The sequence below is a fragment of the Salmo salar genome, chromosome 27 (assembly GCF_965601325.2).
Source record: "Salmo salar chromosome 27, fSalSal1, whole genome shotgun sequence".
Lineage (NCBI taxonomy): Eukaryota > Metazoa > Chordata > Actinopteri > Salmoniformes > Salmonidae > Salmo > Salmo salar.
Genome location: NC_138317.1, coordinates 2,795,094 through 2,864,900, shown reverse-complemented (window position 1 = coordinate 2,864,900; position 69,807 = coordinate 2,795,094). Strand labels below are relative to the sequence as shown.

The window sequence follows — 69,807 nt, the reverse complement described above, 5'->3', positions numbered from 1 at the left end:
GAAACTGGAGCAGCAGCACGGCCAGGTGGACTGGGGACAGCAAGGAGTCATCATACCAGGTAGTCCTGAGGCATGGTCCTAGGGCTCAGGTCCTCCGAGAGAAAGACAGAAAGAGAGAATTAGAGAGAGCATATTTAAATTCACACAGGACACCGGATAAGACAAGAGAAATACTCCAGATGTAACAGACTGACCCTAGCCCCCCGACACATAAACTACTGCAGCATAAATACTGGAGGCTGAGACAGGAGGGATCAGAAGACACTGTGGCCCCATCCGATGATACCCCCGGACAGGGCCAAACAGGCAGGATATAACCCCACCCACTTTGCCAAAGCACAGCACCAACACCACTAGAGGGATGTCTCCAACCACCAACTTACCGTCCTAAGACAAGGCCGAGTATAGCCCACAACGATCTCCGCCATGGCACAACCCAAGGGGGGGCGCCAACCCAGACAGGAAGACCACGTCAGTGGTCAATGCCATTAGATGAATCCCGGAACATATTCCAGTCTGTGCTAGCAAAACAGTCCTGTAGTGTAGCATCCGCGTCATCTGACCACTTCCGTATTGAGCGAGTCACTGGTACTTCCTGCTTTAGTTTTTGCTTGTAAGCAGGAATCAGGAGGACAGAATTATGGTCAGAATTGCCAAATGGAGGGCGGGGGAGAGCTTTGTATGCATCTCTGTGTGTGGAGTAAAGGTGGTCTCGGATTTCTCCCCCCTGGTTGCACATGTGACATGCGGGTAATTTAAAAAAAAAATGTGTCAATTTAAATAATCATGGCACTTCAAAGAATCAGGTACTGTACAAAATTTTCTCACAATAAATAACATTTATAAGCTCTTGCCAAAAACCACATTGTGTTTATCCCAGTTTTAAATAGCCAGTGGTGTTTTTCTCTTTTTGCCAATCTTGTACCTAACCCAAACCACTTCTTCATTTGCCCTCGAATGGTGAGATTACCATCTGTCATCCGTCCTTAAATCCTATCCCCTCTTCCATCCTTACGCACATGCATGGATAAAGGACCAAGAACTTTAAACTACCTTTCGACTTCATCTTACTCAACTTGATGATAAAATACAATGACTGACGTTTAGATTATTATTATTTTTAAAATTGGCAGGAGATTATTTCAGATGGTGTATTTCAATGAAAAAAGAAGAGAAAAAAGACAAATATTTGGGTTAGCTGACCAAGGACATCAGGCGACCATTTCCAGAAAGCCACTACAATGCCAGGGTTTGTAATGTACATCATTATCATCTCTTTTGTCATATTGTACTAATTTCACTGTTGACAAAAGAGAAGCCTGAGAGAACCACAGATTGTCGTTACCATTACATTAAAATCACATTAAAAGGAATATTTTTATAATTGCACATTTGTCTGCTGTTGATATAGAAATATAAAAATAATATGCATGTCAGCGGTGACATTTTCAAGATAGAGCACTTTCTATAAACATTCTAAAGTGTGATCTATCCCACAATGGTTAATATGGTGATCCTATCAACACAGCTGGGAGTATCTAGACTGTCACTCACTGTGCCTCATAATGCATCAACAATGGCCATGATGTCAGCCTATAGTTTATGCAAAAGATACAAGTAATTTAGCAATAAAAACAGTTTGCTATGATAATATAAATATTTTATTGTTGTTTAAAGAGAAGTAAACATCTTATTATTGCTTTTATTTTAATCAAATCTGGTAAGTAAAATACATGGTTTAAATGTACAGAATCTTCCAAAGTAGAATACTGTGTGTGTAAGAGAGAGATTAGCCTGTCTGGCCTTGTGTTTGGTGCACCATACTCACTCATTCTGGCTGCACTTACTTTCCCTGACTAAGTGGCAGTGGCATGTCCTTCAGCTGTCTCTCAACCACTCTGCTCCCCTCTGGTTGTCCTCCGCATGCTCACAGCCCTTACCTCTCTTTTTAAGAGACACATTCAAAGAGAGAAGGGACAGTTACACACAGCAAATCAATCATAACAATACAGCCAGTTGGCCAGTTGAGCTCGGTAGGTATGCATGTATTAGGCTGCGTGTGTCCCCAGGCTATTGCGCACAGCGCATATGAGTCTGGGATGTAAACTAATCAAAGTGGGCCTAGTGGGAGTGATCATAGAATTCTATGGGAGTGACCTACAGAGTAAAGTGTTTGTCATCATTTAAATTTAGCGAATTACAAATGGAGGCATGACTCAGGCATGAACATCTGCCAGTGGGCTTGCAAAAACACAACTTCCATTTAGCTAATTAGCAAAAAACATAGCTAGCTAGTGAATGGCTTCACTGAGAAGAAAGCCTACACCCTTAAAACCAGTGAAATGTAACTAAATGTAACCGGAAACGTAATCTACGTAATCCCCCAAAGTAATTATTTATCATGAGAGGGCCATAAACAATAACTAGTAATGCCGCATACTCCAAGACAGGTTAGAATCTCACCTTTCTGCTAAAAATAGTTATAAATTGCTGAGTTGTAGTAGCTTTTGAGGATGAATGCTCAAGTACACAGTACAAATATGATACAAATATGGAATATTTTATATGATGTATTTCCTATTCAACAAAACTGTATGAATAAGACTAGAAATGACATATGCTTTCTAAATATAGCATCATCAAATTATAAAACGAATAACTATAAGATTTCACCTTCCTCATGTATAATACATATTTGTATGTTTAGTGTTAGAGAAAATGTGCATATTTTTTCAAAACGTCTTTCCCCATCACTGTGAACATCTCAGAGCTCAAGCTTGGCTTCCTGAACTCATTATGAACTCGCCTCTCAGCTCATATTAATCTTGTCCGTCTACGACAAACAAAGTTAAAGTTAAAACACAATTTCTTTATTACCAAGACGTCGGACCGATACAACCAAAGATTGTCTATTATATTGACAAGATAATAGATTGTTTGAGCGGTCAATGGAAATACATGTCCTCAAAGATGGAAGGCAGGTAGGAGGTGGTGAGATCAGGTGGGACCATTCTAGCCAATGAAAGGGGAGATGCGCAGGCCATAGCGCTAGATAGAGGACTCATCTTTTTATCTGTTACAGCATGGGCAGCACCATTGAGGCCATCTCCATTTTAAAGTAGTAAATGTTCTTGTTTTTCATTGGCTGAATGTTCCCAACATAGAAATCCCCACCCAGTTGACTACTTTTAAATGGTGGAGGCCTTCAATGGCAATGTCCATGTTAAAACGGGTTATGTCCATGATGAGTCCTCTATGACAACAGGCACTACTCAAATCAAATTGTATTTATCACATGCACCGAATACAAAAGGTGTAGACCTTAGCGTGAAATGCTTACTTACGAGCCCTTAACCAACAACGCAGAGTTTTAAAAGAGTAAGTGCTAAATAAACTAAAAGGAAAAATAGTAACACAATAAAATAACAATAACAAGGCAATATACAAGAGGTAGTGGTTAGTCGAGGTAATATGTACATGTAGGTAGGGGTAAAGTGACTATGCATAGATAATAAAAAGAGAGTAACAGCAGCGTATGTGAAGAGTGTGAAGGAATGTGAATGTGTGTGTGTGTGTGTGTGTGTGTGTGTGGGCGCGTGCGTGAGTGACGCACACAATAAATAGGACCGACAAAAACACCAGTCTCAACATCAACAGTGAAGAGGTGACTCCGGGATGCTGGGATGTCAGCTGTGCTAACATAATTGCAAAAGGGTTTGGAACACAGGAGTGATGGTTGCTGATAATGGGCCTCTGTACGCCTATGTAGATATTCCATAAAAAATCTGCCGTTTCCAGCTACAGTAGTCATTTACAACATTAACAATGTCTACACTTTATATCTGATCAATTTTATGTTATTTTAATGGACAAAAAAAAGAGAGCGTGATCACACAGTTGTCCAGAACAGCTGGTGCTCTCATGCATGGTTCAGTGTTGTTTGCCCCGAAACGCACATAGAAGGCATTTAGCTCATCTGGCAGGCTCGTGTCACTGGGCAGCTCGTGGCTGGGTTTCCCTTTGTAGTTTGCAAGCCCTGTCACATTCAACGAGCGTCAGAGCAGGTGTAGTAGGATTCGATTATAGTTCGGTATTGATGCTTTGCCTGTTTGATGGTTTGTTGGAGGGCATAGGGGGATTTCTTATAAGTGTCCAGATTAGTGTCCCGTTCATTGAAAGTAGCAGCTCTAGCCTTTAGCTCAGTGCAGATGTTGCCTGTAATCCATGGCTTCTGGTTGGGATATGTACGTACAGTCACTGTGGGGACATTGTCGTCGATGCACTTATTAACCTGTTATGGCTAGGGGGCAGTATTTTCACGGCTGGATAAAAAACCTACCCGATTTAATCTGGTTACCACTCCTACCCAGTAACTAGAATATGCATATACTTATTACATATGGATAGGAAACACCCTAAAGTTTCTAAAACTGTCTGAATGGTGTCTGTGAGTATAACAGAACTCATTTGGCAGGCAAAAACCTGACAAGGTTTCATGCAGGAAGTGGCCTGTCTGACAAGGTGTCGTTCTTCTTGTCTCTGTTTATTGAAGAGTGAGGATCTTAGCTGTCCCGTGACACTTCCTACGGCTGCCATAGGGTCTCAGAAGGCGGTAAAAAGCTGAATCGTGGCTTTGCAGGCTCTGGCTGAAACAAAGTAGCGCGTTTGGGTAGTGGCTGGTTACAGTACTGTGAGACTCAGGCTCGTGCCCGCGTCGACCGAAAGCTTTGTTTACTTTCCTCTGTTTAGCTAAAAGGAGATTCCCGGTCGGAATATTATCGCTTTTTTACGAGAAAAATGGCATAAAAATGGATTTTAAACAGCGGTTGACATGCTTCGAAGTACGGTAATGGAATATTTAGATTTTTTTGGTCACGAATTGCGCCATGCGCGCAACCCTGATTTACCATTTCAGATAGTGTCTGGGACACACAAACAAAACGCCGCTATTCGGATATAACGATGGATTATTTTGGACCAAACCAACATTTGTTATTGAAGTAGCAGTCCTGGGAGTGCATTCTGATGAAGACAACAAAAGGTAATCAATCTTTTATAATAGTAAATCTGATATTGGTGAGTGCTAAACTTGCCGGGTGTCTAAATAGCTAGCCCGTGATGCCTGGGCTATGTACTTAGAATATTGCAAAATGTGCTTTCACCAAAAAGCTATTTTAAAATCGGACATATCGAGTGCATAGAGGAGTTCTGTATCTATAATTCTTTAAATAATTGTTATGCTTTTTGTGAACGTTTATTGTGAGTAATTTAGTAAATTCACCGGCAGTGTTCGGTGGGAATGCTAGTCACATGCTAGTCACATGCGAATGTAAAAAGCTGGTTTTTGATATAAATATGAACTTGATTGAACAAAACATGCATGTATTGTATAACATAATGTCCTAGGGTTGTCATCTGATGAAGATCATCAAAGGTTAGTGCTGCATTTAGCTGTCTTCTGGGTTTTTGTGACATTATATGCTAGCTTGAAAAATGGGTGTCTGATTATTTCTGGCTTGGTACTCTGCTGACATAATCTAATGTTTTGCTTTCGTTGTAAAGCCTTTTTGAAATCGGACAGTGTGGTTAGATAAAGTAAATTTGTAATTCGCGCCACGCCTATCATTGGATATTGGAGCAGGTGTTCCGCTAGCGGAACGTCTAGATGTAAGAGGTTAATCGGATGAATGGAGGGCGAGCTTTGTACACATCTCTGTGTGTGGAGTAAAACTGATCTAGACTATTTTTCCTCTAGTTGCACATGTGACATTGCTGGTAGAAATGAGGTAAAATGGATTTCAGCTGTCCTGGACTTAAGTCCCGGCCACTAGGAGCGCCGCCTCTGGATAAAAATTGTATTGTTTGCTTATGGCTTTATACAGTTCGTTGAGTGCGGTCTTGGTGCCAGGATCGATTTGTGGTGGTAAATAGACATCTATGAAGAATATAGATGGAACTGTGGTCTACAATTTATCAGGATGTACTCTAACTCAGGCGAGCAAAACCTTGATACTTCCATAATACTAAAGATCACACACCAGCTGTTGTTGAAAAAGAGACACACCACCCCCCCCCCGAGCTGCTGTTCTGTCTTGCCGATGCACGGAAAACCCAGCAACTGTATATTATACATGTCCTTGACTCGGTGAAACACAGGATATTACGTTTTTTAATGTCCCGTTGATAGGATAGTCTCAAATGGAGCTCATCCAGTTTATTCTCCAGTTCGCCAGTAGAACGGAGGGTAAAGGCGGATGATCCACTCATCAACACGGACTAGCAATGCATCCGGCTCTTTGACCTCTGTAACGCCGTCTCCTCTTCACACAAAATTATGGGGATTTGGGCCTGGTCCGGGAGGAGCAGTATATCCTTTGTGTCAGACTCATAAAGAAAAAATCCTTGTCCAGTTCGAGGTGAGTAATCTCTGTTCTGATGTCCAGAAGCTCTTTTCGGTCATAAGAAACGACGGTGGAAACATTATGTACAAAAAAAGTAAGAAACGGAGCAAGAAAACACAAAATAGCACAATTGGTCAGGAGCACGTAAAATGGCTGCCATCCCCTCTGGCACCATACTCCGATGTAAATTCGTTTTTTTTCCAAAGTTGACGAAATACCACGTGCGTCCACTTATATTAGTGCGTTACAACCTAAGCATCACTAAACTAGATTAGACCAAATAAGCCTCTAGTACAAATTTGACACTCATTTACCTCCATACAAAAATCACTAAATTGTGGGCTTATTTTTCGCGGACAGATTTTGGGCAAAGTAAAACTTGCTTCGCCTCTTCCTCTCTGATACGACAGAGGTGCGCAAGAAACGTGGGGGAAGGTGTAGCGGGAGATGATTGGTTGGTAGATTAAGCCGATTAAGCCAATGCCTATCATGCCGGAAGTTTCACGTCAATCTTATTGGCTTTTTTATTTGGGCGGAAGTGTCAGGGAAGAGATTATTTATATAGTGCACTACTTTGACCAGGGAGCCATTTGCGACGCAACCTTAGTGAATCATACCACCACGCTAATAATAACATTGTGGTCCTTCTCGAATAAGTCACATTGCACCACTAGAGGGTGCTTGAATAACAATGAACCTTGACTAAAATTGTATCACAAACCTGTGGAATTGATCAATATAATTACTTTGCTGAACTACATTATGGCCAACACAAGGCCTGTCATGTAGGTGTTGTCCCAGACACAGATTATGCCTAATCCTGGACTCAAAAGCATTTTCAATAACAATTCTTGCTTGATCTTGAATTGTATACCATCACTAGGCTTCATCTGTGTCAGAGAAACTGCCCTGTATTTAGTACTTATTTGGCAGTGTTAAAATGTGTTATTACTGTGATTAGTGGACATTGAGATAACATCAGTCCTTGTTGTGTTGTATGTCACTCACGCCAGCAGTTTCCCACTCCTCGCACAGGTCACCATATCACAGTCATCCAGGTTACTGTTAACAGAAGGAGAAAGGAAGGATGGAAAGAAATGAGGTATTAGAACAGAGTAAGTTAAGGTGAGGGAAATCAATTAATAAAGCAAATAAAACAGAACTTTCCTCATAAATTAGGCTAATCATTATCCTTGTAGGGGCAATGCAGAGACTTAGACTTCACTTCACAGTTGTTTTATGAAAACAAAATCCCACAAGGTTTACACATTTAAACACAATATGTAAGGCTGCTACTTTATTGTTTTAGGCTTTTTTGGTCACATGAGACCTTGTAAAATAAATGGTAGGCTATAGCTGTAAGTCATGTTTTATTTTTAAAGTAATTTTGCACTCATGGAATGTCCTTCCTTGAGCACTACACAGATATTTGCACATGAAAACTTCAGGGGATGCATTAGCTCCTTTGTTAACATGTATGTTCGTTGATGGTATCCACACTAATAGTGTGGCTATAATATTCAAATAACAATCTCTTTGCATGATGTTGAAATTTTTTTACTCTATAATTTTCCATTCAGCATTCGTAAAAACGTCACAATTTGTAGGATATTAACCTCTGACCTGTAATTCTTATCTGTTTGTGCGTCAGTTTCCTGAATGTGCCTGCACCTGGGCCACGTTCAGTTGCAAAACGTTCTCAAACGTTGCAGATAGAAATTCAATGAATCGGCCCGACGTGATTGCTTAATCTACATGTCGGATTATAGGCATGTTTGTTCTACATACCGTATTTCTATCCAAATGTTGCGCCCTGCTGAACACACCCTGGCCTACACACTGCACAGTTCGAAAACGCTCACTTGGGAAAGAGCATGGGCAAAACATGGGGCCACGGAGCTATTTTTTATGCACGGTTCCGGGCACTGATTGGCCACAATTTAAAACATTCGTCAAGAACTTTAAATGCCGGGCTCTTAAAATGGGCGGGGAAACGTCCCACGATCTCACCAGGCGAGGCGGCACGGTCCTTATGAATAGGCAATACTACGCTACATGTAAACCATGACCGTGCGATACTTTACTTATGTCTCAAAACATTGCTCAGTCAGATGTTATCGTATGGTCCTACTGCGATACAAATGCCTGAGAGTCTTTACTGACATCTAGCGCCCGAATACCGAACATTGCCCACGTTTGTATGTGGGCTTCTACACTATGTCAAATATTACCCTACACGAAAGTTTTGATTCCCTTTATATATATATATATATATATATACACTCTCCTGATGTACTGGCCTGTCTCCTGGTAGCGCCTCCATGCTCTGGACACTACGCTGACAGACACAGCAAACCTTCTTGCCACAGCTCGCATTGATGTGCCATCCTGGATGAGCTGCACTACCTGAGCCACTTGTGTGGGTTGTAGACTCCGTCTCATGCTACCACTAGAGTGAAAGCACCGCCAGCATTCAAAAGTGACCAAAACATCAGCCAGGAAGCATAGGAACTGAGAAGTGGTCCAGAGCATGGAGGCGCTACCAGGAGACAGGCCAGTACATCAGGAGACGTGGAGGAGGCCGTAGGAGGGCAACAACCCAGCAGCAGGACCGCTACCTCCGCCTTTGTGCAAGGAGGAGCAGGAGAAGCACTGCCAGAGCCCTGCAAAATGACCTCCAGCAGGCCACAAATGTGCATGTGTCTGCTCAAACGGTCAGAAACAGACTCCATGAGGGTGGTATGAGGGCCCGACGTCCACAGGTGGGGGTTGTGCTTACAGCCCAACACCGTGCAGGACGTTTGGCATTTGCCAGAGAACACCAAGATTGGCAAATTCGCCACTGGCACCCTGTGCTCTTCACAGATGAAAGCACGTTCACACTGAGCACATGTGACAGACGTGACAGAGTCTGGAGACGCCGTGGAGAACGTTCTGCTGCCTGCAACATCCTCCAGCATGACCGGTTTGGAGGTGGGTCAGTCATGGTGTGGGGTGGCATTTCTTTGGGGGGCCGCACAGCCCTCCATGTGCTCGCCAGAGGTAGCCTGACTGCCATTAGGTACCGAGATGAGATCCTCAGACCCCTTGTGAGACCATATGCTGGTGCGGTTGGCCCTGGGTTCCTCCTAATGCAAGACAATGCTAGACCTCATGTGGCTGGTGTGTGTCAGCAGTTCCTGCAAGAGGAAGGCATTGATGCTATGGACTGGCCCGCCCATTCCCCAGACCTGAATCCAATTGAGCACATCTGGGACATCATGTCTCGCTCCATCCACCAACGCCACGTTGCACCACAGACTGTCCAGGAGTTGGCGGATGCTTTAGTCCAGGTCTGGGAGGAGATTCCTCAGGAGACCATCCGCCACCTCATCAGGAGCATACCCAGGTGTTGTAGGGAGGTCATACAGGCACGTGGAGGCCACACACACTACTGAGCCTCATTTTGACTTGTTTTAAGGACATTACATCAAAGTTGGATCAGCCTGTAGTGTGGTTTTCCACTTTAATTTTGAGTGTGACTCCAAATCCAGACCTCCATGGGTTGATAAATTGGATTTCCATTGATTATTTTTGTGTGATTTTGTTGTCAGCACATTCAACTATGTAAAGATAAAAGTATTTAATAAGATTATTTCTTTCATTCAGATCTAGGATGTGTTGTTTAAGTGTTCCTTTTATTTTCTTGAGCTATACATACATATATATATATACATATATATACACATATATACACACATATATACACACATATATACACACATATATACACACACACACACACACACACACACACACACACACACACACACACACACACACACACACACACACACACACACACACACACACACACACACACACACACACACACACTCATATATATAGGCCTATGTGATCTTGGGCTCCCGATTGGCGCAAGCTGGCGGTGATTGGGAGTCCCATAGGGCGGCGCACAATTGGCCCAGTGCCAGTCATTGTAAATAACAATTTGTTCTTGACTTGCCTAGTTAAATAAAAACAAGATCTCCATTGTTACTTACGGAGAAACTGTAACCATAGCGGTCAGGGTCAACACACTGGGATGCATTTTGCAATATGTAAAATAATCACCTATCTTTTGGTAGTTTCTTATGGGTAGCTCACAAGCACTTTTCCCATTACTGAAAAAGCCACAAAATGCTACAATGATCTTGTCTATTTTCAATTAAGTTCAATCAACACATAACTGCCATTTCAATAAACAGTCTTCCTTAAAGGTTAATCCCTCAGTATTTATTCATAGTCTACTTGAGACATATTTGCCCTGGCAGCATTTAAGTGTTTGGTTTATTTTTGTTATTTTAGTATTGTTATTATTGTAAAGAATCACATAGAGAATGTTTTATATTGAAGTCAAGGTCAAGGCCAGAATTTGATCAAACCAGCACTGCATTTAATTTAAACTACAACATTTATCAAAGCTCATCTTTTTAGTGAAGAATAATATACACTACATGTCCACAAGTATGTGGACACCCCTTCAAATGAGTGGATTCGGCTATTTCAACCACACTTGTTGCTGACCGGTGTATAACATCGAGCACACAGCTATGCAATCTCCATAGACAAACATTGGTAGTAAAATGGCCTGTACTGAAGAGCTCAGTGACTTTCAAAGTGACAGCGTCATAGGATGCCACCTTTCCAGCAAGTTAGTTTGTCAGATTTCTGCCCTTCTGGAGATGCCCCGGTCAACTGTAAGTGCTGTTATTGTGAAGTGGAAATGTCTAGGAGCAACACCGGCCCAGCCGCAAAGTGGTGGGCCACACAAGCTCATAGAATGGGACCGCCGAATGCTGAAGCGCGTAAAAATCGTCTGTCCTCGGTTTCAACACTCACTACCGAGTTCCAAATTGCCTCGAAGCAACGTCAGCACAATAACTGTTCGTCGGGAGCACCGTGAAATTCGGTTTCCATGGCCGAGCAGCCACACACAAGCCTAACATCACCATGCACAATGCAAAGCGTCGGCTGGAGTGGTGTAAACCTCGCCGCAATTTGACTCTGGAGAAGTGGAAACACGTTCTCTGGAGTGATGAATCACGCTTCATCTGGCAGTCCCGACAGACAAATCTGGGTTCGGCGGATGCCAGGAGAATACTACCTGCCCGAATGCAGAGTGGCAAATGTAAAGGTTGGTGGATGAGGCATAATGGTCTGGGGCTGTTTTTCATGGTTCGGGCTAGGCCCCTTAGTTCCAGTGAAGGGAAACCTTAAGGCTACAGCATACAATTCTAGACAATTCTGTGCTTCCAACTTTGTGGCAACAGTTTGGGGCAGCCCCTTCCCTGTTTCAGCATGTCAATGTCCCCGTGCACAAAGCAAGGTCCATACAGAAATGGTTTGTCAAGATCAGTGTGGAAGAACGTGACTGGCCTGCACAGAGCCCTGACCTCAACCCCATCGAACAGCTTAGGGATGAATTGGAACGCCGACTACGAGCCAGGCCTAATCGCCCAACATCAGTGCCGACCTCACTAATGCTCGTGGCTGAATGGAAGCAAGTCCCCGCAGCAATGTTCCAATATCTATAGGAAAGCCTTCCCAGAAGAGTGGAGGCTGTTATAGCAGCAAAGGGGGACCAATTCCATATTCATGCCCATGATTTTGAAATGAGATGTTCGACGAGCAGGTGTCCACATACTTTTGGTCATGTAGTGTATGACCCCATGCCTTGAGGTACTGGTTTTCTACAACTGAAAGTATTTTCATGGAAGCATAGTGATGCAGGCTATGGTGATGGTGTGCCCTGGCAGCTAAAACTTTGACCTAAAGCCGGGGATAGTCTAGTCTTAATGTTTAGGTAACCTTAATTGAGGTCATTCACTAACCATTCATTATTTAACATAGCCTATCAATAGCAGATCCAGCTGTTTTTGCATGTACTTTTACTGTCTAAATTGATCGACAGATCATTCAATTCAATTTAACCTGGGGCAATATGTATCAAGAGTTTCAGAGGATCAGGTCAACTGTCCATGAAATCGTATTTATTGTAATCGAAATTGCAAAACTGATCCTAAATCCGCACTCCTATTCTGAGACGCGTTATGAATAAGGCCCCTGATCTAAAAGCCCATCAACCTGTCAATCTAACCAATCATGTAAATAATGTACTAGCATTCTTTATTGCTTGTTGTTTTATATCTTAGTTACAGGTCAGTGGAGGTTCGCACTGTCGTCACGGAATACTTTGTGTTTCAAAACCATTTTGTATCAGGCACCAGCGGGCTATGATCCTCCCCCCATTAAAACTAGTAGTTCAGAATATCAGTCATCTAACCATCTGACGAAACGGTTGGCAACATCGTATGAATCTGTGCCGGTATTCATAAAGCTTCTCAGAGTATGAGTGCTGAAAACTGATCCTCGATCAGCACACCTACTCAAACACTTTATGAATACAGGCCCTAGTCTGAAATAACAAGGGCCTGCATGCAGAATAAATTACTTTCAAAAACACGCCAGGTCTGATGAAAGTTTCATAATCCCGTTTAATTGTTTGGTGTTTACTGTTGAAATGCAATGATATGCCTCTAATACACTTGCTAAGTCTTGTGTCGTAAGATGTAGGCCCCAAGTGTTTCTAAGCTGACCTACAAGGGATGACCTTGTTGGCTGAACTAATACATGGTCACGAGCTAATTAACTCTAAGTAAATTGATTATGCAGCACGTTGCATGGCAACAGATGCGATTCACTTAGGCTATTGCTTCCTATAGTACAACAGACGACTAAGCACTTACATTTCTCTGTTCGATTTCCGTTTACTGCATGGGCATCAGGGTTGGGGTCAATTCGAATTTTAGTCAGTGAATCCAGGAAATTACCTGAATTTAAAATCCCCAAATAGATAAATACCATCTCCCTTTGAACTTATTGAGAAGTTATTGAAAATAGCTTCTCAATAATGCCATTTTATTTTTTATTATTGAATTGGAACTTCAGTTTACATCTTGAATTGACTGCCTTAAATTCGAATTGACCAAAACCTGATGGGCATTAACGTTATTGTGGAAGAGGTGACGATGGGAAAGAATCGTGGTGGAAGAAGAATAGGCAAACATGACTCGGGCAGCTGTGAGAGGCATTTCCGAAGGCTGAGAAAGAAAGAAACCTTCCATTGCGGTTTTCAAAATCAGGTTTTTATTAAAGTCAGTACAAGTAAAAGGTAGCTGAAGGCGGAAAGTTTCTTGATCCAATTCCAAAATGTACTTATTTTCTTCTTTGTTGTTTAGGGGCAAAGAAAAATACCAATCCCCCTCCCACCCCTAAGCCCTGTTTTATTCTAATATTACCCCTGTGCTGGTGTCATCTTTCTCTGAGAAATGAGAGAAGTGATGACACAGCCAGTAAAAGGTTCAATCTTTCGCATTGAACAAAGTGTTGCTTAACAAATAAAACATTCAAAATCATAACATTTATGGAATTTATCATCAGTTTCCCCCCAGCTACACAAACGGATACTGTAGAAGGAAATAACGTAATATTAAGTTTCCATTCTCTTTGCATCTACGTACATAAAACGTAGCGTAAACAAAAAGAGACGACGTAGTAGCAATTATCCTGGCTGACGGGATCATGGTCAGGTCTTTTCAATGGGAAAATGGGCCTCAACTTTTAATTGAAAAATGACAAGTGAAACTACCCATCCCTGACACTTAGGCCTACTTTGCAAAAGAATAAGGTCTTAAAATGCCGTTTAAATAACGAACAGTAGTAGTCTTAGATTTATCTCACTCACGCTAACGCAGGCACACAAGCATACTGCACGCTTAGCGCTAATTCAGGGGGGAAGATGGATTAAAAACTTAACGTTTTATATTTGAACAAATATGAGAACAAAAATCAAACTGAATTATATATCCACCTCTTATTTTCTTCTATTCCGCTGTGTCTTCGTTGTTCAGGCCGACCTCTCCATTCCCTCTTTCTCCAGATGCAGATCCATGTCTTCACTCATCCTCTCCTCGATTCCTTTAGATCCTCCCAATTTACTCCTCCTCCAATTGTACTCATCTATTCCCCTCTTCCTCTCAGGCCTCTTAAACCAAGAAGGGGAGCAGAGAAAAGTACACCTCAATTCTTCTGCTTCTTCCTAACTCATCTCTCCTCGATGTGTCGCGCCCCCTGCCACAATGACATTCCGGTGGCCTAAGCACTGAAATTTGATGTCACCCCAGTCAGTTGACAAGTCAGAAGCGCGGAGGTAGGTGTGGTCTTTTGGGGGGAAAGAACGGACCACCTGGTCCCCCTCTGGGGTGTCCCCCGAAAGGAGGCCCTGGCCGTTTCCCCCTGAGCATGGGGCCACAGAGGGTTGGGCGTGGGGGACCCCACGGGAGGCCTCTCAGGTGTGGCTGGTGAACTGGGTGGAGGGGACGGTGTTGAGGATGGAGAGGCAGGGGCATGTGGTCAGGGTGGTGCAGGTCCATGTGAGGGGGAAGGGGGTGTCTGTGACCATATGGAGGGGAAGGGCTGCGTGGAGGGTAGTTATAGTAGTAAGGGTCTTCTGAGGGAGAGAGGGGGGGAGTGAGGCGCTCTCTGACTCTATAAGGATAATGAGGATCGTCTACAGGTAGATGGTGGAAATCGTCTGGGTGATAATAGCGATCGTCTGGGTGACGATGAAGGTCGTGAGGGTGCTGACGGAAGTTGTCAAGGTGATGCAGGGCGTCAGGCTGACGGTGTAGATCGTTGGGGTGGCGGCGGAGGTCGTCAGGGTGACAATGGAAATCGTCAGGGTGATGACGGGGGTCATCGGCATGGCGATGAAGGTCATCTGGGTGATAGGGTTGGCCCTCAGGGTGGAAAGCAGATTTGTGCTGGTGATCACTGATAATCACTGGACCGCCCAATGCACTGACGCCCGCCCTGTCATCCTCCATCTCAGGGTTTGGTGAGGGTTGCTCCACAGGCACCATCACCGCTCGCACAGTGAAAGACGCGGGCGAGCTCTGGTAGTCCTGTGGTGGGGCTGGTATTCCAGGGAAGGGCGGTGGAGGCAGCTGGGGAATGGGGGGCAGAGGGCTGGTGAGGAAGCTTGAGGGGTTGGCCCCCTGTTGGGAAAGCAGAGTTTGAGGATCCTTTGGTTGGTAGGGCTGCGTCTGCCCCTCCCCCTGGTATGCATAATGTCCTGACATAGGGTTTTTTCCATCTCCTGCCCCTGATGCAGCCATGTTGTGGTTGTTAGGATGCAGGGCCTGTCCCTCTGGGTAGGGATTACCATACCATCCTCCTTCACTCACACTGGGGTTTGGCCCTGCCTGAGCCCCTCCTGGTGTGTTACTGGGTAACCCCTCCCCGAGGGTTGGGGCTGACACCTGTGTCGTGATGGGCTGGTAATGGGCCAACCCAGACTCTCTGAGGGAAGGACCTATTCCATGCATCTCTTCCTTCCCTCCATAAGGCAACTGGTGGTACCCCTGCCCATTTAGATCACCTGGTTGTAGTCCTAAGTGGACATGAGGGTTGTTGGGATCCTGCCAGGCTTGGTTGTGGTAGGCAGTTGGAGACTGCGACAGGCTTCCATCTGGTTGTTTAGGGACTCCCCCAGAAGAGACCCGACCTTGTTTGGCCAGGAAGGGCTCTGCTCCTCCTGGAGTGTCCAAGAACTCATCCAAGGTGGGGGTGCCTCCTCCGGCCTCGTCCCGCACCGGGGTGCCCTCTTGGGTCTCTGTACCCGCTAAGGGGCTGATGTCGCTGCCTCCCGCTTGCATGGTCTCGCTAGTCAAGCCCAGGTTAAAGGCATTAAAGCCAGGGTTACCCTGCAGGAAGCTGTGGATCTTGGACTCCAGGCTGGAAGCAGAGGGCTTTTCTTCCTTCTCTTGCTCAAGGACCAGCCCTCTGTAAGGGCAGATGTCTAGAGGCTGTGTGGGCTGGGTAAGGGACACTGCCTGAAGGACGGTGGTGGTATTCCCCACTGTAGGGGCTGATGGGGTTGGTTCGAGCGTAGAGGAGGTGAGAGGAAGGCCTCGAGAAGGTACTGTAGGGGTGGAGGCGGAGGGAGGGAGCTTGCCTGTACTGGGGGAGTATGAGGAGAGGTTTCCCGTTGGGCTGTTCAGAAGAGTGGAGAGGCCTAAGAGGGGGCGGGAAAAAAGAAGAGAGAAAAGGAAATGTGTTAAAATACATGACAAATGTGAATGGCAACCTCAAATTGTACGAATCTGAACGATTCAATACAATAAGTGATAGAGTAGAGATGTATACTCTCTGTCTGTCACCATTTTTGCTACTCAATTAGCAACATTCTGTCAATTAGAAACAATGTTTTTTCACCCTCTAAATCAGTGTTTGTCTCGTACCCGTATACGGGTTGAAAATAATAAGCACCTAAATTTGGAACGTAGTGGCTGTACAGTAACATGCCATAGATTACGTCAGAGCTCTGGCTCTGTGCTTCACAGTGCTGTATCGGTTTTACATTTACATTTTAATCATTTAGCAGATGCTCTTATCCAGAGGGACTTACAGTAGTGAGTGTCTACATTTATCATACTCTTTCGTACCGGTCCTCCGTGGGAATCAAACCCACAACCCTGGCGTTGCAAGCGTCATGCTCTACCAACAGAGCCACATGGGACCACTATGAGGGACAGCCCTTCTGAACTTGAGCACCGCGCGACAAGAAGTTGCCCCCAGTCCTCCCGGTGATTGGGCAACTTTTGCGAATGAGGGAAATGCAGTGAAATAAGATGACTCAATGTATTTTGAAAGATGAGACGTTGAGGATTACAATAAATACCGCTTTGATGTCATACAACAAGCCAAACACCTGAGTCCAAATGTGCACTTCACATTTCCATATCATAAAACTCATGTCATACACAGTGTCAATGTTTATGATCACTATGTTTTATGTAGTCACAAGATGACATGGCGTCATACTCTGGGTTGTCCTGAAGAGAAAGAGCCTGGCACACGCACCTGTTATGAACTCATGACTCCTTTCTTTGCGCACCAAAATTACAATCTGGTTCTCTGAATTTATGACAAAGCAAAAACAGGTTTAGACATTTTAGCAAATTCATTAAAAAAAAATCAACAACTTAAATATCACATTTACATAAAAGTATTCAGACCCTTTACTCAGTACTTTGTTGAAGCACCTTTGGCAGCGATTACAGCCTCGAGTCTTCTTCGGTATGACGCTACAAGCTTGGCACACCTGTATTTGGAGTCTCTCTTCCTTTCTTCTCTGTAGTTCCTCTCAAGCTCTGTCAGGTTGAATGGGGAGTGTCGCTGCACAGATATTTTCAGGTCTCTCCAGAGATGTTCGATCGAGTTCAAGTCCAGGCTCTGGCTGTGGAGCAGGTTTTCATCAAGGATCTCTTTACTTTGCTCTGTTAATCTTTCCCTTGATCCTGACTAGTCTCCCTGTTCCTGCCACTGAAAACCATCCCCACAGCATGATACTGCCATCACCATGCTTCACCATACAGTTGGTGCCAGGTTTCCTCCAGATGTGACGCTTGGCATTCAGGCCAAAGAGTTCAATGTTAGTTTTATCAGACCAGAGAATCTTTTCTCCTGGTCTGAGAGTCCTTTAGGTGCCTGTTGGCAAACTCCAAGTGGGCTGTTATGTGCCTTTTACTGAGGAGTGGCTTGCATCTGGCCACCACCATAAAAGGCCTGATTGGTGGAGTGCTGCAGAGATGGTTGTCCTTCTGGAAGATTCTCCCATCTCCACAGAGGAACTCTGTAGCTCTTTCAGAGTAAACATCAGGTTCTTGGTCACCTCCCTAACCAAGGCCCTTCTCCCCCGATTGCTCAGTTTGGCCGGGTGGCCAGCTCTAGGAAGAGTCTTGGTGGTTCCAAACTTCTTCCATTTAAGAATGATGGAGGCCATTGTGTTCTTGAGGACCTTCAATGCTGCAGAAATGTTTTAGTACCCTTCCCCAGATCTGTGCCTCGGAGCTCTACGGACAATTCCTTCGACCTCATGGCTTGGTTTTTGTTCTGATAGGAAATGTCAACAGTGGGACCTTATATAGACAGGTGGACTCCCATCAAGTTGTAGAAAAATCTCAAAGATGATCAATGGAAACAGGATGCACCTGAACTAAATTTCGAGTCTCATAGCAAAGGATCTGAATACTTATGTAAATAAGGTATCGGTTTTACATTTTTTATACATTTGCAAAAAATGTTTGTTTTTTTTTAACTGTTTTTGCTTTGTCATTATGGAGTATTGTTTGTAGATTGATGTCATTATGGTGTAGTGTGTGTGTGTGTGTGTGTGTGTGTGTGTGTAGATGGGTGAGAGAAAATATATATATTTAATCCATTTTAGAATAAGGCTTTAAACATAACAAAATATGAAAAAGTCAAGGGGTCTGAATACTTTCCAAATGCACTGTATATTGAAAAACTGAATTTTGTTGGATTTGATGAAAGAACACTTGGTCCATGAGCCCTTTATGGAGTGGCCACTTACAGTGCCTTATGAAAGTATTCATAACTCTTGACTTATTCCACATTTTGTTATGTTACAGACTGAATTCAAAATGGATTAAATAGATGTTTTTTCTCTCACCCATCCACACTCACAATCACCTTTGTACATATTTTCTTTTACAATTCTTCAACTCCAGTGTATATTTCTGCTGAAATGTGAATTTGTTTTGCAGTGTGTTGGTAAGCAGACAACCAGGTTTTAATTTTCTTGTGCTTAGCTCTAATCCGTTTATTTTTATCACCCCAAAAAACTCCCTAGTCCTTGCCGATTACAAGCATACCCCCATAACATGATGCAGCCACCACCATGCTTGAAAATATGAAGGGAGACCCCTGCGCCACTCGGGATGCCAAGGCACTGCATCGCAGTGCTAGCTGTGCCACTAGAGATGCTGGTTCGAGTCTAGGCTCTGTCGCAGCCAGCCGCGACCGGGAGACCCATGGGGCGGCGCACAATTGGCCCAGCGTCGTCCGGGTTAGGGGAGGGTTTGGCCGGCAGGGATGTTCTTGTTCCATCGCGCAATGGCGACTCCTGTGGCGGGCCGGGCGCAGTGCACGCTGACACGGTCACCAGGTGTACGGTGTTTCCTCCGACACATTGGTGCGGCTGGCTTCCGGGTTAAGACTGTAACTACCAATTGGATACCACGAAATTGGAGAGAAAAAGGGATTAAAAAAATAAATAAAAAAATAACAAAGAAAATATGAAGAGTGGTTCTCAGTGATGGATTTGGATTTGCCCCAAACATAACGCTTTGTATTCAGGACCAAATGTCAATTTCTTTGCAGTTTTACTTTAGTGCCTTATTGCAAACAGGATGCATGTTTTGGAATATTTGTATTCTGTACAGGCTTCCTTATCGCTCTGTCATTTAGGTTAATATTGTGGAGTAACTACAATGTTGTTGATCCATCCTCAGTGTTCTGTAACTGTTTTAAAGTCACTATTGGCCTCATGGTGAAATCCCTGAGCGGTTTCCTTCTTCTCCAGCGACTGAGTTAGGAAGGACGCCTGTATCTTTGTAGTGACTGGGTGTATTCATACAACATCCAAAGTGTAATTAATAACTTCAACATGCTCAAAGGGATATTCAATGTCTGCTTTTGTTGTACCCATCTACCAATAGGTGCTCTTCTTTGCAAGGCATTGGGAAACCTCCCTGGTCTTTGTGGTTGAATACACTTTTTAATTCACTGCTCGACGGAGGGACCTTACAGATAATTGTATGTGTGGGGTACAGAGATGAGGTAATCATGAAAAAAATAATGTTAAACACTATTATTGCACACAGAGTGAGTACATGCAACTTATTGTGACTTGTTAAGCACATTTTTACTCCTGAACTTATTTGGGCTTGCCATAACAAAGGGGTTGAATACCTATTGACACAAGATATTTCAGCTTTTCATTTTTAATTAATTTGTAAACATTTCTAAAAACATCATTCCACTTTGACTTCATGTGTTAGTGTGTGTAGGCCAGTGACACAAAATCTCAATTTAATACATTTTAAATTCAGGCTGTAACAACAAAATGTGGAAAAAGTCAAGTGGTGTGAATACTTTCTGAAGGCACTGTAGAGGTGCAGGAACTCAAGCAGTAGACAATGTGAGGTGCCAGTACTTAGTTCTATGACCTGAAAAGTCAATCACTGAGTCTGCCACTGTTTTAGGCTAAATTAGAATTGAGGTGATGCACACTTACTTGTATCACATCTGCCACTTATTATTAAAAAATCTAAAATTCAAAACCCATTTGACAAGCATCTTGTGTCCCACCGCGACCCGTTTTGTAACACGATTCTCTATGAAACCTGACAGATGTGCCAGACAGATGCATACTCTGGTAATAGATAGTAGCAGCAGACTCTATAGTCTGCAGCGCACTACTAGTTTTCATGCTAATGTTTTTTACTTAAGAAATACTGCACCAAACACCTTAGCGAGATGTAAAGTTGTGTGATTAAAACCTCCTATGCAAAAAAGTCCAAAAGATTTAAGGATTTATTTCTTCTGACTGTTTTGAGGAAGTGGTAGGCTAGTTTGTTGCTACGGTGTCTCAAGAGGTACAAACATCAGTAACTGCCAGGGTATGATCACACACTTACATCAAACCACACCCTCAAGAGTGAAATCGTGTTTTTCTTAATGAGCAACAGAAAAACATGGGGAATCGATGAGTTAAGTCGCTCTTTAACATTTGCTCTACCCCAGTTTCTCACCATGTCGCCCACTGGCCTGCTCCTGGGTTTTGGACAGTGCACTGAGGAGCGCCTCGGGAGTCATGTCCACTTTGGACAGGACGCTGGCCAGGGGGGCTGCTGGGGCAGGAGGGGTGGTCTTGGCTGGAGAGGAAGGGCAGACCAATGAAGCACCTGGACTCACTCCTGGAGAGGGAGGAAAATACAGATTTGAATTTTATCGGCAATTTCTTATCCTCTCATGGGGTAGTGGAATATGTATTGTGGATGACCACCGTGACGGAACCTTGTTAATGACCAGCAGACTGAATAGTTGGTAAATGCTCTAAATAATGGCTTCTCATTTACACTGACTTCACAACATGTTGTGTTGTCAAATGCTGTTTAATAATGTAACAATAGAATGTTATGGTAGTCACAATCAACAGGATGTTTTGAGGATGTAACAGTAGCTAAAGGAACAATACTAGGCTACAAGTGACATAAGTGGCGATGATGTGGCCAACTGCCTCAGGGTCAATTCTGAATTAAATTGTGAATTTCATTCTAATTCAATTATTGTATGACATTTTAATTGACCACACCCCACAGAAAACACAATTTGAATTAAAGGAAATTGAATTGAATTAAATTAAAATAGGTAACGGCTATTTATACTGAACACAAACATAAAACGCAACATGCAACAATTTCAAAGATTTTGCTGAGTTACAGTTCATATAAGCAAATCATTCAATTGAAATTCTTTAGGCCCTAATCTATAGATTTCACATGACTGGGCAGGGGGTGCAGACATGGGCCCACCCACTGGGGAGCTAGGCCCAGCCAATGAGTATGAGTCTGGGATCTTTTATGTCTGCTCATGAAACATGGGACCAGCACTTTACATGTTGTGTTTACATTTTTTGTTCAGTGTAAATGGCTATTATTTATCTGTACATACATCACGTATGGTAGCCAATACTATGTTTAACACATGGTTGAACCATTTCATTTTTAACTCATTCTCCTAAAACAAGAAATATCCTAAGATAATTTTGTAGGTTGTCTTCAATCATTTATATTTCACTTACATGTTATTAAATTATTTCCCCAGAAGGCATTAGACCAAATCAAACACACCAGAACAACCTAACATCTCATGACAAAAGCACATAAAAATACTGTTCGACATCTATTAGTTATAATCAAGCTAATAAGAATTAACTGACAGATGCTTTTGGTAAAAGATTTGTCAAAGGAACGAGACTTTCTTGTTTCACGTCTCAGTTTAACTTATTTTAATAAAATTCTATTTTTAATTCAAATTAAACAAAATTCTGCTTCTGGAATTTTAATCCAAGGGTTGAATTGACCCCAACCTTGGACTGCAAAATCAGAATAACAGTGTTGATGATGTAATGGTGCTTATGATGTGCCATCAGGATAACTGTGCCGTTGATGCAATAGTGGCTGCCTGCATGTAGTGCCTTTATGATGTTACAATAGCTGACGTTTCTCACCTGGTTTCTTCATGACAGAGGTGATGCTGCTGAGGATAGAGCTAATTTTACCCAGGTCCACATTGGCGAAGTTGCCTGACAGGTTGGTTGTAGGGGTCACTGGGATCATGAGAGCTGGGGAGGGTGTGGCCTGTGGGTCAGGCTTTGCCTCTGTGGCCAGCGGCAGCTGTGTGACAACAGGCACAGGAATGGGGTCTGGAGATGGGACGGGACTTTCAACTCGCTCCTCAACTGTGAAAACACAGGAAACAAGTTGCAATACAATCTAGTCTTATAGCTATAATGAGGCAGATAAACGTAATACATCCTGTCCCTTAACACCCTGCGCCCAATCCCTGCTCTGCATCACCTGCCATTCCTCCTCACCTATGATACCGACGCTCTCTGCCTCCTCCTCATCCGAGAGCTCCATGTCCTCCACGTCACGGTTGTCTGACTCCCCGACAGTGAAGCCCTGCTTTGGGGAGCCACCAGGGGAGGACAGGGGGCTGGGTGCTTCACCCAGAGTGATTTCCGCCTCATCATCCATGGCCAGGCCATCCAAGTCAGATTCTGGGTCGGCTAGGCCACGGAAGGGGGACTCTGAGCCATTGGGGGACGGGGCGTCCATCGAGGGCGAGGGGAGGGGCGACTCATCCAGGTCTGGTAAGGTGGCCTTGAGGCTGTCCAGCTTACGCTTGAGGTGGGACACCCGGTTGGCAAACGTCTTGTAGGCCTTAAATAGAAGTGAAAAAAGAACACTCAGACTCAAACACATGGCCAATTATTTTTACAAATCTATGCAACTCAAGTCTTACTACTAAAGCCCACCACTAAAACCAAAGAACCGCTTTCAACCTTTCACAACAGATGCAAAGGCATTACGGACACCATCTAGTTCAGCTACTCACATTGGCGACTATCTTGACCTCCTTATACTGCATCTCGTAGAAAATGTCTGCATTGCCAAGAGCATTCAACAGAGGGGACCCTCCTTTGATCTGCCGGTCAAGGAAGGCCACAAACTCCTTTAGCTTCGCACTGCCATCCTCAAAGTCCTTGGAGTGCCTCTTTCCCCCTGCCTTATCTGAAGGGGTGGTTGATTTGGAGAGAAAAATAATAAAGACTTGGTCAGGCTTTGCCTGAGGTGACAAGCCTCATCTCCTCCTAGGTCAGAGGGGCCAGACAGGGGTCAAGGTTTTTTTCTTTCTGAGTAGTAAGAGATGCCTCGTGTCTTTTCCAGTTCCTGTGCCAATGCTCATTGACAACATTACAGGAGGACGTGGGCCCTGGTCAAAAGTTGCACTGTATAGGGAATAAGGTGCAATTTGGGACACAGACAGGGTCAATGCTCATGGACGACTTTGCAGGAGGTTGTGTGTCAGCCTAAACCTTGTTACCTTTCAGCCTCTTGAGGTCCTCGGTGCTGCAGACGTCCACCCTCATGGCTGCCAGCTGTTTCTCCTTTAGCTCCACTTCCTCCACAGAGCTGTGGTACTTACAGAGATGATCGATGAATGCCTGGGGCTGTATGACAGGACACCGTCAGAGAGCCACACCACAGGACATGGCAATAGTTAAGGTCAAGTTCAACTCAACATACTAGCTTTGTAGTACAAGCATTTACTTTAAGTATTTACAGTTCTCATAGTACAGTAGTTAGTTAATTTGGTATGATTTGGTCATTTCTCGAGAGGCTATGCAGTAAAGAAATTCTGAATATACAATTGAAATTTAAAAAAAGAAGCTAAACAGAGCAGAACATAGAATGTATCCTATAGAGTAGGTCGTGGACACTTACGACAAATTCAGCTACAATCTTAGATTGAAGAGCAGCTTTAGGGTTGACTGGAGCTGAAATTACATAACTTAGTCATGGACATTTCTTAACGCAACACACAAGCACTGAACAGAACAGCTAAAATGCCACACAATTAAAAGTGAAGTACAACAATAAACATGATGCCTCATTATCTTGACATTTGTACAATTTCGAAAGATACTTCCCATGATATTCAAAACATGCAGTATATCACAGTTTACTCTGCAGGTGGTACATGGTTGGAACTGATTCACTCACCTTTAGGTGTTTCTAAAGCAGCAGGTGACTCCTCTTTGACCAGACTGGCCCTCAGCTCAGCTATGAGCTCCTCTGTGTACACACTCCTCTCCTCCCAGATGGATAATATCCTGTCCACTGACTTCATCACCTTAGAGTCTCCCACATTACTGCAGGACAGGAGACAGAAAAGTTCATCACTGATGTGGCAATGATGTGTAAAGTGACAGAGTAGCCCTGATAAGAAGATCAAACTCCCCTTATTTCAACCACAATGAGGTACCGGGTCGGAACGCCCTTTGCCTCCAGAACACCCCGATTTCTTCGGGTGTGGATTCTACAAGGTGTCAGAAACATTCCACAGGGATGTTGGTCCATGCTGACATCACGCAGTTGCTGCAGATTGAGAGAATGGCGCTTGATGCCGTTTTACAGGCTCCTAACCAATTGTGGTATTTGTTTATAATTAATGTGCGTTTTTTTTAAACCTTTTGTTTTACATTAACACACGGTGGCAGAAACATTATGACCGAAAAGAGCTTCTGGACACCAGAACAGCGATTACTCAACTCGAATTGGACGAAGATTTTTTCTTTAATGAATCGGAGGCTAAAGTTTTACGGCTGCTAAGCAAACAAGAGAACGCACACCCACTCCTCGTGGCCGGGACCTTTAATGCAGGAAAACTTACATCCATTTTACCTCATTTCTACCAGTATGTCACATGTAAAACCAGAGGGAAAAAAACAAGACCACTTTCATTCCAGAGATGCGTACAAAGCTCTCCCTCACCCTCCATTGGCAAATCTGACCATATTTCTATTCTCCTAATTCCTGCTTACAAGCAAAAACTAAAGCAAGAAGTACCAGTGACTCGCTCAATATGGAAGTGGTCAGATGACGCGGATGCTAAGCTACAGGACTGTTTCGCTAGCACAAACTGGAATATGTTCCGGGATTCATCCGACGGCATTAAGGAGAATACCACATCAGTCACCAGCTTCATCAATAAGTGCATCGCCAACATCATCCCCACAGTGACCGTACGTATATATCCCAACCAGAAGCCATGGATTACAGGCAACGCTGCCGCTTTCAAGGAGCGGGACACTAATCTGGACGCTTATAAGAAATCCTGCTATGCCCTCCGATGAACCATCACAGGCAAAGCTTCAATACAGGACTAAGTTTGAATCCTACTAACCAGCTCTGACGTTCGTCAGATGTGGCAGGGCTCGAAAACTATTACGGATTACAAAGGGAAACCCATAGAAGAGCTGTCCAGTGACGCGGGCCTACCAGACGAGCTAATTGCCTTACATGCTCGCTTCGAGGCAAGCAATACTGAACCATGCATGAGAGCACCAGCTGTTCCATATGACTGTGTGATATTGCTCTCCATAGCCGATGTGAGTAAGACCTTTAAACTGGTTAACATTCACAAGGCCAGACGAATTACCAAAACGCGTACTCAGAGCATGCTCTGACCAACTGACAAGTGTCTTCACATTTTCAACCTCTCCCTGATTCTGTAATACCTACATGTTTTTAGCAGACCACCATAGTCCCTGTGCCCAAGAACGCCAAGGTATCCTGCCTAAATGACTACCACCCTGTAGCACTCATGTCTGTAGCCATGAAGTGCTTTGAAAGGCTGGTCATGGCTCACATCAACACCATCATCCCAGAAACCATACAGCCACTACAATTTGCATAACCTTCCAACACATCCAGAGATGACGCAACCTATATTGCACTCCACACTGCCCTTTCCCACCTGGACAAAGGAATGCCAATGTGAGAATGCTGTTTGTTGACTACAACTCAGCATTCAACACCATAGTGCCCTCAAAGCTCCTCACTAAGTTAAGGACCCTGGGACTAAACACCTCCCTCTGCAACTAGATCCTGGACTTCCTGATGGGCGGCCCACAGGAGGTAAGGGTAGGCAACAACACATCTGCCACACTGATCTTCAACGTGGGGGCCCCTCAGGGGTGCATGCTTAGTCCCCTCCTGTACTACCTGTTCACCCATGAATGCGTGGCCACACACAACTCCAACACCATCATTAAGTTCACCAATGACACAACAGTGGTAGGCCTGATCACCGACAACAATGAGACCGCCTATAGGGAGGAGGTAAGAGACCTGGCAGTGTGGTGCCAGGACAACAACCTCTCCCTCAATGTGAGCAAGACAAAGAAGCTGATCATGGACTACAGGAAAAGGAGAGCCAAGCACACCCTCGTTCTCATTGACGGGGCTGTAGTGGAGCAGGTCGACAGCTTGAAGTTTCTTGGTGTCCACATCACTAACAAACTACTGTTAGGTTCTAAACAAACAGAGTAAAAACTCAAACGGACGACTAGGAAAAAGCTCAAACCAAGTTTATTCACGCAATGGGTCAAACATCTGCAAAGACAAAGACATGTTTACACAAGCACATATATTTATACCCTCCTTCCAGGAGTCAACTCCTTGCACATCTAGACAGTTGCTAGTCATGACCTTAATAAGTTCCTCTCACTGGTCTAGTCAAGGCCCCACTTCCTCCTAGAACCTCTGTGGGCATGCAAGTATACACTACCGTTCAAAAATTTGAGGTCACACAGAAATGTCCTCGTTTTTGAAAGAAAAGCACATTTTTTGTCAATTAAAATTACATCAAATTGATCAGAAATACAGTGTAGACATTGTTAATGTTGTAAATGACTATTGTAGCAGGAAACGGCTGATTATTAATGAAATATCTACATAGGCGTACAGAGGACGATTATCAGCAACCATCACTCCTGTGTTCCAATGGGACGTTGTGTTATCTATTCCAAGTTTATCATTTTTAAAGGCTAATTGATCATTAGAAAAGCCTTTTGCAAGTATGTTAGCACAGCTGAAAAACTGTTGTCCTAATTAAAGAAGCAATAAAACTGGCCTTCTTTAGACTAGTTGAGTATCTGGAGCATCAGACTTTCTTCTGAAACTCGTCAGTCTATTCTTGTTCTGACGAATGTTGGCTATTGCATGCGAGAAATTGGAAAGAAACTGAAGATCTCGTACAACGCTGTGTACTGCTCCCTTCACAGAACAGTGCAAACTGGCTCTAACTAGAATAGAAAGAGTGGGAGGCCCCGGTGCACAACTGAGCAAGAGGACAAGTACATTAGAGTCTCTAGTTTGAGAAACAGACGCCTCACAAGTCCTCAACTGGCAGCTTTATTACATAGTACCCGTCTCAACGTCAATAGTGAAGAGGCGACTCCGCGATGCTGGCCTTCAACAACTTACAGACGCACACAAACTACATCATCATATAGCCCACACCCCATCCCTAGTGCCCGCATTATTGCTTGCCACATGGCCTTAAATTTGTTTGTGTCTGTCGCCCATGTTATTTCAATATTTAAATAATTTGATTATTCCATTGTGTTAATGATGATGGATTTCCAAGTTCTTGGTATACGTTTTTTCAAGACGAGTGATTAGAAGGGAATCGTCCAGCCCATTGGGTATCTCACTATGCGATGTCTTGAAATATGCAGACAGACAGATTAAAAGTTTACATTGTAATACTTTTTACAGACAACTTTCTAGCTCCACCCATGACTTTTGAACTTCATAGCATTCCAAGAAACCATGGATTATTTAGTCATATTTTGTACACATGACTCTTCTGTGGTGTGGTAAAATTTGTGAATGTTGTCTCTTGTATAATACAGTAAATTCTATACATTAGTTTATACTGGATTAAGAGAACAAATGTAATTGCGTTAGTTATGCTCCAACATACCATAAATCTTGTGACAACATCAGTTCTTTTTAAGTCTTGGTTCCAATAGTTTATATATTTTTCTAAGAGATTGTCATTAGGATATGCTCTCTGCAAGGTTTTGCATATTTTACCTATCATATGAACATCCTTTCTGACTCAAATAAGACTCCCTCAAAGGATGTCCAAAATTGCTTTTTAATTCTGTCACGTGGAAATGTATTCCCTGTTACCAAGTCATTTACAGTTCATATGACTTCAGTTTTCCATGTGGCTCAATTTCTAGGTGTATTGTGAAAAGCTATCCAAGGATTGTTCCGTAGGGTTGTGTTTTTAGGGAGTGATATTGGTTCTTGTAGAATACGTTTTATTTTCTTACATATTGTTATAGTGTTAACTATGAAGTTGTTAATGTTCTTTGCTTTATCCTTTGAAAATAGACATGTACAAATATTCTCGGGATGAGCATGCGCATCTTCAATATGTACCCATTGTTCCATTTTTGTGCATTTAACTATACGTCGCAATTAAAAGCCTTGGGTCGCAAGTAAAAGCCTTAGAATTCCAAGTCTGGAAGGTTAAAACCACCCTCAGACTTAGTAAGATGTAAACCCTTTTTATTCTATGAATTTTAGTTGCCCATAAAATGTCTTATGACCAAGTATACTTTTTTTTTTAATGTGGGCTAATTGGTATTACCGAAAATAAATACTAAAACTTTGGGAGCCATGCCATTTTGAAGACGTTTATTCTACCTGTAAGATTTATGGAAAGATTGTTCCATATAATTAGACCTGCTTTCATATTCTTGAGTAATGGAATAAAGTTAACTTAAAGGATACTTATAGATTGTGAGTTATTATTTTTTTTTATCCTATTATCTTTATTTCCACATTAATTTTAAATCCTGAGATTTTTGTGTATTCTGAAAATATGTTTAGCAAAGGGGGCATTGAATTTTCAATATTGGTGAGGTATATCAGGAGATCATCTGCAAATGAGTTTAGTTTATATTCATGTTTACCAATACTGATACCTGTTACCTTTGGGTCCTGTCTAATTCTTTCTGCTATCGGTTCAATTACCAGTGCAAACAGGAGAGGGAGATGGGACATCCCTGTCTTGTGCCCATTTCTAAAGCAATCATATCAGATAATGTATTATTTGTGTATATTTTTGCTTTAGGACATTTATATAATATCTTAATTACATTTATTTTTTCAGCCGGAAAGTTGAAAGCTTACAAAGTTTTGAATAGAAAAGGGCATTCAAGACGGCCAAAAACCTTTACTTCAACATCCATTATTCATAAATCTCTTGTTTTTTTACGTATTGTATTAAACTGAAACATATTCTTGTATTTGTTTTGTAAGTGTATTTTTAATAAACCCTGTTTGACTGACATGTATCAAGTCTGGTGAGACTTTTTCCATTATATTGCTTATAAGCTTATGAAGTCTATAAATCAGCAGGGGACTCCAGATTTTCCTTGTTTTAATATAATTGAAATAACTGTTTGATACATGTAACTAGGAAGTACTGAATTGAGTGACATGTGTTTTGTCATGTGTAAATAGGGGCTCTACTTTGTCCCAAAATGGTGAATAGAATTCTATGGGAAAGCCATCCGTTCCTGGTGCTTTTCTCCATGTGAATGTTTTAACAGTATCTAATATTTATTTTTGTGTGATCTATGTTTTTAGTGATTATTTTTTTGTCTGCTGATAATTGCTATAGGATCCATCCAACTGTTATTTAATTGTGATTTATATACATCTTCATAGAAGCTTTTAAAATTGTCTTTATTAGCGTTGTTGTTTCTAATTACTGCATTTGTATCTGTTTCTTATAACTGGTTTAGCATGTATTCATTTTGTGACAGCTGTGAGATATTTACCAGTTTTATTTGCCATTAAGTAGTATGCTTTATTTGAGTTTAACCTGTAGTTGTTGATTCTCTTCAAAAGTAAAAGATCTCATACTTGCTTAAATTCAGAAATAGTAATTTCTTCTTTTATGTCCACATTTGTAATGTTAAAGGTTATTTTTTCGTTTAAATATTTAATACATTTTGGGTCCAGAAGTTCATTCTCCAAATTCTGTCGCTAAGTGTATTTTCTATTGGTGTAATTAAGCACGATACCGGAGAATGATACTATATCATACATTTTTTTTAATTAAGTAAATTGTTATAAAAATGTAGTCAATTCTTGAATTGTTTTTCTTACTTTGAGAAAAAAAATTGTCTTTTGCAGTTGTCAATAGTAATCTCCAGGTGTCCTGTAAATTATTTGCTGAGCTTACATTTTTCATCCTCTTGAAGGCTCCCTAAATTTGTCTTTTTTATTACTATTACTATTTTATTGTCTATCAATTTTATCGAATGTATGATTGAGGTCACCTGCTAAAATAATAGTTCCTGTCTGGATTTGATCCAATATAGTTTGAACTCTATCTAAAAACACCAGATTTGGCCCCTGATGGGATACACATTTCCACCATGTGAAGTACAATTTAATTTACACCACTTTACACATGCACCCACTCACACCCCCTTGCCAAACACACAAACACATCCATAGAATAATTATTGACAAACGTTATATTTCCTCTTTTATATTGCATTTTCAGTGTTCATGTATCTCTTTTTTAGTTTAACATTTTTTTTTTAAACATTTTTTTAACCCCTTTTTTCTCCCCAATTTCGTGGTATCCAATTGGTAGTAGTTACAGTCTTGTCTCATCGCTGCAACTCCCGTACAGACTCGGGAGAGGCGAAGGTCGAGAGCCATGCGTCCTCCGAAACACAACCCAACCAAGCCGCACTGCTTCTTGACACAACGCACATCCAACCCGGAAGCCAGCCGCACCAATGTGTCGGAGGACACACCGTACACCTGCCGACCTGGTCAGCATGCACTGTGCCCGGCCCGCCACAGGAGTCGCTAGTGCGCGATGAGACAAGAATATCCCTGCCGGCCAAACCCTCCCTAACCCAGACGACGCTGGGCCAATTGTGCATCGCCCCATGGACCTCCCGGTCGTGGCCGGCTGCGACAGAGCCTGGGCCCAGAATCTCTGGTGGCACAGCTAGCACTGCGATGCAGTGCCTTAGACCACTGCGCCACCCGGGAGGCCCTGTGTCCATGTATCTCTTTGGCATCGGCTAATTCTAGCATTACTTCTTAGAGGTAAACAGTTACTTTTGACAATAGAGTCTAGATTGTATTTGGGGGAGGGGAAAAAAGTAGTCTCAATTTACGATAAGCTGGTCTTGGGTATCACTGTATGTAGCCTAGTGCACTCTCTTTCAACAGGAAAGGTCTCCTGCAACCTGTTCAGGGCTTCATCGTTGCTTGTGAACTCCATGCTCTGTGTTCCCTACCATACCCACAGCATTGCTGGGAATCGGAGTTGAGACTTCATTCCTTTTTCCTCCGGTGACTGTCTGATCGGAATGAATTGCTTGCGTTTTTCCCTCAGCTTAGCAGACAGGTCCAGGACGAATCGAATGGACTGGCCATGAATTTTGATCTCCTTTTCCCCAATCTAACATTCAATCTAACTGTAACTGAATGCCTCGATGCCTGATTTATATAGCAAGCCATGGCCATGTGACTCACTGTCTGTAGGAACGATACATTTCATGAGCAGGGTGTACATTGCCTTCTCGTAACCTAAGGCTAACTGGCGACTGAGTGTATAGTGCACTACTTTTGACCAGAGCTCCATGGGCACAGGTCAAAAGTAGTGAACTATAAAGGCAACAGGAATAGCATGCCATTTGGGACAGTCATTGACTCGTATGGTGAATAAACAAAAGTATTGTAGACGTTAGCTCTGACCCTGACCGTGTGGTTTACTCCAGGGTGAAGTTTCCCCATAGGTACAGATCTATGATCTGCTCACCCTCACCCAATCCTAACCTTAACCATTAGTGGGGGGAAATGCTAAACCGACCCATGATCAGCATCTAGAGGCCACTAACTAACACAGTGTGTGATTTACTCACTTGACCAGCTGGAAGGCCTCAGGGAGCACGTCGGCGAAGGCAGTACGGTAGACAATGGCATTTTTCCTCTTACAGTTCTGAATGACATCATTGGCGAGGTAGAACAAATTGAGACGGTGAGAAGCCTCAGCTGCCAGGAGAAAGGAGCAGGAAAAAGGAGGGAGAGAGAGAATAGTTGAATTGAAAACTTAAGTGGTGGAACTGTACAAAAATTGAGCATGACAAGTGTTACACACACAAATACCATACAACTTCCTATTTGTCTAGCCTTTCAGTACCCGACACTGACACTACTACAGCATTAGGCTTATATAGGTAACTGCCAAAATAAAAGGTAACACCAGTGTCTTAATAGGGCGTTGGGCCACCACGAGCCACCATAACAGCTTTAATGAGTCTTGTCCTAGATTCTACAAGTGTCTGGAACTCTATTGGCGGGATGCGACACCATTCTTTCACAATCAATTTTATAATTTGGTGTTTTGTTGACAGTGATGAAAAACACTGTCTCAGCCACAACTCCTGAATCTTCCGTAAGTGTTCAATTGTGTTGAACTCTAGCGACAGACAGCCATGGAATATGGTTTACATCGTTTTCATGCGCATCAAATCATTCAGTGACCACTCGTGCCCTGTGGATGAGGGCATTGTCATCCTGGAAGAGACCACTCCCATCAGGGTAGAAATGCTTCACCATAGGTTGAAGGTGATCACTCAGAATGGCTGGGTATTTATTGGTGTTTACCTTGCCCTCTAAGGGGTTGACTGGACCTAAACCATGCACCCCACCTGCTTTCAATATACTTTGTATCCCTCATTTACTCAAGTGTTTGCTTTATTTTGGTAGTTACCTGTACATTACCTTCTCGTAACCTAAGGCTAACTTGCCTGCGTTTCGTACAAACTAGGCTACTCTTCATCCTGTCCTGCACTGATTGAAACCATGTTTTGGGTGGTTTAACAGATGCATGCCGAAAGCCTTGCTCCAGGTCCAAGATACCCTGGCCTTGAGCCTGGGCTGTTCCACTTTCAAAGGCTGTGACACAAAGCTTTACCCAAGGCCAAGTAGGCTCTACATTTAAAACTGACAAAATAAGAAAAAAAAAGAATGCTTATTTTGCTTTCCCCTCGTTGTCAAACTAACCCCAACCTCTCAATACCTTTAGCAGGTGATGACGGCATCATTGTCACCGATACTGTTATGGTTCTATATAATACCAAGACAAAGCACTGCAAATACCAGACAAATCCGAACAAAATTTGGTTTACAAAAGAACCAAGATTACATTTTTTCCGAGGGTCCCATTAGCTTTCAAATATCTGCAAGCCATCTCCCCAAAAAATTGTCTTCAAAGATTTCACTTGCGTTCTAAACAAAGCAGCATTTAATAGGCTACCATGAAATTTAGCCACGCTATTATTCAAATCAGACTCCCAAAGCGGTTGAACAACTACAGTTAGCTTAAAAAGTATTGGGACAGTGACCCATTTTTTTAATTTATTGGCTCTGTACTCCAGCACTTTGGATATGAAATGACACAATGTAAATATGAATAGAATATGTTTCTAAACACTCCTACATTAATGGGGATGCTACCATGATTACGGAAAATCCTGAATGAATCCTGAATATTGATGAGTGAGAAAGCTACAATAACAAGTGAGGTTAGCATTTGGGGGGATGACATGATGATTTCTGCCATAGAATCCCTTGGGCGGGCAGCCTAAGCGTTTTTTCGGGACACCAAAGTCCAAACTAAAAACAATATTTAAAAAAAAAAAAGCTTTCAGTTAAACATAAATGACTACAACCAAATATAAAGTATTTGGTAAAAAAAGATAATGGACCTACAGTGCCTTCAGACAGTATTCATATCCCTTGACTTTTTCCAAATTTTGTTCCATTAACAGCCTGAATTTAAAATAGATTACATTTAGATTTTGTCGTCACTGGCCTACACACAATACCCCATTAATGTCAAAGTGGAATGATGGTGTTCGACATTTTTTCAAATTAATACAAAATTAAAAGTTGAAATGTCTTGGGTCAATAAGTATTCAACGCCCTTTGTTATGGCAAGCCTAAATAAATTCAGGAGTAAAAATGTGCTTAACAAGTCATATAATAAGTTGTATGACCTCACTCTGTGTGCAATAATAGGGTTTAACATAATTTTCTAATTACTACCTCATCTCTGTACCCCAAACATACAATTAGCTGTAAGCTCCCTGAGTCGATGAGTACATTTTAAACACAGATTCAACCACAAAGACCAACCAGGGAGGTATTCCAATGCCTCGAAAAGGGCACCTATTGGTAGATGGGTGAAAAAAAAGACATTGAATATCCCTTTGAGCACGGTGAAGTTATTAATTACCCTTTGGATAGTGTATCAATGAACCTAGTCACTACAAAGAGACAGGCGTCCTTCCTAACAGAGTTGCCGGAGAAGAAGGAAACCGCTCAGAGATTTCACCATGAGGCCAATGGTGACTTTAAAACAGAGGTTAATGGCTGTGATAGGAGAAAACTGAGAATGGATCAACAACATTCTAGTTACTCCACAATACTAGCCTAATCGACAGAGTAAAAAGAAGGAAGACGGTACAGGATAGAAATATTCCAGAGCATGCATCCTGTTTGCAACAGGCACTAAAGCTCTACTGCAAAAAAATGTGGTAAAGCAATTAACTCCTGAATACAGTGTTATGTTTGGGGCAAATCCAATCCAACACATTACTGAGTACCATGCTCCATAATTTCAAGCATAGTGGTGGCCGCATCATGTTATGGGTACATTAAGGAGTTTTCCTGGACAAAAAATAAACACAATGGTGCTAAGCACAGGCAAAATCCTAGATCAAAACCTGTTTCAGTCTGCTTTCCACCAGACACTGGGAGATTAATTCACCTTTCAGCAGGACAATAGCCTAAACCACAAGGCCAAATCTACACTGGAGTTGCTTACCAAGAAGACAGTTAATGTTCCTGAGTGGCCTAGTTACAGTTCTGACTTAAATCTACATGAAAATCTAGGGCAAGACCTGGGGGGAAAAAAACATGTTTTCACTTTGTCATTATGGGGTAATGTGTGTAGATGGGTGAGAGAAAAACATATATTTAATACATTTTTAATTCAGGCAATAACAACAAAATGTGGAATAAGTCAAGGCAGTGTTTCATCTGCATTCATTTAAGTGTGGCGATGCGCAACGGAAGACAATCATTGCTGCCACACCAAAAAAAAAAAAGCATCCTATTTCTTCCAAACATAGTTTTAATAAAGTTCTGTAACTAGCACATTCGCTATTCTTGGTAAATACACTGCTCAAAAAAATAAAGGGAACACTAAAATAACACATCCTAGATCTGAATGAATGAAATAATCTTATTAAATACTTTTTTATTTACATAGTTGAATGTGCTGACAACAAAATCACACAAAAATAATCAATGGAAATCCAATTTATCAACCCATGGAGGTCTGGATTAGGAGTCACACTCAAAATTAAAGTGGAAAACCACACTACAGGCTGATCCAACTTTGATATAATGTCCTTAAAACAAGTCAAAATGAGGCTCAGTAGTGTGTGTGGCCTCCACGTGCCTGTATGACCTCCCTACAACGCCTGGGCATGCTCCTGATGAGGTGGTGGATGGTCTCCTGAGGGATCTCCTCCCAGACCTGGACTAAAGCATCCTGGACAGTCTGTGGTGCAACGTGGCGTTGGTGGATGGAGCGAAACATGATGTCCCAGATGTGCTCAATTGGATTCAGGTCTGGGGAACGGGTGGGCCAGTCCATAGCATCAATGCCTTCCTCTTGCAGGAACTGCTGACACACTCCAGCCACATGAGGTCTAGCATTATCTTGCATTAGGAGGAACCCAGGGCCAACCGCACCAGCATATGGTCTCACAAGGGGTCTGAGGATCTCATCTCGGTACCTAATGGCAGTCAGGCTACCTCTGGCGAGCACATGGAGGGCTGTGCGGCCCCCCAAAGAAATGCCACCCCACACCATGACTAACCCACCGCCAAACCGGTCATGCTGGAGGATGTTGCAGGCAGAACGTTCTCCACGGCGTCTCCAGACTCTGTCACGTCTGTCACGTGCTCAGTGTTAACCTGCTTTCATCTGTGAAAAGCACAGGGCGCCAGTGGCGAATTTGCCAATCTTGGTGTTCTCTGGCAAATGCCAAACGTCCTGCACGGTGTTGGGCTGTAAGCACAACCCCCACCTGTGGACGTCGGGCAGACACATGTTGAGCAGACATGCACATTTGTGGCCTGCTGGAGGTCATTTTGCAGGGCTCTGGCAGTGCTCCTCCTGCTCCTCCTTGCACAAAGGCGGAGGTAGCAGTCCTGCTGCTGGGTTGTTGCCTTCCTACGGCCTCCTCCACGTCTCCTGATGTACTGGCCTGTCTCCTGGTAGCGCCTCAATGCTCTGGACACTACGCTGACAGACACAGCAAACCTTCTTGCCACAGCTCGCATTGATGTGCCATCCTGGATGAGCTGCACTACCTGAGCCACTTGTGTGGGTTGTAGACTCCATCTCATGCTACCACTAGAGTGAAAGCACCGCCAGCATTCAAAAGTGAGCAAAACATCAGCCAGGAAGCATAGGAAGTGAGTGGTCTATGGTCACCACCTGCAGAACCAATCCTTTATTGGGGGTGTCTTGCTAATTGCCTATAATTTCTACCTGTTGTCTATTCCATTTGCACAACAGCATGTTACATTTATTGTCAATCAGTGTTGCTTCCTAAGTGGACAGTTTGATTTCACAGAAGTGTGATTGACTTGGATTACATTGTGTTGCTTAAGTGTTCCCTTTATTTTTTTGAGCAGTGTATATCATCTGTCTGGGTTCAACACAGTTCTGAAGGTTATTTAGCTCTGTGAGTTGTGGCATTGTGTTGCTTAAGTGTTCCCTTTATTTTTTTGAGCAGTGTATATCATCTGTCTGGGTTCAACACAGTTCTGAAGGTTATTTAGCTCTGTGAGTTGTGGCAGGCAGCCTGCAACTCAAGAAACACAGCATGCCAGTGACCAGTGCTCGATACAGACGCTCTGCGGCGCAAAACACAATTCACTTGAATCGCTTCAGAATGCACCTACGCGAGAAACGGCATGCCAGGGACCAGCAGGCAATACAGAAGCCCTGCAGAGCGTAACACAATTCACATGAATCACCTGCGTGCTTCTGCGAGAGAAACTGCAAGAAAGGTACGTTAGCTTGTTTGACTAAGATTAGTTAGCCAACTACAGTGGGGCAAAAAAGTATTTAGTCAGCCACAAATTGTGCAAGTTCTCCTACTTAAAAAGATGAGAGAGGCCTGTAATTTTCATCATAGGTACACTTCAACTATGACAGACAAAATGAGAAAAACAAATCCAGAAAATCACATTGTATGATTTTGAATGAATTTATTTGCAAATTATGGTGGAAAATAAGTATTTGGTCAATAATAAAAGTTTCTCAATACTTTGTTATATACCCTTTGTTGGCAATGACACAGGTCAAACGTTTTCTGTAAGTCTTCACAAGGTTTTCACACACTGTTGCTGGTATTTTGGCCCATTCCTCAATGCAGATCTCCTCTAGAGCAGTGATGTTTTGGGGCTGTCGCTGGGCAACACGGACTTTCAACTCCCTCCAAAGATTTTCTATGGGGTTGAGATCTGGAGACTGGCTAGGCCACTCCAGGACCTTGAAATGCTTCTTACGAAGCCACTCCTTCGTTGCCCAGGCGGTGTGTTTGGGATCATTGTCATGCTGAAAGACCCAGCCACGTTTCATCTTCAATGCCCTTGCTGATGGAAGGAGGTTTTCACTCAAAATCTCACGATACATGGCCCCATTCATTCTTTCCTTTACACGGATCAGTCGTCCTGGTCCCTTTGCAGAAAAACAGCCCCAAAGCATGATGTTTCCACCCCCATGCTTCACAATAGGTATGGTGTTCTTTGGATGCAACTCAGCATTTTTTGTCCTCCAAACACGACGAGTTGAGTTTTTACCAAAAAGTTATATTTTAGTTTCATCTGACCATATGACATTCTCCCAATCCTCTTCTGGATCATCCAAATGCTCTCTAGCAAACTTCAGACAGGCCTGGGCATGTACTGGCTTAAGCAGGGGGACACGTCTGGCACTGCAGGATTTGAGTCCCTGGCGGCGTAGTGTGTTACTGATGGTAGGCTTTGTTACTTTGGTCCCAGCTCTCTGCAGGTCATTCACTAGGTCCCCCCGTGTGGTTCTGGGATTTTTGCTCACCGTTCTTGTGATCATTTTCACCCCACGGGGTGAGATCTTGCGTGGAGCCCCAGATCGAGGGAGATTATTATGTCTTCCATTTCCTAATAATTTCTCCCACAGTTGATTTCTTCAAACCAAGCTGCTTACCTATTGCAGATTCAGTCTTCCCAGCCTGGTGCAGGTCTACAATTTTGTTTCTGGTGTCCTTTGACAGCTCTTTGGTCTTGGCCATAGTGGAGTTTGGAGTGTGACTGTTTGAGGTTGTGGACAGGTGTCTTTTATACTGATAACAAGTTCAAACAGGTGCCATTAATACAGGTAACGAGTGGAGGACAGAGGAGCCTCTTAAAGAAGAAGTTACAGGTCTGTGAGAGCCAGAAATCTTGCTTGTTTGTAGGTGACCAAATACTTATTTTCCAGCATAATTTGCAAATAAATTCATTAAAAATCCTACAATGTGATTTTCTGGATTTTTTTTTCTCATTTTGTCTGTCATAGTTGACGTGTACCTATGATGAAAATTACAGGCCTCTCTCATCTTTTTAAGTGGGAGAACTTGCACAATTGGTGGCTGACTAAATACTTTTTTGCCCCACTGTAATTAACTAAATAAGCTAGCTATAACCTAAAACTCTACTAACATCATTTAGATCTATAATATTGCTTCCACATTTGTAACAGCAATTAGCCATCCAAAATCCAGAAGTATTTTTTTATTTCACCTTTATTTAACCAGGTAGGCCAGTTGAGAACAAGTTCTCATTTACAATGGCAACCTGGCCAAGATAAAGCAAAGCAGTGCGACAAAAACAACAACACAGAATTACACAAACGTTCAGTCAATGACACCATAGAAAATAAAGATTTTTCTATTTATGTACAATGTGTGCATGTGTAGAAGAGTAGGGATGTAGGCAATAAATAGGCCATAGACGCAAAATAATTACAATTTAGCATTAATACTGGAGTGATAGATGTGCAGATGATTATGTGTAAGTAGAGATACTAGGATGCAAAAGAGCAAGAGGGTAAGTAATAATAAGGGGATGAGGTAGTTGGGTGTGCTATTTAAAGATACAGCGATCAGTAAGCTGCTCTGACAGCTGATGCTTAATGTTAGAAAGGGAGATAAGTTTCCAACTTCAGTGATTTTTGCAATTCGTTCCAGTCATTGGCAGCAGAGAACTGGAAGGAAAGGCGGCCAAAGGAAGTGTTGGCTTTGGGGGTGACCAGTGAAATATACCTGCTGGAGCGCGTGCTACGGGTGGGATTTGCTATGGTGACCAGTGAGCTGAGATAAGGCGGCGGATTTACATAGCAAAGATATATAGATGACCTGGAGCCAGTGGGTACGTATCGGCCTCACGGCCTTCGCCAGAGCTTTTTTTTTTTCAAGCTCTGACGAAGGCCGTGAGGCCGATACGTAAGCTTATTAAATATCAGTGATACTATCAAGAGCAGTGTGCGGTTTCCTTTTTCCTTCATCCTGTTTCAACTGTTGCCATGCACCTGCAATAAGATTGCTCAGTTGTGCGAGTGCCTTCTGAATTTTTCTACACTGTAACTATGAAATAACACATATGGAATCATGTAGTAACCAAAAAAGTGTTAAACAAATCTGAATATATTTTATATTTGAGATTCTAAGTTGCCACCCTTTGCCTTGATGACAGCTTTGAACACTCTTGGCATTCTCTCAACCGGCTTCATGAGGTAGTCACCTGGAATGCATTTCAATTAACAGGTGTGCCTTGTTAAAATATAATTTGTGGAATTTATTTCCTTCTTAATGCGTTTGAGCCAATCAGTTGTGTTGTGACAAGGTAGGGGGTATACAGAAGATAGCCCTGTTTGGTAAAAGACCAAGCCCATATTATGGCAAGAACAGCTCAAATAAGCAAAGAGAAACGACAGTCCATCATTACTTTAAGACACGAAGGTCAGTCAATCTGGAAAACTTCTATAACTTTTAAAGCCTGTATGGTCAAATTGCTGAAAAAAAAAAAAACACTACTAAAGACATGAAGATCAGTCAATCTTGAAAATGTCAAGAACTTTGAAAGTTTTGTAAAGTGCAGTCACAAAAACCATCAAGCGCTATGATGAAACTGGCTCTCATGAGGACCGCCACAGGAAAGGAAGACCCAGAGTTACCTCTGCTGCAGAGGATAAGTTCATTAGAGTTACCAATGTCAGAACTTGCAGCCCAAATAAATGCGTCACTGAGTTCAAGTAACAGACACATCAACTGTTCAGAGGAGACTGCATGAATCAGGTCATGGTTGAATTGCTGCAAAGAAACCACTACTAAAGGACACCAATAAGAAGAAGAGACTTGCTTGGGCCAAGAAACACGAGCAATGGACATTAGACCGGTGGAAATCTGTCCTTTGGTCTGATGAGTCTAAATGTAATATTTTTGGTTCCAACCGCTGTGTCTTTGTGAGACGCTTAGCAGGAAAACAGATGATCTCCGCATGTGTGGTTCCCACCGTGAAGCATGGAGGAGGTGGTGTGATGGTGTCGGGGTGCTTTGCTGGTGGACGAATATGTAGTAATTTATTTAGAATTCATGGCACACTTAACGAGCATGGCTACCACAGCATTCTGCAACAATAAGCAATCCCATCTGGTTTGCGCTTAGTGGGACTTTCATTTGTTTTTCAACAGGACAATGACCCAACACACCTCCAGGCTGTGTAACATGCTGACCAAACCGGACTCACGCGTGCGCCATCGTGCGCATGTTGATTTTGTACCCCACACATGATCAGGACACGCAGCTTGAAATATCAAAACAAACTCTGAACCAATTATATTCATAAGGGGACAGGTCGAAAAGCATTAAACATTCATGGCAATTTAGCTAGCTAGCTTGCTGTTGCTAGCTAATTTGTCCTGGGATATAAACATTGGGTTGTTCTTTTACTTGAAATACACAAGGTCCTTAACTCTGACAATTAATCCACAGATGAGAAAGGAATTTGGTTTACCGTTATGTCATCTCCCTTCCTTCCTCAGGCTTCTTTTTTACTTCTTTGGACTTTATATGGCGGTTCGCAACCAACTTTACCAACTTTATTACCACAACCGACTGGAGTGGGGACGTCAGTTCATTTTTCAATCATCCGCGTGGGTATATGCTTCGAAAAACCAATGAGGAGATGGGAGAGGCGGACTTGCAGCACGTTGAGCTTCACAAATAGAACCAATTTCTATTTTAGCGAATGGCCACGGAGACGCTCGCTGAGGCGCGCGAGCAGTGTGGTTGCAATGATTGAAAAACACGTGTACATTTATTTTGCAACACTCCCACACGCGACGCAAGCGGTGTAGTCAGCATGTAAGGGCTATTTGACCAAGAAGAAGAGTGATGGAGTGCTGCATCAGATGACCTGGCCTCCACAATATCCCGACCTCAACCCAATTGAGATGGTTCGGGATGAGTTGGACCGCAGAGTGAAGGAAAAGCAGCCAACAAGTGCTCAGCATATGTGGGAACTCCATCAAGACTGTTGGAAAAGCATTATTCATGAAGCTGGTTTAGAGAATGCCAAGAGTGTTTAAAGCTGTCATCAAGGCAAAGGGTGGCTACTTTGAAGAATCTCAAATATAATATATATTTTGATTTATTTAACACTTTTTTGGTTACTACATGATGCCATATGTGTTATTTCATAGTTTTGATGTCTTCCCTATTATTCTACAATGTAGAAAATACAGAAAAACCCTTGAATGAGTAGGCGTGTACAAACTTTTGCCTGGTACTTTAGTTGAAACTATAATATTGATATCATAAGTCCTTGCATCCTTAGCTTTGTCTATGCATTTGATAGTGGTTACATTTCTCCAGCCCCATCTCTCAGCTTTCTCCACATAGGCGTGGAGATCGCTTTGTTATTGTTTCAACAGCTGTTTGCCACTTTAAGGACTAAAACATGAGCAGCATCAAACAGTAATTTACAGTTAGGCATACTTTAGCAGTACTACAACAATAATCACATATGGTTTCTAAAACACTGCACATATTGAAATGATCAATATGGACTACCAAAGCTCATTAACAAAAATGCAGAGGAAAGCATATAGAATACCACAGTATGTGTCATAATACCCATAAAACCTAGCGGTTAAACAGAAAAATGTTTCCAACCATTTTTTCACCATTCATTTTTCCCATAGGGGATTTTAGAATCACTTCAAATAAAGGCTATGTTTCGTGTAGGCTTACACTAGCGTGACGTTTTGATAACCGTGTAAATCTCTCTAGGACAAGGTGACTTTTATCAATATATTCACCTATATTTACCCCCCCAAAAAATGCACGCTAATTAGCTGCTAATGTGGCTATCATAAAGAACTCCAAATGCCATGATGATCTGGACAAGACTGCCGAATCGAGGCAAAGCTAAGAATCTCTCGATTAACTATCTAATGCTAGCTAAATGTGGTTAGTAATGAATAAGTTGGCTAAATGTAAATGTACCTGTTAACAAAGGTGCCAGCTAGACATGAGGTGCAGGAGCTCGCAGGGATTTGTAGTTTTGTATTATGTCTACTTTGATGTTAGTTAGCTATTCAAATCAGAGAGTAAATAGAGAAGAATATATTGACAAAAGTCCAAGAGATTTACATGGTTATCAAAACGTTACGCCAGGGTAAACCTACACGAAACACAGTCCTTATTTTAAGTGTTTCTAAAATCCCCTATGGGAAAAATGAATGGTGGAAAAAACGATTGGAACCATTTCCCTGTTTGACCGCTAGGTTTTATGACACCTCCACTGTAGGGCTTTATAGCGGCAGCACAGCGTGTTTCAGTTTCTGGGAGAACACAATACATCCAGGCATCTGCAATTATCGGCAATAATAATTGCTAGTATCATACACAAGCATTATACCCTCCTATAGGCCTACAACAACTGAAGCTCCCAAAATGAGAGGTTAGCCTACTCATGTCTGCTCCTCACACGTTCCTATATTTAGTGTGTAATAACTACTATGTAGTAAACAGTAAGTTACACGAGAAATAACATCAATAACGTTAACTAGTGTTTGACTTGTTACGTTACCACTTAGCCTAGCTACATGTTTATAAAAGTTACTAACAAGTTAACTAGCTCGAGAAATGGCTAACATGTATCTTGATTATTTTAGTGTTTTGGACACATCTTCTAATTCAAACTGATGATTGTGATTCTAATTCCATCCCATCAAGACCACTAAGAACAGAGAAAGGTAGCCATCCATCCAGACAAAAACCAGGGATGGCTTCAAGGAATGTGAAAGTCTGAACAGGAGAACCTATTCCAGGGTAGAATTTATAGCGAAAAGCTTTACACTAAGTTACATCTATGCGGAGAATACTCGTTAACTAAAGCCATTGTTTGTCAACAACTGACCAGATACGTTGTAACAAACATTTGCTAGTTAGACGTCAACAGCTTGTAGTGACAGCATTTGTCTTGCTGGGACTCCAAGTCCTAGCTAGCAAGGCAGCATTTACCTAGCTTGCTAAGAAACTCCAGGGTACTATTTTCCGCACACCCGCGTTAACTAACGTTACCTAACAAACTAGCTTTTGTTTCACATGACATCCCTGTCTTGTGCACCAATGTCACGAACACACACGTGTTATTCTAGCTAACTAGATGAGATGGTGTCAACAATCGGTAACCATAGCTGCATTTGTTAATATAAGTTGCTAGCTAACAGTTATCTAGCTAAAGTTGGCTAAGCTAGCCAGGCAAACCAGCTAACGTTAGCTAGCTAAGATTAGCAACTCACATTTCCTCAACCATTTCATCCAGTAACGCACGATAAGACTGTGGTATTTCTTGTTCTCGATACACCAATTTGATAGTCCTTGAATTGATTCCATTGTGTTCGACACTCCTTGAAACCGTCGGTCCAAAGTTGACTCTAGGGCCGCAGGCGAACCACGACCGTGGCCGCTTGACGCGCCAGACCCTGCAGCCATTCTCCAGGCCTTGAACTGACAAGCTAGCTGGTTCTTGCCTGTCGCGCGTTGTGATCAACCTATAGTCAAGAGTGCACTTGTGCGGAATGGTGCCGCGCTGGCTGTACACATTAGTAAATTGCTATTGTTTTAACAGTACATTCAGTTATTACTGTACTTGCTAACGATTACGTATATTATGTCATTGGTTTTATTTCAACAACTTGTGCAACAAAGGAATGTATTATTATAGAGTTGGTTGGTCGTTACTAGAAAACTCATTCAAAACAGACGATTTAATGTGAATGTAGCGCCACTATGTGGCTAAATAGCTGCAGCTCAGCATGGCCTGTCACTAAAATCATGCATCTTTCTTTCTTCCCCTTTACATTCCAAGATCACTTTCCTAACTCCCTTCCCTCCTATCCTAGCTCCATTTCCTTCTTTCCTATCTTCTTTTCCTCTTTTTAAAAAATTCCTTTCTTTCTTTCCTAGCATACTTTCATTGATCCTTTTCTTCCTTTCCTCCACTCCTTTGCTTTCCTAGCTCCCTTCCCACCTATCCTTTCCTAACTGCCTTTGACTTCTTCCATGCCTAGCTTCCTTTCCTCTTTTCCTAGCTCTTTTCCTCTTTTTCTAGTATTTTGTTTTCATGTTATAATCTTGTGTATATTTTGTTTTCATTTATTTTAAAGAGGACCACGATGGAAATGAAAGTTTTTGTGTCATCCTCGATGATTTTAAAGGCATTGTACTATATCCAGTACAGTGTGGTTGTATTGTGTTTAAAATTAAATAAAAAAGTCAGGAAAGGAAAGGGAGCTAGCAAAGGAGGAAAGGAAAGGGAGCTAGCAAAGGAGGAAAGAAAAGGGAGCTAGAAAATCAGGAGGAAAATGAGCTAGATGGAAAGGGGGCTAGGAGAAGAGGAAAGGAATCTAGGAAAGGAGGTAAGGGAGCTAGGAAAGGAACTACATTTATATAGGAAATGGGGTCTAGGAAATGAAAAAAGGGAGTTAGGAAAGAAGAAAATTGACTAGGAAAGGAAGCTAGGAAAAGAGGAAAGGAAAGGCAGCTAGGAAAGGAGGAAAGGGAGTTAGGAAAGGAGGAATTGAAAATCAGAAAGGAACTAGGAAAGGAAAGGAGGAAATTGAGCTAGGAAGGGAAAGGAGGAAAGGGAACTAGGAAAGGAGATAGTATAGGTAATAATATACGTTTTTAGTGAAAGGCCACTTTTGGTGACAGGCCATGCTATAGGACTGCAGCTGGATACTTAAGCAATAAGGCCCGAAGGTGTGGTATATGGCCAATATACCATACCACGGCTAAGGGCTGTTATTAGGCAAGACGCAACGCAAAGTGCCTGGATACAGCCCTTAGCCACGGTATATTGGCCATATACCACAAACTCCCAAAGTGACTTATTGCTATTATCAACTGGTTACCAACATAATTAGAACAGTGAAAATAAATGTTTTGTCATATTCGTGGGATACCACAGCTTTCAGCCAATCAGCATTCAAGGCTCTAACCAAGTGGGTTATAATATATATTTGCTCAGGCTTTAAAGGGCATATCCACAGTTGAAGCAATATACCCTATACAGTGGTTGTATACATTTATAATGTTTACAAACATTGGAGTAAAACAAGCTTATATTTTAGGTTCCGATGGGAGTGTGACAGTTGAACAAAGCCCATGAGGCATTTAAAAGTTATATTGTTCAAGAATCAATGGGGTATACATCATTAATTTATAAATTCTAAATGAATTGTAGCATCTGCAGATTGCCCCTTTAATCCATTGTTAGGATGAGTAGAGGTGGCTGACGTCTTCATCTGAAAAAAGTAATACGAGTACAGGTGACTGCCAGTTTGACATCAGTCACCTGTACTCATCCTAACAATGGAATAAATCTTGAGCAAATAAGAAATGAATCTCTGCCTTTTTTGTTGAGTGCGCCAACACATTTCTGCCTCGAATCACCGGTAGTCCTTTTGGACGTTTTTCTTGGTAAGCCATTTTGTTGGATTTTTGTCATGGTTGTTGAGCACCCCTTCTTTCTTGCTATAGCCTGGAGGCCTACATGAATTCTCATGTCACAGGGCCACAGTCAATTCAATCATTTGAATTTATGTGGCAGATTTCAAGTTCTGATTAACAAAAACATTACTTTATTTTAGCAAAAAGGGTACAATTTATCAAAAACAATTTAGGTCTGAAACAATTATATATAAAATATTAAGCACAAGTACATTGTGTATAACCAAAACACTATTATATTATGCCCAACCCAAAAATGTGATGGAGGGTGTTGAGTAAAAGTTGGGAAGAGCGGAGGCAAAGGAAATGGATTGAATCAAGGAAGACAACATTAAAACAGCAAAATATCCTTCTCAGCCCAACCATTTGTCCTCTTTTGATAAACAGAGAAAATGTGCAAAACATAGGCCCTACATACACCAAAGACATGACATGAAATTACAATATTTCCTCAAGGGAAATATAAAAATAAACAACTCCCCAACGGGCTGTTTGAACAGTTTTTAGGAAGGGTTGTGCTCTGTTGTCCTCTACCTGGGCCTTTCCTTAGCATGGTTAAGAACAATAACACATACTACCAGTATGGTAACTCACCCTCAACCCATAAGACTGCTAAATAGTCAATTAATGACACCCAAACTATCTGCACTGACTATCTCGCACTGACTGACCCTACGCACACTCACTAGACTATACATACAAACACTGACTCACACATACACAACATTGACACTCCCATACAAAACCCACACACATTCACAAAATGTTGATTTGATTTTGACCATGATGTTTCGGTTGTCCTGTATTAGGCTTAACTGTATTAACTGTATTAGGCTTAACTAAAAAAAATCTTTAAGTCGGTAGATCAAATCAGTATCCAGCTATTCTTAGTTTCCCCCCTATCCCCATCTAGGTAGTTACAGCTCAAGAGACTCTCTGAAAGTGGCCAGGGATAGAGTCATTCAACATGAATGATAATTGCTAAGCAAAAACATTGTGGTTCAAATACCCAATGGCCTAATGAAAGGTTTTTACGTATTTTCTCCCAATCCAATAGAAACACTCCTAGAAGATTGAAAATTATTTGTGTTTTGCGTCGTCACAATAGTAACATTTATAAGGTACAATTTCCTTCGTTATCAAATGTAAAATACTCATGTGCAAAATAGTTTTGGCAATGACTTATTCCTCAAAATGATTTTCTTTTCACACCATAGAAAACTGACAAACGTATCAAAAAAATAAAGGACGATAAATGTATTCTATCAAATAAATCAATGAAATTAGAAAGCATTAAGCCAATTAATATGCTCTAGTCTGCACCCAGGATTTTCAAGCAGACCTCTATTTTATGAGTAATACCTTAAATCTAACAGTTGTTATTTCTCCTCTCGTAGTTCTTAGTGGTTGCTGTCATTCCAGTTGCATGCTACTGGTGTTGTTAGTATTCACACTGAGGTGGATTTAGTCAATAGTTACATTAAACTGTGGCTAACAGACTCGGCAGAGTGTGTAATAAAAGAAATGGTTTTGTTGCCACTGGTTGGCAGAGGTTTAGTGCCAGTTGTATCAGCTGCCTTTTTCACTGTTCCCTGTGCTGGATCCGCTGAAGGATTAACAGGTTCTTGTAATGTTTTTCATTGTATTGTCGATGTTTTATGCTTCACTACTACTGATAACTTTATCATAACTAACTGAGTTTATGTTAGGTTAAAAGGTATTCCATAAATCTTGAGCTATGTTACTTTCTTTTATATTTGTGCATAGTGTATTTCATGTGATTGTATTTTTGTTGATAATTCTGAAATACAAAATTATCTTCTTTCAAATCAGTAATCAGTATAAAAAAAAAAGAACAAATTTGAAAAATTAAACCACTGCTTTACCACATCAACCATGAAACAATATTTCCAGGATAATTTCAATAAAAAAAAAATAACTCTCGAACACTGACAAAAAAATGGTCAAAAGATGGTCAAACGGTGCAATGACTTCCAAGTTCAGTTTTAAATCCTCTACTCCGGCTCTTGTTTCATAGACCTCAGTAATATGGGGATAGACTGACCCCTCCTTTGGGTTTCCACTGATGCAATATCTGTCTCTGTCTTCACTGTGCCAGGCCTGCTGTGGCACCTCTGTGGCTGATGTCCATGGAGGGAGAGCTGATGTGAGTGAAAGACCAGGAGGGTGGAGGAGACACGGCTGTCTTGTGTGGCTGGGCTACCACATGCTGAGCAAGGTGAAATTTCAAGCCTCTTATTTCCCTTTCTTCTCTTGCTGACAGTCAGACATGACGGGTTATAGGTGTCTGTGCTCAACGGGCAAGAGTCTTGTGAGGTAATTTCCTGGTAGTTGTCCTCGCGCTGCAGGCGCTTGCAGCTGGGTGGGGCGGCATTGGGGAAGTCAGAGTCCAACCAGCTAAGCTTGCGCTTCTGATGGAGCAAGCGTGTAGAAAAACAAATTAGATACATGTCTTACATATTGTAGATTGTGTGAGAATCATTATGACAATGATATATTAAACAGCGATAACCAGAGCAGTAAGAGGCCCACCTTGACTGGCATGCACAGCTGATTTTGGTGCCATCGTGGCGGAAGACTGGGTGTGGGGTTCTGGGTGGCAGCGACAGGGGTCACATGGGGGAACCACATCTTCAGCATCATCTCTACCTGCAGAAGGGTGCGGAGGAATTTTTCTCTGTGGAAAGAGTACTGTCATTAATAACGTTTTACGACATGAAACATTTAAAGTAAATTTGTAACTACACCATAAATTACCATTTGCTAGACATACACAAGATGGTTTGGTTTGCTTACCCCATTTCAGGTTTCTGAAGAATACCCAGGATCCTCTGGAGTCTATCGATGGCAACGCTCGACTGGAAACTGCTAAGACCTCTCTCAAATCTCCCTGTCTTGAGTCCATTCAGAAGCTCCAACAGGGGTCTGATAAACCTTTGCAGCTCTGAACACTAGGAGAGAAGGGAAACAGAAAACATATATATCCACAGTCTGATAATGTCCCTGGATGCGAAAATCAGTAACTCAGTATTTTCAAATCAGTCAAAGCAGTCTTTAAACAACAAAACTCACTTTCTGAGCGAAGGCCAGGTCTCCTTGCATGGTCTCCTCTGTGCTTCCCTTTGTGCTTAACGCAGCACTGCCAGGGGAAGCCACCATGGATGGGTAGGTGGTGGTGTGAGGAAAGCATTTTGCTTGTCCACTCCCAGCCACGGACCAGTGTAACCTAGGGGCTGCTTCGCCACCCCCGGCCAGGGAGAAGGGTACTGAGCAGGTCTTGCCACCCCCTGAGCTATCTCCCTCACTTTCGGAGGTGAAGACATCAATGTCTGCCTCGTCCTCAGTCACGTCGCTCTCGCTGAGGAGGAAGCTAGGGGTGGAGGAGCGGGAGTCATAGGTCGGCCATTTTGTGGACATGCTCAACAAATGCATCCCTAGAGAAAGAGAGAGATCAGTCACAAGGAACATCAGAAATACCTTAGAGTAACTGATGTAGAGTTAATGCTGACCTAGGCATTATAACAAGTACTCTATGTAGAAAACCCCCCTTTAACAAAATGACAGTCATATCTATCACAATATAAATTAAAACTACTGTTTTCACATCATGCTCCAGAAAACTAGTAGCTGTGTCCCCTAATAAATATTCAAAAAGGAATGCTGTTAGTCACTGATCTTGGTATAAACTCCACCAGCTGTTGCTTTGCTATACATGTGAACATGTGCTGAGTGGGGGTGTGACGTACAAGGTCATGTGGGGTTTGACTGTATGGCTCAAGGATTTTGTCAGCTATTAGTTACATTTCAAAGTATCTGATCTGACCACTGTAACATCAAACTAACTGATTATCCTAAAACAAAATGACAGAAGCTGCATTATACACTACATTGTTTCACGCATTACAAAGTTGTGTATGTTCATTGAATGCTTCTCATAAACTCGCTATGATTTTACTTTCAATTTTAGTCTATACTGTATGAAGCGCATATATATATATATATATATATATACTGCTCAAAAAAATAAAGGGAACACTTAAACAACACAATGTAACTCCAAGTCAATCACACTTCTGTGAAATCAAACTGTCCACTTAGGAAGCAACACTGATTGACAATACATTTCACATGCTGTTGTGCAAATGGAATAGACAACAGGTAGAAATTATAGGCAATAAGCAAGACACCCCCAATAAAGTAGTGGTTCAGCAGGTGGGGACCACAGACCACTTCTCAGTTCCTATGCTTCCTGGCTGATGTTTTGGTCACTTTTGAATGCTGGCGGTGCTTTCACTCTAGTGGTAGCATGAGACGGAGTCTACAACCCACACAAGTGGCTCAGGTAGTGCAGCTCATCCAGGATGGCACATCAATGCGAGCTGTGGCAAGAAGGTTTGCTGTGTCTGTCAGCGTAGTGTCCAGAGCATGGAGGCGCTACCAGGAGACAGGCCAGTACATCAGGAGACGTGGAGGAGGCCGTAGGAGGGCAACAACCCAGCAGCAGGAACGCTACCTCCGCCTTTGTGCAAGGAGGAGCAGGAGGAGCACTGCCAGAGCCCTGCAAAATGACCTCCAGCAGGCCACAAATGTGCATGTGTCTGCTCAAACGGTCAGAAACAGACTCCATGAGGGTGGTATGAGGCCCCGACGTCCACAGGTGGGGGTTGTGCTTACAGCCCAACACCGTGCAGGACGTTTGGCATTTGCCAGAGAACACCAAGATTGGCAAATTCGCCACTGGCGCCCTGTGCTCTTCACAGATGAAAGCAGGTTCACACTGAGCACATGTGACAGACGTGACAGAGTCTGGAGACGCCGTGGAGAACGTTCTGCTGCCTGCAACATCCTCCAGCATGACCGGTTTGGCGGTGGGTTAGTCATGGTGTGGGGTGGCATTTCTTTGGGGGGCCGCACAGCCCTCCATGTGCTCGCCAGAGGTAGCCTGACTGCCATTAGGTATCGAGATGAGATCCTCAGACCCCTTGTGAGACCATATGCTGGTGCGGTTGGCCCTGGGTTCCTCCTAATGCAAGACAATGCTAGACCTCATGTGGCTGGAGTGTGTCAGCAGTTCCTGCAAGAGGAAGGCATTGATGCTATGGACTGGCCCGCCCGTTCCCCAGACCTGAATCCAATTGAGCACATCTGGGACATCATGTCTCGCTCCATCCACCAACGCCACGTTGCACCACAGACTGTCCAGGAGTTGGCGGATGCTTTAGTCCAGGTCTGGGAGGAGATCCCTCAAGAGACCATCCGCCACCTCATCAGGAGCATGCCCAGGCGTTGTAGGGAGGTCATACAGGCACGTGGAGGCCACACACACTACTGAGCCTCATTTTGACTTGTTTTAAGGACATTACATCAAAGTTGGATCAGCCTGTAGTGTGGTTTTCCACTTAAATTTTGAGTGTGACTCCAAATCCAGACCTCCATGGGTTGATAAATTGGATTTCCATTGATTATTTTTGTGTGAATTTGTTGTCAGCACATTCAACTATGTAAAGAAAAAAGTATTTAATAAGATTATTTCTTTCATTCAGATCTAGGATGTGTTGTTTAAGTGTTCCCTTTATTTTTTTGAGCAGTATATATTTCTAATGCTATTTCTTTGATAAATCATACATAACCTTTATTTCATTTTGTTTTATGACCACCAGTACCCTTTATTTATTTGTTTATGTTTTATTTTACCAAGTTATACATAGACTGCCAGGCATTCATATCTAGACATATACTTTCTTTGTGGTCTGTAACACTTGCACAGAACTGACTTCAAAAGTTCAAATTAGTGCTGGTGAATTTATATATATAAAACATACATAGAAACAACTGTAAAGACATTAACTGATTGCAGGTTTGAGGCGTTAGCCAAGATGGAAGGTTCAGACTAGAGCAGGGAATGCTGATCCTGAACCAGAGCATACTTAAGGCACAACCAATAATGATTAGACTTTTGGCTTAAATATTGTAACCAAGAGTGCAGGTTTGAAAGTTCAAAGCTAGTTAAAATAGATCTGGGGAAGCAAATATGTATAGAAAAACATAAGTTACAGTTGTCTATAGCCTATGATATATATATTATATTATATATATTACCTTTTAGGAGGAAGCCGATGCGAAGACAATTCAATAAAACAGTCAAATGGATAACTAGTTGAATAACCGGTATTCCTTCTCCAATTGCAATTGTAAGATCTTATTCAAAAACCAATGACAAACACTGATGTTGATGGCGCGCTATAGTTGTAGAGTCCTCTGTTCTCAACGTCTCAGTACTGTTTCCTCCTTTCCCTCGTTTTAAATTCCGTTTACCTTTCTAAGTCCTCAGTACAGCGAGGGGTAACATGTGAATCGCTACCATGCGTTACACGTGCTGAACTGTGTGCTCTGCCGTGGTTGGTTAGCAGATGGTACAAAGCGCTCTCATTGCTTGAGAATATAACCACTCAGTGACTACATAAATACTGATTGGCCAGTAACTGTTACTTGTCATGCGTCGCTCACTGTCACGTGTGAGACGTGGGGAGGGCTGTGGCTGTATACTACAGTAGTCAACAAGGAAAAACACGAGGCAGTAATGACACCGGTTATACAGTGTGGCTGAGGTGTCTTGTCCTGCATTATCGTAATGTAGGACTGACTAGTCACTAGTCTAGGTGCTAACGGGTTCGACCCCACGTGGAGAACACTGGACAACAACTGATGTCATCAACTTGGATCAGCCTGATGCACCAAAGCTATATGTATACTGGGACAATTCAGAACTGGATTATGGTAGAGTTCTAGGCTGACGACCAACTACTTGACAGTAAATACAATTTTGTTCTAGTGGGGTAGGCATGCATATTCTGCATTGGTCCAAAACTGCCATGCACGTATTGCTCCCCAAAATGTATAATTTTGTGCATCTTTGTTAATTAGTGTAGATAAATTATTCCCTATAATTGCCATTTATTGATATTTTTTGTATGATCCAACCATTCCTAAAACATGTATATGTAACAGTGTAGGTTCCGTCCCTCTCTTCACCCCAACCTGGGCTCGAACCAGGGACCCTTGCACACATCAACAACTGACACCCACGAAGCATCGTTACCCATCGCGCCACAAAGGCCACGACCCTTGCAACGCAAGGGGTACAACCACTTCAGGTCTCTGAGCGAGTGACGTCACTGATTAAAACGCTATTAGCGCGCACCACCGCTAACTAACTAGCCATTTCACATCGGTTACATATAATTTGATCTATAAATTAGCAGGCATAATTAATCAAGCAAATACATTTTCATTGGGAGGTCCTTCTCCAATGTTCTTAGAAAGTGTTTAGGAACATATTCAATCTCTCCGTATCCCAGTCTGGTGTCCCCACTTGCTTCAAAATGTCAATCATTGTTCCTGTACCCAAGAAAGGGAAGGGAACTGAACAAGATGACTATCGCACATGGGTTATACAGTGGCTGACGTTGCTTCCGGAGGCAGTTTGAAACTCGTAGTGAGTGTTGCAACTGAGGACAGACGATTTTTACACGCTACGCGCTTCAGCACTCAGCGGGCCCGTTCTGTGAGCTTGTGTAGCCTACCACTTCGCGGCTGAGCCCTTGTTGCTCCTAGACGTTTCCACTTCACAATAACAGCACTTGGAAAGGTGGCACGTTGAAAGTCACTGAGCTCTTCAGTATGGGTCATTCTACTGCCAATGTTTGTCTATGAAGATTGCATGGCTGTGTGCTCAATTTTATACACCTGTCAGCAACAGGTGTGGCTGAAATAGCCTAATCCACTAAGGGGTGTCCACATACTTTTGTATATATAGTGTACCTGCATCTGACGGTCATGGTGCTTTCAAGACAACTGGGAACTCTGAAAAAACAAGGTAAAATCATGACGTCAGTGAACTTCAAGTCAGAAAGTTGGAGTTCTAGAAAGTTGTCAGCGTTTCCGAGTTTCCAAAACAATTTTCCCCAGTCGGATCTATTTTTTTTTCAGAGTTCTCAGTTGTCTTGAACGCTCGGAAGTTGGAGAATCGCGAGTTCCCAGGGATTTTCAACACAGCATTATTCTCAGCGGAGGGAGGGAGTAGCAGAGGGTGCGCCTCTCACCGTCCCTGCTTTCTCCTTCATTTCCTCTGGTGAGACTGACCAGAGAGAGAGAGACATAGTCTTCCACCTGATGGCGAAACTTGAGTCGCACCGCATCTGCCTCATGAACAACATGAATTTGTACCTATGACTAGAGAAAGTTAAATACTCCTTGAGATTAAAATAGACACGATGAGCTGCTAATAATAAAAAAAACGCAGGGCTATTGATACACTTGGCTACGCATTCATTACAACTGCAGCACGAGTAGAAGTAGAGAGAAGCGTGTTTTATGTTTTGCAATAGTGTTGAATAAAAACAGTCTTGACAGTGCTGAGTAAAAATTAGACATGAAGTCACTCAAAAAAACAGCAGCTCTTTGCTGTATTCTTTGACAGTCTTTCTCTGGTCATGGTTTTAAACATTATGAAATCTCATGTAGGTGTAACAGTATAGTTTCCGTCCCTCTCCTCGCCCCAACCTGGGCTTGAACAAGGGACCCTCTGCGCACAGACAACAGTCACCCTCGAAGCATCGCGCCACAAAAGCCGCAGCCCTTGCAGAGCAAGGTGAACAACTACTTCCGGTCTCAGAGCGAGTGACGTCACCCAATTGAAACACTATTAGCCCCAACCTGGGCTTGAACCAGGGACCCTCTGCACACAGCTATCTGATTGGCCAGCACAGTAGGCGCACTCGATTTAGCCACAGATCTCCCAGTCAGCTGGGTATGTGGAGTTTGTATTTTCAGACAAGATAAATTGTTTAAAATGGGAACACTTTGCCTACCCGGGAGGGGCAGGGCACCTGAATCAAGTGCACCTACCACCAACACTGCAAAATTAAGGCTGTTCTGAGGGTAAAAAGGGGGGGATGCAACTCAATATTATAAATGTGTCCTTAATGTTTTGTACACTCAGTGTACATGTAGCCCGCTTTCGAAAATCATTGATTCTGACTTATGCCACTTCTATGTTGGAGGTGGTCAGCCGCCATCAGAAAAGCCTGCCAGGGCGGTGGAGCGCCCTACACGATGCCTGTTTTTTGTGGTGTTCTCAGAACGCCTGCACCTGGTGCAATTGGAGGCCAAGCCCGACTGGGTCGGTCCAAGCTTGGGCTCAGGCTGGGAACAAGCTCCCTCCCTCAGGAGTGGTGGGCCAGCGAGCTGTTAGTCCCTCTACTGGGCCCAGTACCCTTCCCAAGAAGCGTGGCTGGAGCCACCGCAGGCAGAGCCCATCTGCTGCCAGTGCTGGACGGGGGCAGGAGTCGGACCGCTGGGATCGCCTTGAACGGAGGGCACATGCCCTGCATCAGGAGGTTGATAGCTTCAATGGCAACGACAGTTGTTCCCTGTTGGCCAGTGATAGGCTGTTCCTGGGGGGACAATGCTGGTACTGTTCACCACCGTGAGTGGGGCTACCAGGCTGACAGGCCATCAGAAGCTGACAGCTGGGCTTCATCGCCCCCCCCAGAGGTTCGAGAGGCTATGAGGAGCCTACTCACTCGGGTAGCCACTGCACTGGACATCAAACTGGTGGACAGTGATGAATCTTCATCTGTCCCCATCTCTGCTGAGTTCCGCAAGACCTTGCAGGAGAGCTGGGCCTCTGCCAGTGGGCGCTTCCAGCAAAGACTGGACCATGGAGTTATGTTGGGGGCGCAGGGTCACTCAGTCTCCAGGAGTACCCGACCATGGACACCATGATAGCTGCCATGGTCCTCCCAGACCGGGAGATTATAGGGCAGAATCCGCGACTGAAGCCGCGACTGAGCCCCCCCTCCCCCCGAGTCTTGATCCGTACTTGAAAGCCACATATGGGTTCCTCTGCTCTCTTGGCCGCCTTACCAATGTGACCATGCTACTGCAGGCCTACCTGCAGACTCTGTTGCCCTGGCTGCAAGAGGGCACAGAGGAACTCCTTCGGGAAGCGATGGAGTTGTCTCGCCTGCTTTCCCTGCTCCAGCGGGATGTGGCCCGCGCCAACGGACAGGCCATGGCGCAGGTGGTTTCCTCCCGGTGCCATCTCTGGCTGGCCCAATCCCATCTGCCAGCTTCTCTCCAGAGCACATTTGCCACTACCCCATCACCCCAGGGCTGACGTTTGGCCTAGGGATTGATGACATTCTGGAGCAGACCAATAAGGTTCGTAGGGACTGGGAGACCCTGAGATGGTTTATGCCGCCTCCTCCCCACTTGCACCCGAACGATGATAAGGTCCCTCTCTTGCCCCATCGCCTCTTGCAAGAGGGACGACAGCGGGGAGGGGCACAGCGTGCGGTGGAGTAGCAACCTGTCAACCGTCACCACCATAGGGATGTGCCTGCGCTCGGTGCGCCAGAGAGGCGGGCCCCGGCAGGACCCCTGAGACACCTTTCCCCGGCCTCGGCCGCTTCTCCCGGTCTCAAAGGGCAAAGTGGGAGGAGGGTGTGGAGTCCCCCTGGGTGTTGTCCACAATGCTCGAGGGGTACCGACTCCAATTCCGGTGCTGGCCCCCGTCCTTCAGGAGCCTTCATGTTACCACGGTGGCCAACCCCCTGAAGAAAACCCTGCGGCTGGAGATATCCTCACTCCTGGGGCAGGCCGTGTCCAGGGACCAGTGGTTTGTGATGCTGGACCTGAGGGATGCGCACTTCTATGTTCCCGTTCACCCAGCTCATTGGCAGTACCTCCGATTCACTTTCGAAGGGACGGCTCACGAATTCATGGTTCTTCCCTTCGGCCTCTCCTTAGTACCCCACACTTTCACAAAGTGCATGGACGCTGTCATGGCACCTCTCACGTCCCGAGGATTGTTGATCCTCAATTACCATGCCAATGGGCCTGTTCCATCTCCGGCCTCTTCACTGGATCTTGGACACAATTACTACAGCCCATTGGCTGAGATCTGTGGTGGCACATTCAACACAAGGTGTGGCTACGTCCTGGGCTCTACTGAGAGGAGTGCCCCTCGTTGATATCTGTGCTGTGGCCAGCTGGGCTTCCTCTTGCACCTAGATACTTTTGGGGTAAATGTGGCACCTCCCTCTGTGGTTGGTTCAGCGGTCCTGGGCGTTGCCTTCTGTGCCGGGACCCACCTTCCACATTGACAGCCCCTGCGTCGCTGCTGGCTGGCCAGGTCCCTCTAGCACCGACTACATCTGGTACGGGTATACCAATATATTGGAGTGATCCAATATATTGAAACATAACGAAGGTTGCGTATGTATCATTCCAAGATGGCGTAGCAGTCAGACGTCTTTGTCCTTCGTCTTGTCGTGTCCCATATATTTACATATTTTCTTCGCATATCTTTTTATATATTTTTTTTCTAAAAACTCAACCTCAAAACACTCTCCTGCAACCCGCCTCACCAATTAAAAAAAAAAATTGTGTTATTTACCTCAAACCTGAAATCCACAACAGAAGCAAGCTAGCGGTTAGCCAGAGGTTGGCCAGTTCACTGGCTAACGTTGGAGTTCAGCTAGCCACGGTTGGTGGTCATCAGCTATCCCTTAGCTCGAAAAGCTATCGCCAGTTTTGTACAGCGCGACTCAGACCAGAGCATACCGGACCTATTTTCTCTCCATATCCCCGGATTTCTACCGCAGGCTCTGGACATTTACCCCTGGATCTTGCAGCTAGCTAGCTGCTACCCGAGTGACTATTGGCTAACGTCGGTCCCGGAGCTAACATCAATTATTCCGGAGCTAACCAGCTGAAGAGTTCTATCAGCCACTCCTGGGCTACAATCACCTATCCGGACCCGTTTTACTGCCGATGCGGAGCCCCATCGGGCCTTCACGACTGGACTACCGAAGTTATCTGCCCGAGGGAGTTATCCAACTGGCCCCTCCATCACGACGTAACCTGAACGCCCATCTGCGGCCCACTAATCGTTAGCTGTCTTATCGGCTGCTATCTGAATAGGTCTATCGGACAATTTTCTTGGGCCACAATAACTATAACTATTTTGCCAATTGGACTGGTCCCCTCTACCACACGGAACCCCACTAATCTACAGACGAAAACGCACGAGGTGGCTAAAAACAGACCTCCCTCCATCTTCCGCCAGCTAGCTGCTACCTATAGCTTCTAATATAGCTGTCTGAATAGCTGTCTGAATCTCACGGGACCCTTATGATCACTCGGCTAAGCATCCCTCTCCTTAATGTCAATATGCCTTGTCCATTGCTGTTCTGGTTAGTGTTTATTGGCTTATTTCACTGTAGAGCCTCTAGCCCTGCTCATTATACCTTATCCAACCTTTCAGTTCCACCACCCACACATGCTATGACATCTTCTGGTTTAAATGATGTTCCTAGAGACAATATCTCTCTCATCATCACCAAATGCCTAGGTTTATCTCCACTGTATTCACATCCTACCATACCTTTGTCTGTACATTATACCTTGAAGCTATTTTATCGCCCCCAGAAACCTGCTCCTTTTACTCTCTATTCTGGACGTCATAGACGACCAATTATCATAGCTTTTAGCCGTACCCTTAACCTACTCCTCCTCTGTTCCTCTGGTGATGTAGAGGTGAATCCAGGCCCTGCAGTGCCTAGCTCCACTCCTATTCCCCAGGCGCTCTCTTTTGATGACTTCTGTAACCGTAATAGCCTTGGTTTCATGCATGTTAATAACATTAGAAGCCTTCTCCCTAAGTTTGTTTTATTCACTGCTTTAGCACACTCTGCCAACCCCGATATCCTAGCCGTGTCTGAATCCTGGCTTAGGAAGTCCACCAAAAACTCTGAAATCTTCATCCCTAACTACAACATTTTCAGACAAGATAGAACGTCCAAAGGGGGCGGTGTTGCAATCTACTGCAGAGATAGCCTGCAGAGTTCTGTCCTACTATCCAGGTCTGTACCCAAACAATTTGAACTTCTACTTTTAAAAATCCATCTCTCCAAAAACAAGTCTCTCACTGTTGCCGCCTGCTATAGACCACCCTCTGCCCCCAGCTGTGCTCTGGACACCATATGTGAACTGATTGCCCCCATCTGTCTTCAGAGCTCGTGCTGCTAGGTGACCTAAACTGGGACATGCTTAACACCCCAGCCATACTACAATCTAAGCTTGATGCCCTCAATCTCACACAAATGATCAATGAACCTACCAGGTACCACCCCAAAGCCGTAAACACGGGCATCCTCATAGATATCATCCTAACCAACTTGCCCTCTAAATACACCTCTGCTGTTTTCAACCAAGATCTCAGCGATCACTGCCTCATTGCCTGCATCCGTAATGGGTCAGCGGTCAAACGACCTCCACTCATCACTGTCAAACGCTCCCTGAAACATTTCAGCGAGCAAGCCTTTCTAATCGACCTGGCCCGGGTATCCTGGAAGGATATTGACCTCATCCCGTCAGTAGAGGATGCCTGGTTATTTTTTTTTTAAATGCCTTCCTCACCATCTTAAATAAGCATGCCCCATTCAAGAAATGTAGAACCAGGAACAGATATGGCCCTTGGTTCTCTCCAGACCTGACTGCCCTTAACCAACACAAAAACATCCTGTGGCGTTCTGCGTTAGCATCGAACAGCCCCCGTGATATGCAACTTTTCAGGGAAGTTAGAAACCAATATACACAGGCAGTTAGAAAAGCCAAGGCTAGCTTTTTCAAGCAGAAATTTGCTTCCTGCAACACAAACTCAAAAAAGTTCTGGGACACTGTAAAGTCCATGGAGAATAAGAACACCTCCTCCCAGCTGCCCACTGCACTGAGGATAGGAAACTCTGTCACCTCTGATAAATCCACTATAATTGATAATTTCAATAAGCATTTTTCTACAGCTGGCCATGCTGTCCACCTGGCTACCCCTACCGCGGTCAACAGCACTGCACCCCCCCCACACCTACTTGCCCAAGCCTTCCCCATTTCTCCTTCTCCCAAATCCAGTCAGCTGATGTTCTGGAAGAGCGGCAAAATCTGGACCCCTACAAATAATCCGGGCTAGACAATCTGGACCCTTTCTTTCTAAAATGATCTGCCAAAATTGTTGCAACCCCTATTACTAGCTTGTTCAACCTCTCTTTCGTGTCGTCTGAGATTCCAAAAGATTGGAAAGCAGCTGCTGTCATCCCCTTCTTCAAAGGAGGGGACACTCTTGACCCAAACTGCTACAGACCTATATCTATCCTACCTTGCCTTTCTAAGGTCTTCGAAAGCCAAGTCAACAAACAGATTACCGACCATTTCGAATCCCACCGCACCTTCTCCGCTATGCAATCTGGTTTCAGAGCTGGTCATGGGTGCACCTCAGCCACACTCAAGGTCCTAAACGATATCGTAACCGCCATCGATAAGAAACAATACTGTTGTCCACCCAATCAAAGGATCAGAGAATGTATCTAGTACTGAAAGCATAAAATACAGCTAGCTAGCACTGCAGTGCATAAAATGTGGTGAGCATTTGACTCAAAGAAAGAGAAAGACAATAGTTTAACACTTTTGAACAAGAGAGGGATAGAGAGAGATTTGTCATTTTTTTCACTTTCAGTTTCACTTACTTAGCTAGCAAATGCAAATAGCTTGTTTAGCCTACTCAAACACCATGGTCAAACAGAGGGATGCTGTGTTAGCTAGCTGGCTATGACTATCCAACACAGCACTGGAACTCTTCCAAGTCAAAGTAAGCTTTTGGTTTCACTAATTTATTGCCACGGGGCCCGCCGGTGTAAGTGCTGAACTGCTTACTGACACTGTAACATTACTGCATTATTGTAGCGTGTTTACTAACGTGTTAATTCTATAAGCTATGTTGACTATGGCGTTACTTTAGCTAATATGGTGACAATGATGTAGGCTTTGTGTAGCGGTTATGATATTGTTTGGGTTGGAAAGGTTTTTTCGCCTGGTCACATACAGCTGATGTGTTGTGCATTGAAGTCCACAAGCGAAGGGAAAAGGTAAGAGGAGGAGAGCTCATAGATGCGAGAAGGAATACATCATGGCTGCTATGAAAGTGAACTGTATTTCCGCGTGATCAGAGGTGTATTCATTCTACCGATTCTGTTGAAAAACGTTTCTTAAACGGAACAAAACGGGGATAAACATACCTGAATTTGTCCAATAGAAACTCCTGTTTGCAACTGTTGGACTAATGATAACACCCTAGATCAGCTAGATGCAGGCAAGATTGTGCAAGGCGGTATTGAATGTGTCACTGTCTCTCCATGTGTCACTGTCCGTCGCCTCAAATGTTTCTCTCGACCTGTGTGCACCTACGTTATAAGCTTCATTCATAGGCTAGGTTGTAGCAACCTTATGATGGGTATCGGGAAAATGTGAGTACCATGTAGGAGCCTAAACCTATTGCTGTTACATTGAACTGGATGAATGAAATATGAATGACAGTCATCAAATCTGCTTTAATGGAAATAAGGCCATGCTCATGATTTTTTTTTTTTTTATCCTTCCTCATCTTAAACGGCACTGACCGCCACTGGCGCCGACGTTGCCCTCTTGGACCATGACCGTCCAAGCAACAAAACAAAGACATTTTGTGACTGGTACACTACATGCAGTCGTCAGGGTGGAAGCAAAATAGTACAAAATCTTATTTTCCACAATAATAGAAAATCATAATCAGAAAATCGCATTCAACACTAGATGGTGCTACATCGACATCCTATCCTGTGATGAAGCTTTACATGTATCATGCACTCAACATAAATATTTTTTATTTTATTGGACAGAACAAGATTCATATTTCATAATCATGTCAAATATTGAATTACTACAAATCAGGTAGCTCTTTTTTATAAAAGTCATATCAATGTGGTGGTACTAGATCATGTTGTTTTTATTCCATTCCATTTCTTACCTGTGTTTCCAACACTCAACACAAAATGGCAATATGGAGGGCATTAACAATATTCATTACACTCAGCTCCGTTTTAATTCTATCAGTTAAGGCCATCGATGAATTAAAATCAAATTAATGAACTAATGAAAATCCTTAGAATTTATGAAAAAACACTTTTTTTATTGCCTTTAATTTATTTATTTATTCTTGAATTGAATGTCAATCATCACGTCATCTGAAATGAAATGGAATTGACCCTATGACGACACAAACACACAATCATACATTGGGAATGCCTGTTTCCCTCAATTGCTCCTCAGTGATTATTTCCTGTAAAATGAGACAACATTCAGGGGAAACATGAACAATCAAGAGTTTGAAATGGTACCGGTCGTCATAACAACAAGGACTAGACGTCCTCACATTTCCCTTTTACCAGAGGACCTTCTCCTTTCTCTAACTAAGTTCTCAGCTGGGCCTCATCGCTTCATAGACTGTGTCCAAAGGGCTGTGGTTAAAAGTAGTGCACTATGTGATTTCAGGCTCAACAGTATTCTTCAGGTAGAGATAAAAGGGGGTGAGTGCTTACATCTCATTTGAATTCTGAAGTATGTTATTGAGCTGCTCTAATGGGAAAGCAGAGGTAAATTACATGGGGATGGGGGATGTTTACTAGAATATTTAAAACTAGAATATTCTGCAAACAACATAGCTACATGTTTTGGGTTTAATTGTTTTGGTTGGTGGAATATGCAGTATTAGGTTTCCAGGGAAATCAGTTTTGATCCAGACTTGTTGAAATGTTCTTGGCAGGAGGGAGAGGAAGAGAAGAGGAGAGGGAGGGGGGTTGTAAGAGGCTGTGGAGGAGAAGGAACCAGTGGGACAGAATTGGTTGGTAATTATCTCTTGACATTTAGAGAGAGAGAAATGGGCGTCTCATAATTACCTCTGGACATTTGGATAGGGATGGGGCGGGGGGGAGTGAGAGAGAAGAACAAACACCATTGTATATACAACCTATATTTATGTTTATTTATTTTCCCTTTTGTACTTTAACTATTTGCACACATCATTACAACACTGTATATAGACATAATATGACATTTGAAATGTCTTTACTCTTTTGGATTTTTTCTGAGTGTAATGTTTACTGTTGATTTCTTATTGTTTATTATCTATTTCACTTGCTTTAGCAATGTTAACATATGTGTCCCATGCCAATAAAGCTCCTTAAATCTAATTGAGAGGAGAGTGGTAGAGAGAGAGAGGGTTGTCTCATTTTACACCCTTACCCCAGTCTCCCTCTGTTGCTGTGGTCCATTTTACTTTGATCTCTCACTCTGTTAAGCAACACCTTTAAAGCGTGACAAATTGTATGGCCGCAGACTCACATGTATGATTGCAGACTAACATGCTCACTTTCCCCTACTTTCCGTTATTGCTATATGAAAAGTGAGTTGCTTGAACATCATGACTTGTATTTTGGAAGAGAGGATTTTCACTGGAGTGCAACCAAAGGGATGGAAAGAGCTATGAGGACGAGATAGTGGTCTTTCTTCAGTTACTTACAATATATGTCTGTCATTTTGCAAACACACAAACATGTAAAGACTTGAAACTGCGTTCTGTTCCAGAAAGGTCTAGAGCTTAGTTTCTCACAGAATTTAGGCCTATGTGTCAAACAAGAAACATTTCTGTGCTTTAAGGTAGCCTATTCTTTAAATAGATTTGTGAATGCAATTAGGCATAATTACAAATATTTATAAAAAATGTTTTTATTATTATTTATATTTAAATCAGTAAAAGGGAGTAAAGGACTTGTACCCCATTGGCTCTATATTGCATAAACTTTTTTGAAAATAATATTATTTTTTCGATTGATTTATTGATCTATTGTCAATATGCAATTTTTCTAATGTGCTCATTGATAAGAGCCAGTCCATGATAGGAAATATCCTCATATGGATGATTACCATGGGTCGTTGATTGACATCACCCAACTCCGGATTTCTTATCTTGGTGTCATCTCATTGCCCTCTACACTTCTCTCCTCTTTCTACAGGAGCTAACCCAACCCAGGAGCTAACCCAACCCAACCCATCTGATTTCACATTCCAAAATCTTAATCTTCTTTAGGATGGGATCCTCTTTAACAAACTTGACGTTTTCAATAGGAGCTACTATATTCCTTTCTTATCCCATTACTCAATTGCCCAAATTCTTGATTTGAGGTCCACAACCAGATTTACCCCGCTGGCACCATTCAACTTCAAAGTGCAAGCATACTTTCTTAATAAGGGGGCATCTTCTTGCAGTTTGTTTGGCAATAAAAGCCCACTCTATTGAACTTGCACGATATAAAAGGTTACACCTACTAAAAATGTATGTAACCTAGCTTACAAAAAGCAATATTATATAATGTAATAGTAATAGATCTAGCGACTACATATTTCAGTAGGCTATTTTACGTTAATATATAGTCAAAATTCTAGATTCTTCCACCAATGCTTGAGAAGAAGGAACAAGCACCTGGGTGGAGCGTGCTCATTGGTTCCATGGTCTTTGGTTTCATGGTGGGATTCTTGCTATTCATTACCACCCAGGGCGCGCGTGTCGCGCTTACTCCAAACAAGACGTGAGCCAAAAAAGGGAGTGCGCCGACCAGATTGAATCAACCTCTGAATGAAAGAGAGAGAGAGGAGGCAGAGGGAGCAAACAGAGAGCACCAAGTAATCTGCGAGACAAAACACAGAGAAAAATCAGAAGAGCTGCAAAAAGTTTATTTTATGGGTCTGCCGAGAACAAAATAATAATGTTGACTATCTTTTTTCTGTAATGATCGACTGCTATAACAAACTATTTACATCGGAAATGGACCGTCAAATTGCAAACTTCTCTGGGATGTGGAAAATGAAGACTTCTGAAAACTTTGAAGAACTCCTGAAAGCGTTGGGTGAGTATTTTCACACAGCCACGGGAAGTAGGGGTGCTGAGAGTGCTGCAGCACCCCCTGAAAAATCTGAATTAGCCCTAAAAATATCAATAAAAATAAAATGTGTTATTAAAAAACTTTTTTTTCCACAAAAGCACTTTTTGTGCACTGGGCCTCTTAGTATTATTAGCAGACTGATATAAAAAAAAATTCAGCATCTGGCTTTGGCAAAAAAGGTAGTTGTATAATTAAGAACAGTATCTTGCAGGATTCAATAGTTGGAATTGTAAGAGTTGTTTCCCTGTCCCTTTCTCTGCGATTATCATTTAATGGAATCTAGAAAGAAAAAACCCTGTCCTCAAACATTTACATCAAAAGGTGCAAAGTTATGGGCAAAGACAAAAAACATCCACATCAGATTAAATATTTTTCTTGACCAAATAACATGGATAACAACCACTTTTTGTTCAGTACTAATTTACCATCCTTACAAACCACTTAGTGTAAATGTACATTACTGTATTGTACAAAGGCTGGTCATCTAGGTTTGTACCTGTATACTTTCCATCACAATGAGGAAAAACACTGCACAATACAGTAACTGAGTACATTGAGACATGAAGTGGTTTGTGATGATGTGATGATGTGGCTCAGTTGGTAGAGCATGGCGCTTGCAATGCTAGGATTGTGGGTCCAATGGGGGACCAGTATGAAAAAGTATGAAAAATGTATGCACTCACTACTGTAAGTTGCTCTGGATAAGAGTGTCTACTGAAAAGGAATTAATCGACCATTTCAGTTTTCACATAGAAATAAGTCTCATTTGCAAAGTATTTCAAGGAAATTTAAAACATACACTACCGTTCAAAAGTTAGGGATCACTTAGAAATGTCCTTGTTTTTGAGAGAAAAGCAAATGTTTTGTCCATTAAAATAACATCAAATTGATCAGAAATACAGTGTAGACATTGTTAATGTTGTAAATGACTATTGTAGCTGGAAACGGCAGATTTTTTATGGAATATCTACATAGGCGTACAGAGGCCCATTATCAGCAACCATCACTCCTGTGTTCCAATTAGCACGTTGTGTTAGCTAATCCAAGTTTATCATTTTAAAAGGCTAATTGATCATTAGAAAACCCTTTTTCAATTATGTTAGCACAGCTGAAAACTGTTGTCCTGATTAAAGAAGCAATAAAACTGTCAAAAATGTGTCAGAAATGTGGCAAAAAGGAGCAAAGGCACGAAAAGACCAAAGCGTCCTGAGAAGTATCCCACTCTTGGCTATGGGGTGAAATGTTAAACCAGCTTGGTCTGTGGCCACATACACCACTCAAGTGTTTATACTTCTCTGTGCACATGTTTGGTTTTAATGGGGAATTAATTAATTATTATTTCCAATAATTTTCTTGCTTGATTTATTGTTTTAAAAGTCCTTTGTTATCCTTTTTTGAGGTACCCATCCACCTACACATTCAGTCACCTAAACACACACACACACACACACACACACACACACACACACATAGAAAGGCCAGAGGAGGGCCAGTCAATGGCATCTATTAAAATGTAAAGACCCATGGAGGAATGTTATATTTTCCCTCATTTCAAACCAAGACCTCATGAGATTGTAATTAAAGCCAGTGTAAATGGAACTAAACCCTGAAATGGGCCCCCTCAGTCAGCCGGTAGTGAGACTAACATTCCCTCAGTACCCTGGGACTCCTCAACTAACTCGCTCCAGGGGTTTCTCTGTGGGCAACAGCAATATTTCCCTTCAAACATAAATTTCGCTCCAATGAAAAGGTTTGTCTGATTTTTATTTAGGGATAAGAATTTTACTTTGAATAGGCGAGAGGAATGAAAGTCAGTCTGATGTAACATACTGTTATTTGTATGTCAGGTCTACGCTAATCATCCCTTGAAGTTGAATGAATGAGAGCTCTGTCTGAGATCAAACCCTCCCTCTCCGCTGATGTCGTTCCCACTACCCATACGGAGAAAAAAATGTATGAAATGTATGTATTCACTACTGTAAGTCGCTCTGGATAAGAGCGTCTGCTAAATGACTAAATCAATGGTCATAAATCAATGGTCATGAATGATGGCTGTGATATGGCTTTTCATCACAATGGATGCATCCCAAATGGAACCGTATTCCCTATATAATGCATTACTTTTCAAAAGCCCCATAGGGCCCTGTTCAAAACTAGTGCACTATGTAGTGAATAGGGTGCCATTTATGACACATCCAAGGTCTCCATTCTCAATCTACTTCTGTGATACCTTATTGATCCCTATGACCAGGTGTGAACGTGTTTGTCAGGAAGATAGCCGTGGCTGCAGCCTCCAGGCCTGCAGTAGAGATCACCCAGCAGGGAGAGAGTCTCTCCATCCAGACCTCCACCAGCATACGCACCACCCATGTCTCCTTCACCGTGGGCCAGTCCTTCAATGAGGACACAGTGGATGGACGCCCTTGCACTGTAACACTCCATTTCCACATTCTTCATCTCTACATATGTTGCATGAAATATTTGGGTTATTACTGTACGTGCATATTTTGCCAGGACTCAGTGTATGAAATCATGGGTCTGTATAAGCATGTGGAAAAAATTATCTGTGTGTAACTTGATATTTGTTCTATGTGATGGTTTAGTATTCTCATTTTCTTTATGGTTTGTGGAGGGCAGCAAACATAACGCCTAACAGACTTGAAGAAGCAGTAACATGCTGCAACAGTACTGAGTACCAAATGAGAAGCCTCAGGGTGACACACAGATCTACTGTGTTTATCTAACCACTTCACTACAACATGCAGTGTCACTTATTAAATCCTTGCATGGCCTTCTTCCTATGTCCTCCAGAGTACCCCTCGCTGGGAGACAGATCGCAAGATCAGCTGTGAGCAGACTTTGCAGAAAGGGGAGGGCCCTAAGACTGCCTGGACCCGTGAAGTGACCAATGATGGTGAACTAATTTTGGTAAAGCATACATTTCTATTGCCAACAACAGTGATCCTTTAACTGTGTTTGGGGGAAAGTATGTGTTTGATTTATCTGAGTTTTGTATTAATTTTGTTGTCATTTTCTTTCAGACAATGAGCGCTGGGGATGTTGTGTGCACCAGAGTATATCAACGAGAATGAAAGACTTTTAAGACTGTCAAACATTTCCATTTTTTTTATTTCTACCTGCTCCTTTTGCTTATTTAATCTTCCAGTTATTCTGATTGTGGTTAACAAGATGTCAGTTGTATGTGTTTTGTCAGACAGAGTTTGATTGTTGTGAAAGCCTTGTGCCAGTTTATTTTCATGTATAATGTTCTTGTAATAGCATGTAATGGCTTTGTAATGTTATCATTGCTCCTCCACAACTAAAGCTGTATTTATTCTCAGTATACCACATGAAAACCCTATCTGAATTTTTCTTCAAAATGTCTTACCAAAGCAACTGTAAACCATCCTCAAACTGTGTTGTTAAAACAATTATAAATTGATCATGTGTTTCCAAAACCTGATTTTATTAGTTTGGTGAAACTGATTTAAACCAAGACCTTGTCCCTCACCGCTGTTCTGGCTTTCTCGCTCCATACCACCTCCTTCCTAGTTCTCCTTTCCCCCTGCCTGTGATCTTTGTATGCATCCCTCCCTTGTTTTTCGTCCCTCCCGGCAACTTGCCCTCTCCTTCTCTACTCCACACCCTTTCCTCTAAATCCTCTTTGTCCTCTATGTGCTCTCTTTCCTCATCCCTCACCATTTGTCCATTTAGAATTTTAAGACTCCCAAAGAAAGTCCATATTTTATGAACACCACTGTGTCTGAAAGACATTTGGCAAGAACAAGGGGAAAAACTGGGAGTGGTAGGGAAAGAGTGAGTGAGGGACTATAAGAAAATAATTTCATATTGAGAACGGTATTATTTCCTCAGCTTTCCTTCCCAGCTGTACCTAATTACAGTATGAGCTCAATAAAAGGTTCCCCACCCCCTTTTCCCTGGACTCGGCCCGCACCCATTTACAAAGGGTAAAATTACTGCCTCTGATTTGTGTGAGGACACTTTGCTCTCCCACTCTCCCACACACCTCTGAACTGGACAGCCAAAACAAAATACAGTCACACCTAAATTAACACTCATACTTGAGAGGGCGGATGCTGTTAGAAAATAATGGATTGAAGAATGGATTGAACAGACTCCAGAATCCAGCTTGCTGTGAAATACAGTGCAGGGTCTCTCATGCATTTCCTGAGGAGAGAGAGCACTTACTCGATCAATAGGAAGTGATTTG

At 42.8% G+C, this 69,807-nt stretch overlaps 3 protein-coding genes across 3 annotated transcripts; 1 reads left to right on the top strand and 2 right to left on the bottom strand.

Moving 5' to 3' along the window:
• Positions 1-13,572: 13,572 nt before the first annotated feature.
• LOC106588187 (regulation of nuclear pre-mRNA domain-containing protein 2) lies at positions 13,573-44,888 on the bottom strand. The gene is made up of 10 exons (XM_014176924.3): positions 44,472-44,888; positions 32,419-32,548; positions 24,659-24,807; positions 24,380-24,432; positions 23,979-24,105; positions 23,490-23,665; positions 22,966-23,314; positions 22,600-22,830; positions 21,119-21,283; positions 13,573-16,518 (listed from the first exon to the last, which is right to left on the bottom strand). Exons 1-10 carry the CDS (start codon positions 44,662-44,664, stop codon positions 14,639-14,641), a joined length of 3,453 nt encoding a protein of 1,150 aa, XP_014032399.2. The 5' UTR covers positions 44,665-44,888; the 3' UTR covers positions 13,573-14,638.
• Positions 44,889-46,791: 1,903 nt separating this feature from the next.
• LOC106588186 (uncharacterized) lies at positions 46,792-53,040 on the bottom strand. Its single transcript, XM_014176923.3, has 5 exons — positions 52,804-53,040; positions 49,777-50,138; positions 49,501-49,655; positions 49,237-49,381; positions 46,792-49,115 (listed from the first exon to the last, which is right to left on the bottom strand). The coding sequence occupies exons 2-5, from the start codon at positions 50,134-50,136 to the stop codon at positions 48,699-48,701; spliced, it is 1,077 nt and encodes a 358-aa protein (XP_014032398.3). The 5' UTR covers positions 50,137-50,138; positions 52,804-53,040; the 3' UTR covers positions 46,792-48,698.
• A 12,227-nt stretch (positions 53,041-65,267) lies between these two features.
• Positions 65,268-69,039, top strand: LOC106588185 (cellular retinoic acid-binding protein 2). Its single transcript, XM_014176921.3, has 4 exons — positions 65,268-65,540; positions 67,828-68,006; positions 68,388-68,504; positions 68,618-69,039. The coding sequence occupies exons 1-4, from the start codon at positions 65,423-65,425 to the stop codon at positions 68,666-68,668; spliced, it is 465 nt and encodes a 154-aa protein (XP_014032396.3). The 5' UTR covers positions 65,268-65,422; the 3' UTR covers positions 68,669-69,039.
• The last annotated feature ends 768 nt before the right edge of the window (positions 69,040-69,807 follow it).

What these genes read in the sequence shown, in the direction of transcription:
- LOC106588185 (XM_014176921.3), top strand. Translation starts at nt 65,423, where the DNA reads ATGATCGACTGCTATAACAAACTATTTACATCGGAAATGGACCGTCAA. An exon ending in TGGATGGACGCCCTTGCACT is followed by an intron (nt 68,007 to 68,387) that starts GTAACACTCCAT and finishes TATGTCCTCCAG; the next exon opens with AGTACCCCTCGCTGGGAGAC. An exon ending in ATGATGGTGAACTAATTTTG is followed by an intron (nt 68,505 to 68,617) that starts GTAAAGCATACA and finishes ATTTTCTTTCAG; the next exon opens with ACAATGAGCGCTGGGGATGT.
- LOC106588187 (XM_014176924.3), bottom strand. Translation starts at nt 44,664, where the DNA reads ATGGCTGCAGGGTCTGGCGCGTCAAGCGGCCACGGTCGTGGTTCGCCT. An exon ending in GGACCTCAAGAGGCTGAAAG is followed by an intron (nt 23,666 to 23,978) that starts GTAACAAGGTTT and finishes CCACCCCTTCAG; the next exon opens with ATAAGGCAGGGGGAAAGAGG. An exon ending in AGGTCAAGATAGTCGCCAAT is followed by an intron (nt 23,315 to 23,489) that starts GTGAGTAGCTGA and finishes CTTCTATTTAAG; the next exon opens with GCCTACAAGACGTTTGCCAA.
- LOC106588186 (XM_014176923.3), bottom strand. Translation starts at nt 50,136, where the DNA reads ATGCATTTGTTGAGCATGTCCACAAAATGGCCGACCTATGACTCCCGC. An exon ending in CTTCAGAAACCTGAAATGGG is followed by an intron (nt 49,382 to 49,500) that starts GTAAGCAAACCA and finishes CTCTTTCCACAG; the next exon opens with AGAAAAATTCCTCCGCACCC. An exon ending in AGCTGTGCATGCCAGTCAAG is followed by an intron (nt 49,116 to 49,236) that starts GTGGGCCTCTTA and finishes TTGCTCCATCAG; the next exon opens with AAGCGCAAGCTTAGCTGGTT.